A 71632-nucleotide genomic window follows, 5' to 3' on the forward strand; every position below is an offset into this window, starting at 1 on the left:
ACTCAAATGATAGCCAAGTCGACACAACGTCTGTCTGGTTATTCTAGGGGAAATATATAGATTCAGTCCTGCATCGTGCCCGGTTGTCTTCACTGTTTTTGTGCATCCCCTGTTTTCTACTTGTGGCGCAAAGTGGTCTGGCGCTAGGCAACACTGGTGCCAGCCTGTGACACCTCGCTCGCACGTTACAGCCTGTATCTTTTATTTTCCAGTCTTCTGGTGACGGTGGAATCGGCCGTGCGTGCATCCGACTCTCCTTTTCCTTATATAATCAAGATTCTAGAATCTCTGCCATGGATTTCTTTCGACAAAAGCCTGATGCGTGGCGCATCTCGCTTCTTCTGTAGCCTGTAGCCTACCTCAAAAAGAAGAACCGCAGCAACTAGATAATGAATGCCGATAACAAGCTATGCCTCGCGTTTTGTGTGTTCAGCAACCTGTTCCCTATAAAAAAAATAAAGAAAAAAAAGTCAGATATATTGCGCTCATATGTGCGCAGAGGCAGTGTAGATTTGTGGTGCGCGCTCCGTGGTCCCATGGGTACCATGATGTCATCCCGAACAGTCACTTAGGGCAGCCCCCCCCCCCCCCCCCCCCCCGGATTTAGAAGGCAGTTGTTAACAATGTTACTATCATTGTATTATTATTTAGTCTAGGCTACTATTCAGATTCAGCACACCACACCCATGTGGACATTGCAGTGCAAAAATAAATATCCCTTACGTAGACACTGACCACTTGAAGTGCAGCTGTTAGGGTGCGTCTAGAAGTTCTGCCACTTGGGCGGGAAATGAATCCCAGATGAGATGTAAATGTCAGTCAGTCACTGACCCCCTGAGGTCCGCAGTCTGCCTTGTAATTAAAGGCTATAGGCCACATGGTGTTCAGACACACCCTTTCATTCCAGGGCTTTTCAACAATATCCCATTAACTGCACGACTCGGATAAGCCTATAACAGTGACGGTCGGTGCCATTTCAGATGAGGGAGGACGATACATATATATATTATTTTTTTTATGAGCATGGCTTTATTTCTATTACATTATATTGGATGACTGTCATTCATATTCCATTCACCAGGTTCAATGTAACATCGACAGGTTTAGGCTACTATATTATAGTCAAATTGTCTCTATGCCCATCATGAGGTTGCTTCAACCTAGCCTATGAATGAAAGTTTACAACGTAGGTGCACACAGATCGAGAGAAATTTGAGTAATCAAGGTGACAGACATTGACACACATTCAATACCGCCTTGCACAACCTTGCCTGCATCTAGCTGATCTAGGATGTAATCATTAGTCCCACAGTTGCAAACGAGAGTTTCTATTGGGCAAATTCAGGTATGTTTATCCTTATTTTGTTCTGTTTGCTTCTGTTTAAGAAACATTTTTCAACAGAATCGGTTGAATGAATACACCCCTGATCACGCGTTCACTTTCATAGCAGCCACGTTGTATTCCTTCTGGCATCTATGCACTCTCCTCTTCTCGCCTTTTCTCTTCGCTTGTGGTCTTCAGTGCACAACACATCAGCTGCCTGTGGCCAGGCAAAAAAACCTTTCCAAGCCAAACCTTCAGATCATAACACGTAACCACAAACTATATCGTTGTCACCATATTAGCTAATGTCATAGTCAACATAGCTACTATGTGGCAATACATTTATAAGTAGATTAGAAACACCACCACCGTTACCTTTCCTACCAGCCCTAAACACATTGTAACCATCCATAGAAACACCACCACCGTTGCCTTTCCTACCAGCCCTAAACGCATTGTAACCATCCATAGAAATACCACCACCGTTACCTTTCCTACCAGCCCTAAACACATTGAAACCATCCATAGAAACGTCAGAGTCCAAAAGCTTACCTTGACTTGGAAGAGTTCCCGTGTTGGATAGCCATAGTCAGCTAGTTAACATAGCATCCATCTCTGTTTGAGCCAGGTGTTTGATTACAAATATATCTCTCTCTCTCTCTCTCTCTCTCTCTCTCTCTCTCTCTCTCTCTCTCTTCCCCTTAATTTTTGAAGAAATGTATTTGTTCAAAACTGTTCAACTATTCTCTTTCTCTCTCTTTGAGTCAACTTCTCGCTACATTTTATGCACTGCAATGCTAGCTAGCTGTAGCTTAAGCTTTCAATACCAAATTAATTCTCTGATCCTTTGGTACTATCACACTACTTTACGGTAAATAATGCAAGCAAACTTCAATGACTAATTTCTCTGAACAAGGGAGAAAAACATCACCAGATTCACAGAGAATACCTTACATAGTATGAAGAAGCGATACTCCAAACCACATCTTTAAACTAAAGAGAATACCTTTATTTATTTTATTTCACCTATTTAAACAGGGAATCACATTGAGATTAAACATCTCTTTTACTTTTGTATGTTTATTTAACTAGGCAAGTCAATTAAGAACAAATTCTTATTTTCAATGACAGCCTAGGAACAGTGGGTTAACTGCCTGTTCAGGGGCAGAACGACAGATTTGTAACTCGTCAGCTCGGGGGTTTGAACTTGCAACATTTACTAAAATAAAAGGAAAATGTACGCTCACCACACTGCACCTTGGTCTCCTTCCGACAACGACCGTGACACCTGAACAGGTAACCAAATGGTTACCCGGACTATTTGCATTGTGTGCCCCCCCCAACCCCTCTTTTACGCTGCTGCTACTCTCTGTTTATCTAATATGCATAGTCACTTTAACTATACATTCACGTACATACTACCTAAATTGGCCTGACCAACCAGTGCTCCCACACATTGGCTAACCGGGCTATCTGCATTGTGTCCCACCACCCGCCAACCTCTCTTTTTACGCTTCTGCTATTCTCTGTTCATCATATATGCATAGTCACTTTAACGATACCTACATGTACATACTACCTCAATAAGCCTTACTAACAGGTGTCTGTATATAGCCTTGCTACTCTTTTTTCAAATGTCTTTTTACTGTTTTATTTCTTTACTTAGCTACACACACACACACACACATACTTTTTTTCGCACCATTGGTTAGAGCCTGTAAGTAAGCATTTCACTGTAAGGTGAAACTACACCTGTTGTATTCGGTGCACGTGACAAATAAACTTTGATTTAGTTTGATTATATTGAGAAACAATCTCAATTTGGGCTCCATTTATAGCGCAAATATGCAGATCCTCAGGGTCAACATTTCATGACCTAGAGAACAGCATGAGCTTGGTTTTACTTGTATTTAACACTAATTTAAGATCTGTAAGTGATTTCTGAATTTAATCAAAGTCATGCTGAAGTACACGAATGGCCTGCTGCACTGAGGTGGCACAGGAACACAACACTGTGTCGTCTGCATCGAGATGAATGGCCTGCTGCACTGAGGTGGCACAGGAACACAACACTGTGTCGTCTGCATCGAGATGAATGGCCTGCCGCACTGAGGTGGCACAGGAACACAACACTGTGTCGTCTGCATCGAGATGAATGTTACAAGTATGAACAGTGTTTCCTATGTCATTAATATACAAAGTGAACAATAATGGACCCAAAATAGAACCCTGAGGAACACCTTTTTGTATCTCAAGGTATTCAGATTTAACCCCATCTATTAAGATGGCTTGAGTTCTGTTCCTAAGATAATTATATCTATATATATCTATATCTATATATACTGTTAGCGGTCATCAGCTAACCTTTAGCTCGGAAAACACTCGCCAGTTTGCACAACGCGATTCCAAACAGAGCATACCGGACCTATTTTCTCTCTATATCCCTGGATTCCCACCGCAAGCTCTAAACTTGTTCACCTGTATCATCGCAGCTAGCTAGCTGCAATCCGAGTGTCTATTCCTGGCTAACGTCTCTGTCCCGAAGCAAGCACCAACTAGCCTGGAGCTAGCCCATGCCAGGCCCATCTCCCGGCTAGCTGAAGAGTTCCATCAGCCACTCCTGGGCTACAATACCTATTTTGCCAATTGGCCTGGACCCATTTTACTGCCAGTGCGGAGCCCCGCCGGTCCTTCACAACTGGACTACCAATGTAATCTGCCCGAGGGGGTTATTCAACTGACCCCCTCCGTCGCAACGTCCCCTGAATGCCCATCTGCTAGCTTGCTAGCCGCTGCCCGCTAGCTGTCTAGAGCATATTGGCTGTTAGCTGAATAGGTCCATCGGACAATTTCTTGGGCCACTATACCTAACTATACCACTGTACCTATTTTTGCCAATTGGACTGGTCCCCTTTACTACACGGAACCACAGAACTAATCCATCATTACTGGTCTAGCGACATAAACGCATGAGGAGGCTATAAACAGACTTCCTCCATCGCAACGTTGTGACGGAGGCCCTTCTGCTAGCTTGCTAGCCCCGGCCCGCTAGCTGTCTGAATCGCCTTGTCTCCAACCAGCCTCACTACTCACTGGACCCTTATGATCACTCGACTAAGTATACCTCTCCTTAATGTCAATATGCCTTGTCCATTGCTGTTCTGGTTAGTGATTATCGTTTTATTTCACTGCAGAGCCTCTAGCCCTGCTCAATATACCTTATCGAACCCTTTAGTTCCACCTCTCACACATGCGAAGACATCACCTGATTTAAATGATGTTTATAGAGACAATATATCTCTCATCATCACTCAATGCCTAGGTTTACCTCCACTGTATCCACATCCTACCATACCTTTGTCTGTACATTATGCTTTGAATCTATTCTATCGCGCCCAGAAACCTGCTTCATTTACTCTCTGTTCCGAACGTACTAGACGACCAGTTCTTATAGCCTTTAGCCCTACCCTTGTCCTACTCCTCCTCTGTTCCTCTGGTGATGTAGAGGTTAATCCAGGCCCTGCAGTGCCTAGCTCCACTCCTATTCCCCAGGTGCTCTCATTTGTTGACTTCACATTCATCTTCTGCACATCTACCATTCCAGTGTTTAATTGCTATATTGTAATTACTTCGCCACCATGGCCTATTTATTGCCTTACCTCCCTTATCTTACCTCATTGGCACACATTGTATATATACTTTTTTCTCTACTGTATTATTGACTGTATGTTTGTTTATTCCATGTGTAACTCTGTGTTGTTGTATGTGTCGCACTGCTTTGCTTTATCCTGGCCAGGTCACAGTTGTAAATGAGAACTTGTTCTCAACCAGCCTACATGGTTAAATAAATGTGAAATAATATATATATATATATTTTTTTTATATCCCAGGCCTACTCTTGATAATTTCTTCAGCAAAACAGAATGATCAACAGGTCAATGAACAAGGCAGCACAGATCTCTTTAGCATCCAAGGCAATGACAAGATCATTAACAACTAGCGTGGTTGCTGTAAACCCTGATTGGTTTATATTAAGAATAGAATTATCAGATAAAAAGGAACAAAGTTGTACATTAACCAAAGATTCTAAAATCTTAGCTAAACAAGAGAGTCTTTAAACGGGGGCGATAGTTGACAAGATCATTTGTATTCCCACCCTTGGGGAGTGGCAGCGCATATGAGGATTTCCAGGCTTTTGGAGTACTTCCTGATAACAATGTTAAATAAAAACATGTGGGCCACTGAGCCAGCAATACGGGGTGCTGCACGCTTAAGCAGACCAGGATCCAAATGATCAGCCCCTGTGGATTTGTTTTTGTCTAATGTTAACAAAGCCTCCAGGACTTCTTTATCAGTGAATTTCGGAAAACTCCTGACCAGCAGTTTCAGTATCATTCAATAGATTTTCACCGGCGACATCCAAACGACTCTTTTCAAGAGCTGGCTTTGAAATACCTTCAAATATAAAGCCTGCGGAGATAAAATAGTGATTAAATACATTAATGATATCCATTTTGTCAGTAATAGGGCCAGAATCTGCATTAATTTATTGGGGAGAGAAGAGGAGCCACAACCCTTCAGTGATTTAACAGCTTTCCAGAATTTAGCTGGTTTCCCTGTACATTCAGATAGTGTATTAACATAATAATCTGATGTATCTTTTTTAGCTAGTTTTACATGCAGAATGCTCAATTGCCTAAAAGACTGCCAGTCTGGGCCCGAGTCTGTGAATCTAGCTTTGGCCCAGGCAGCATCTCTGTTGTGTATGATTTCAGATAGCTTTGGCCCAGGCAGCATCTCTGTTGTGTATGATTTCAGATAGCTTTGGCCCTGGCAGCATCTCTGTTGTGTATGATTTCAGATAGCTTTGGCCCAGGCAGCATCTCTGTTGTGTATGATTTCAGATAGCTTCGGCCCAGGCAGCATCTCTGTTGTGTATGATTTCAGATAGCTTTGGCCCTGGCAGCATCTCTGTTGTGTATGATTTCAGATAGCTTTGGCCCTGGCAGCATCTCTGTTGTGTATGATTTCAGATAGCTTTGGCCCTGGCAGCATCTCTGTTGTGTATGATTTCAGATAGCTTTGGCCCTGGCAGCATCTCTGTTGTGTATGATTTCAGATAGCTTTGGCCCTGGCAGCATCTCTGTTGTGTATGATTTCAGATAGCTTTGGCCTGAACCAACGGCAAGACCTGTTTTTAATTCTCTGTTTTTTAAAGGAGCATGTTTATCTACAATACAATTGAAAACATTTGGGACGTGGTTCAGAGCCAACTCTGGGTCAGGTATAGATGCAATGCAATCAAAGTCACCAATATAAAGGTCACCAAAACAAGGCCTGTTCAATGAAATGCTTACAATTACTCTTGTTGATAAAAGGAGGTTTGGACCTAGGCATCTGTATATCCCTGACACATACAATGGGACAGTGGTCACTAATATCTAAAGCAAATACCCCACCCTCAGCATATTTCTCTGGAGTATTTGTAAATATGAGGTCAATCAAAGTCGATTTCGTAGGGTCCTTTTTAAGTTTGGACGAGCGGGCTTTGTAATCAGCTGGGTCAAATTTAGATTAGTACAAAAATCATTTAAACAGACAAGCATCCTGCGTTCCCCATGCAAAATGAAAATCTCCAGCGATCAACACCTCTGAGGTAATAAAAATGGCAATTAAATCAATGAGTTCGTTCAGTACACAATTCTTGGCGGAGGGTAGACGATATATTTATATAACTGTTATTTTTGGAGTTTGAACCCAAATGAAGACTTAAAGGCAACAATTCAAATAGTTTAAGACTGGAGGTGGCCTTTCACAGAGACACAGAAAGAAGATTCCTTGTGTAAATAGCAACACCACCACCTTTGCCTTTCCTACCAGCCCTAAAAACACATTGTAACCATCCATAGAAACACCACCACCGTTACCTTTCCTACCAGCCCTAAACACATTGTAACCATCCATAGAAACACCACCACTGTTGCCTTTCCTACCAGCCCTAAACACATTGTAACCATCCATAGAAACACCACCACCGTTGCCTTTCCTACCAGCCCTAAACGCATTGTAACCATCCATAGAAATACCACCACCGTTACCTTTCCTACCAGCCCTAAACACATTGAAACCATCCATAGAAACGTCAGAGTCCAGGGTTTTATCAGTTAACCAGGTTTCAGATAAAATAAAAATATCAGGGTCTACCTGAGAGAACCATATATTCATTTTAGGTAATAAACTACGAATGTTAAGATGTAAAAAAATACTTTGAGATTTCAGAACAACAGGAGACTCAAAGATTAGATTATACCAATTAGGAAAAGTAAACAAAGTAGGAATATCAATGACATTTTTCCGGTTAGCACCATTTGCCATGTCACCACTTTCAGATACAACATGTTACTCTCATAGTAACCAAAGAGGACATGGTAAAAACAGACTTACATGTAATGCTAAATGCTAATATTGTTCTCACATCAATTTAAGAAGAAGAACCAAGAACCTTTCCAATGTTTGATGACGACAGCCGGGTGCCATTTTCACCCAGATGAATTCCGTCTTCCACAAAGTGACCAGGCCTATTCTAGAAGGAGTCAAATGATTCCAATTGTGTTATTTCATAGTTCCGATGTCTTCACTATTATTCTACAATTATTCTACAGCGATGTGACCAAGAATCTTACCCTGACATCTGAGACCTATTCATTAGGGCACACAGCACACAAAAAGTCCTCACAGGAATAGTAAGTCGTGTGTGTGTGTGTGTGTGTGTGTGTGTGTGTGTGTGTGTGTGTGTGTGTGTGTGTGTGTGTGTGTGTGTGTGTGTGTGTGTGTGTGTGTGTGTGTGTGTGTGTGTGTGTGTGCACCTGCAAAAAATATAGCTCAGATGTGCACGCGCCTTTTAAATTTTGTGTTTCCGTCCCTTACAATCAAAGTATACCTGTAACACAATGCACTGCTTTATAAATTAAAAAATATTTATTTTGGGATCAAATTTGAGCATATTCAAAAATTGTGATTAATCACGATTAACTACAGAAAAGCATGCGATTAATGGTGATTAATTATGTTAATCTTTTGACAATCGTAGTAACAACTTGCGCAATGATGTGTATTTTTATAAGGTGATTATAGGGTAGGCGATTAGAAAAGGATGCCTCAATATTTGCAGCCCTAGGTGATACCTCTAGAAGTTGATCGTCTTCGGTTAAGGTAAGATTATAATGAAGGATCAGAGAAAGCTGAAGAGCGCTGCATTCCTTTCGATCCTGTCAGTTACCTTTAGCGTCTGTTGATGAAGGTATCATCTTCACGGGTGACTTTTGTTACGAGCCCCGACGCTCGGTTGCGGTATGTTTTTTATTTTTTATGCTTGCGTCATGTCCTTTCATATCAGCGAGAAATTGCTACACACCTTATTAGGGTTCGGGTTGGTGTTCCCTCATATATCTCCATGTTAAAGCACGTGTATGGGAGATAGACGGAAGACCGAGGCTTCTACCTGTCCTAATTAGCTATCTAGCATGCTCCGAACACCTGTGCTAATTAGCTATCCAGCATGCTCCGAACACCTGTGCTAATTAGCTATCTAGCATGCTCCGAACACCTGTGCTAATTAGCTATCTAGCATGCTCCGAACACCTGTGCTAATTAGCTATCCAGCATGCTCCGAACACCTGTGCTAATTAGCTATCTAGCATCCCCCGAACACCTGTGCTAATTAGCTATCTAGCATGCTCCGAACACCTGTGCTAATTAGCTATCTAGCATGCTCCGAACACCTGTGCTAATTAGCTATCTAGCATGCTCCGAACACCTGTGCTAATTAGCTATCTAGCATGCTCCGAACACCTGTGCTAATTAGCTATCTAGCATGCTCCGAACACCTGTGCTAATTAGCTATCTAGCATGCTCCGAACACCTGTGCTAATTAGCTATCTAGCATGCTCCGAACACCTGTGCTAATTAGCTATCTAGCATGCCCCGAACACCTGTGCTAATTAGCTATCTAGCATGCTCCGAACACCTGTGTGTAGTAACCGAAGGCCGTCAGAAATGTGTTGTCACTGAAAAATACTTTCGGCTGCAACTGTGAAAGCTGGTTAAAACAATAAATGTATATTTGGTATTTGTGAAAGGATTTTGATGTGATATGAAAGTAAAGAACTTTGTTTCTAGAACCGTATCGCAATTGAGAATCGATTCACATTAAGATGGAGTATTTGGCTGCCAGAGCCAGTCTCCATGGCTGCCAGAGCCAGTCTCCATGGCTGCCAGAGCCAGTCTCCATGGCTGCCAGAGCCAGTCTCCATGGCTGCCAGAGCCAGTCTCCATGGCTGCCAGTCTCCCTCTGAAAATAACATAAAGTCCTTGGATTGGTAGGCTTGCCTACACTCCTTCTGAGTACATTATTGGGCTATATCGACACATGCCTCAAACGACTCACTTGTAACATCTTCGGCCATTATAGGAACGATGAATTGTTAAAACAACAACAATTCCCAACTCCAATCCTCCAGTACCCCAACAGCCCAACTCCAGTTCTCCAGTACCCCCAAAAGCCCAACTCCAGTCCTCCAGTACCCCCAACAGCCCAACTCCAGTCCTCCAGTACCCCCAACAGCCCAACTCCAGTCCTCCAGTACCCCCAACAGCTCAACTCCAGTCCTCCAGTACCCCCAACAGCCCAACTCCAGTCCTCCAGTACCCCCAAAAGCCCAACTCTAGTCCTCCAGTACCCCCAACAGCCCAACTCCAGTCCTCCAGTACCCCCAACAGTCCAATTCCAGTCCTCCACTACCCCCAACAGCCCAACTCCAGTCCTCCAGTACCCCCAACAGCCCAACTCCAGTCCTCCAGTACCCCCAAAAGCCCAACTCTAGTCCTCCAGTACCCCCAACAGCCCAACTCCAGTCCTCCAGTACCCCCAACAGCCCAATTCCAGTCCTCCAGTACCCCCAACAGCCCAACTCCAGTCCTCCAGTACCCCCAATAGCCCAACTCCAGTCCTCCAGTACCCCCAACAGCCCAACTCCAGTCCTCCAGTACCCCCAAAAGCCCAACTCTAGTCCTCCAGTACCCCCAACAGCCCAACTCCAGTCCTCCTGTACCCCCAACAGCCCAACTCCAGTCCTCCAGTACCACCAACAGCCCAATTCCAGTCCTCCAGTACCCCCAACAGCCCAACTCTAGTCCTCCAGTACCCCCAACAGCCCAACTCCAGTCCTCCAGTACCCCCAACAGCCCAACTCCAGTCCTCCACTACCCCCAACAGCCCAACTCTAGTCCTCCAGTACCCCCAACAGCTCAACTCTAGTCCTCCAGTACCCCCAACAGCCCAACTCCAGTCCTCCAGTACCCCCAACAGCCCAACTCTAGTCCTCCAGTACCCCCAACAGCCCAACTCCAGTCCTCCAGTACCCCCAACAGCCCAACTCCAGTCCTCCAGTACCCCCAACAGCCCAACTCCAGTCCTCCAGTACCCCCAAAAGCCCAACTCTAGTCCTCCAGTACCCCCAACAGCCCAACTCCAGTCCTCCAGTACCCCCAACAGCCCAACTCCAGTCCTCCACTACCCCCAACAGCCCAACTCTAGTCCTCCAGTACCCCCAACAGCTCAACTCTAGTCCTCCAGTACCCCCAACAGCCCAACTCCAGTCCTCCAGTACCCCCAACAGCCCAACTCTAGTCCTCCAGTACCCCCAACAGCCCAACTCCAGTCCTCCAGTACCCCCAACAGCCCAACTCCAGTCCTCCAGTACCCCCAACAGCCCAACTCCAGTCCTCCAGTACCCCCAAAAGCCCAACTCTAGTCCTCCAGTACCCCCAACAGCCCAACTCCAGTCCTCCTGTACCCCCAACAGCCCAACTCCAGTCCTCCAGTACCCCCAACAGCCCAACTCCAGTCCTCCAGTACCCCCAACAGCCTAACTCCAGTCCTCCAGTACCCCCAACAGCCCAACTCCAGTCCTCGAGTACCCCCAACAGCCCAACTCCAGTCCTCGAGTACCCCCAACAGCCCAACTCCAGTCCTCCAGTACCCCCAACAGCCCAACTCCAGTCCTCCAGTACCCCCAACAGCCCAACTCCAGTCCTCCAGTACCCCCAACAGCCCAACTCTAGTCCTCCAGTACCCCCAACAGCCCAACTCCAGTCCTCCTGTACCCCCAACAGCCCAACTCCAGTCCTCCAGTACCACCAACAGCCCAATTCCAGTCCTCCAGTACCCCCAACAGCCCAACTCTAGTCCTCCAGTACCCCCAACAGCCCAACTCCAGTCCTCCAGTACCCCCAACAGCCCAACTCCAGTCCTCCACTACCCCCAACAGCCCAACTCTAGTCCTCCAGTACCCCCAACAGCTCAACTCTAGTCCTCCAGTACCCCCAACAGCCCAACTCCAGTCCTCCAGTACCCCCAACAGCCCAACTCTAGTCCTCCAGTACCCCCAACAGCCCAACTCCAGTCCTCCAGTACCCCCAACAGCCCAACTCCAGTCCTCCAGTACCCCCAACAGCCCAACTCCAGTCCTCCAGTACCCCCAACAGCCCAACTCCAGTCCTCCAGTACCCCCAACAGCCCAACTCCAGTCCTCCTGTACCCCCAACAGCCCAACTCCAGTCCTCCAGTACCCCCAACAGCCCAACTCCAGTCCTCCACTACCCCCAACAGCCCAACTCCAGTCCTCCAGTACCCCCAACAGCCCAACTCCAGTCCTCCTGTACCCCCAACAGCCCAACTCCAGTCCTCCAGTACCCCCAACAGCCCAACTCCAGTCCTCCAGTACCCCCAACAGCCCAACTCCAGTCCTCCAGTACCCCCAACAGCCCAGTGACAGTGATAGACTACCATCTGTGGTCATATCACATTATTGTATTTGTTAAGACTCTTAGTGGCCATGGTTACCGATGCCTTGGGAATAAAAAATAAAAATAATAATCATTCTGTTTATTCAGCTATTTAGTTTTTTTGCATTTGATAATTTGATAAACTTAAAAAAGTGTTTACAGTATATAATTATATATATATGATTATATATTATGTCAATGTACAAAATATCAATTTTGGTTTATAATATTTATTACTGTGAACATGGTATTTCTTTTCCATTTATGCGACAAAGGTTATATAAATAAGAATGTGTTTGATTTACAGCCGGTTTAAATGTTATGACGAGTCTCAAAAGCCAGCGGTTTGTTGTAAAACCTGACGTGGATTTCCATACGGAATGTGCTGTATGATCAGGGTCATGATCAGAGTAATGGTCAGGGTCATGATCAGAGTAATGATCAGGGTCATGATCAGAGTAATGATAAGGGTCATGATCAGAGTAATGATCAGGGTCATGATCAGAGTAATGATCAGGGTCATGATCAGAGTAATGGTCAGGGTCATGATCAGAGTAATGATCAGGGTCATGATCAGAGTAATGGTCAGGGTCATGATCAGAGTAATGATCGGGGTCATGATCAGAGTAATGATCAGGGTCATGATCAGAGTAATGATCAGCGTCATGATCAGAGTAATGATCAGGGTCATGATCAGAGTAATGGTCAGGGTCATGATCAGAGTAATGATCAGGGTCATGATCAGAGTAATGAGCAGGGTCATGATCAGAGTAATGAGCAGGGTCATGATCAGAGTAATGGTGAGGGTCATGATCAGAGTAATGATCAGGGTCATGATCAGGGTCATGATCAGAGTAATGATCAGGGTCATGATCAGAGTAATGGTCAGGGTCATGATCAGAGTAATGATCAGGGTCATGATCAAAGTAATGATCAGGGTCATGATCAGAGTAATGGTCAGGGTCATGATCAGAGTAATGATCGGGGTCATGATCAGAGTAATGATCAGGGTCATGATCAGAGTAATGATCAGCGTCATGATCAGAGTAATGATCAGGGTCATGATCAGAGTAATGGTCAGGGTCATGATCAGAGTAATGATCAGGGTCATGATCAGGGTCATGATCAGGGTCATGATCAGAGTAATGATCAGGGTCATGATCAGAGTAATGGTCAGGGTCATGATCAGAGTAATGGTCAGGGTCATGATCAGAGTAATGATCAGGGTCATGATCAGAGTAATGATCAGGGTCATGATCAGAGTAATGATCAGGGTCATTATCAGAGTAATGGTCAGGGTCATGATCAAAGTAATGATCAGGGTCATGATCAGAGTAATGATCAGGGTCATGATCAGAGTAATGATCAGGGTTGGGGTCAATTTCATTTCCATTCCAGTCAATTCAGAAGGAAAACCAAATTCCAATAAAAAAAAATAAAAAAAATGATTGAAGTGTTCTTCCTGAATAGACTGGAATTGAAATGGAATTGAGCCCAACCCTGATACTGAACCAGTACCGAGCCTTCAGAAAGTATTCTCTCCTCTTGACATTTTCCCCCCATATTTTGTGTCACTGGCCCACACACAATACCCCATAATGTCAAATTGGAACTATGTTTTTAGAAATGTTTACAAAAAATAAATTTAAAGCTGAAATATCTTGAGTCAATACATGTTTAACCCCTTTTGTTATGGTGAGCCTAGATAAGTTCAGGAGTAAAACTGTGCTTAAGTTGCTTGGACTCAGAGGGTGCTCTGGTCAGTGGGTGCTCTGGTCAGAGGGTGCTCTGGTCAGTGGGTGCTCTGGTCAGAGGGTGCTCTGGTCAGAGGGTGCTCTGGCCAGTGGGTGCTCTGGTCAGTGGGTGCTTTGGTCAGTGGGTGCTCTGGTCAGAGGGTGCTCTGGTCAGTGGGTGCTCTGGTCAGAGGGTGCTCTGGCCAGTGGGTGCTCTGGTCAGTGGGTGCTCTGGTCAGTGGGTGCTCTGGTCAGAGGGTGCTCTGGTCAGTGGGTGCGAAGCCCAAAGGGATTTTTCAAAGGCGGGAAGCACAAAGCCCAGTCCGACGCCCGAGCTGGCATGGAAGTGAGCGCACCCATAACCACCAGGACCAACACTCTCAGTGTGAAACAACCAGGACCAACACTCTCAGTGTGAAACAACCAGGACCAACACTCTGTGTGAAACCACCACTCTCAGTGTGAAACCACCACTCACAGTGTGAAACCACCACTCACAGTGTGAAACCACCAGGACCAACACTCTCAGTGTGAAACCACCAGGACCAACACTCAGTGTGAAACCACCACTCTCAGTGTGAAACCACCAAAACCACCACTCTCAGTGTGAAACCACCACTCTCAGTGTGAAACCACCAGGCCCACCGCTCTGTGTGAAACCACCAAGACCAACACTCTCAGTGTGAAACCACCAGGACCAACACTCTCAGTGTGAAACCACTGAGACAACACTCTCAGTGTGGACCAACACTCTCAGTGTGAAATCACCAGGACCAACACTCTCAGTGTGAAACCACCACTCTGTGTGAAACCACCAGGACCAACACTCACAGTGTGAAACCACCAGACCAACACTCTCAGTGTGAAACCACCACTCTGTGTGAAACTACCAGGGCCAACACTCACAGTGTGAAACCACCAGCACCAACACTCTCACCTCTCACAGTCTGAAACCAAAACACACATAACTAAACACAAAACATACATCACATCCCCATTCTCACCCCTGATTGGAGGACCTCTAACCTTTATACTGGGAATGTGTATAAGCCTTGTGTTTGGGGCAAATCCAACACACCACTGAGTACCACTTCATATTTTCAAGCATGGTGGTGGCTGCATCATGCTATGGGTATGCTTGTCATCGTCAAGGCAGTTGTTTTTAGGATAAAAAGAAACGGACTAGAGCTAAGCACAGGCAAAATCCTAGAGGAAAACCTGGTTCAGTCTGCTTTCCAACAGACACTGGGAGACGAATGCATCAGCAAAGACAATAACCTAAAACACAATGTCAAATCTACACTGGAGTTGTTGAATGAAGGTTTTCAATGTTTTTTGTTTGTTTGTTTTTTTTACCCCTTTTTCTCCCCAATTTCGTGGTATCCAATTGTAGTAGCTACTATCTTGTCTCATTGCTACAACTCCCGTACGGGCTCGGGAGAGACGAAGGCTGAATGTCATGCGTCCTCCGATACACAACCCAACCAGTCGTACTGCTTCTTAACACAGCGCGCATCCAACCCGGAAGCCAGCCGCACCAATGTGTCAGAGGCTACACGTGCACCTGGCAACCTTGGCTAGCGTGCACTGCGCCCGGCCCGCCACAGGAGTCGCTGGTGCGCGATGAGACAAGGAGATCCCTACCGACCAATCCCTCCCTAACCCGGACGACGCTAGGCCAATTGTGCATCTGATGGCACAGCTGGCGCTGCAGTACAGCGCCCTTAACCACTGCGCCACCTGGGAGGCCCTGTTTTCAATGTTTTTGAGACGCCTAGAAAATCTATGGCAAGACTTGAAAATGGTTGTCTATCAACAACCGACTTGACAGAGCTTGAAGAATTTTCTAAATAATAACATGCAAATGTTGCACAATCCAGGTGTGGAAAGCTCTTAGAGACTAACCTAGAAAGACTCACAGCTGTAATCATTGCCAAAGGTGATTCTAACATGTATTGACAGGAATTAATTCTTCTGTAAATTAGATATGTATGTATTTTCATTTTCAATAAATTAGCACAACACAACTGTGGAATAAGTCAAGGGGTCTGAATACTTTCTGAAGGCTCTGCACGTCTGCTAGACGAGGGCCGTTAGCCACACGTGATAAAGCCCACAAATACATTTCGGGAACATTTCACTTCCCGTCCCACAATGCAGTGCAGGTGCTAAACTGAGTGTTAGATGCTCAAGTAAAACAAGGGCCCTTTGTAACACTTGAATTGAAAGTCTTCCATACTGAAAGCTTTGTATTGTCCTACAGCCCCAGTGTCCACTTCAGACTATACTCTCTGACAGGTGTATGGCTACTAGAACATACTCTCTGACAGGTGTATGGCTACTAGAACATACTCTCTGACAGGTGTATGGCTACTAGAACATACTCTCTGAAAGGTGTATGGCTACTAGAACACACTCTCTGAAAGGTGTATGGCTACTAGAACACACTCTCTGAAAGGTGTATGGCTACTAGAACACACTCTCTGAAAGGTGTATGGCTACTAGAACACACTCTCTGAAAGGTGTATGGCTACTAGAACACACTCTCTGAAAGGTGTATGGCTACTAGAACACACTCTCTGAAAGGTGTATGGCTACTAGAACACACTCTCTGAAAGATGTATGGCTACTAGAACACACTCTCTGAAAGATGTATGGCTACTAGAACACACTCTCTGAAAGGTGTATGGCTACTAGAACACACTCTCTGAAAGGTGTATGGCTACTAGAACACACTCTCTGAAAGGTGTATGGCTACTAGAACACACTCTCTGAAAGGTGTATGGCTACTAGAACACACTCTCTGAAAGATGTATGGCTACTAGACTAGGGCTATTTGCAGTATCACAAGGTCAAGCACAGGAACATTTCACCTCAGTAAAGGCAGGTTTATACATCGTCTAACGACCCGTCTGCAGACCATTTAGAATGTGACAAGTGTCTAAAAACAGTGGGTAACTTGACCAACTGTAAACCAGCCTTAACAGCGCAGGTGCTAAGTGGGTTGACCGCTCAAATAATCACACCCTGATCTGTTTCACCTGTGTCCTCGTTATTATCCCCCCCCCCCCCCCCAGGTGTTGCTTGTTTTCCCCAGTGTATTTATCCCTGTGTTTCCTGTCTCTCTGTACCAGTGTATTTATCCTTGTGTTTCCTGTCTCTCTGTGCCAGTGTATTTATCCCTGTGTTTCCTGTCTTTCTGTACCAGTGTATTTATCCCTGTGTTTCCTGTCTCTCTGTGCCAGTGTATTTATCCCTGTGTTTCCTGTCTCTCTGTACCAGTGTATTTATCCCTGTGTTTCCTGTCTCTCTGTGCCAGTGTATTTATCCCTGTGTTTCCTGTCTCTCTGTACCAGTGTATTTATCCCTGTGTTTCCTGTCTCTCTGTACCAGTGTATTTATCCCTGTGTTTCCTGTCTCTCTGTACCAGTGTATTTATCCCTGTGTTTCCTGTCTCTCTGTGCCAGTGTATTTATCCCTGTGTTTCCTGTCTCTCTGTGCCAGTGTATTTATCCCTGTCTCTCTGTGCCAGTGTATTTATCCCTGTGTTTTCTGTCTCTCTGTACCAGTGTATTTATCCCTGTCTCTCTGTGCCAGTGTATTTATCCCTGTGTTTTCTGTCTCTCTGTGCCAGTGTATTTATCCCTGTCTCTCTGTGCCAGTGTATTTATCCCTGTCTCTCTGTACCAGTGTATTTATCCCTGTGTTTCCTGTCTCTCTGTACCAGTGTATTTATCCCTGTCTCTCTGTGCCAGTGTATTTATCCCTGTGTTTCCTGTCTCTCTGTGCCAGTGTATTTATCCCTGTGTTTCCTGTCTCTCTGTACCAGTGTATTTATCCCTGTGTTTCCTGTCTCTCTGTGCCAGTGTATTTATCCCTGTGTTTCCTGTCTCTCTGTACCAGTGTATTTATCCCTGTGTTTCCTGTCTCTCTGTACCAGTGTATTTATCCCTGTGTTTCCTGTCTCTCTGTGCCAGTGTATTTATCCCTGTCTCTCTGTGCCAGTGTATTTATCCCTGTCTCTCTGTACCAGTGTATGTATCCCTGTGTTTCCTGTCTCTCTGTACCAGTGTATTTATCCCTGTGTTTCCTGTCTCTCTGTACCAGTGTATTTATCCCTGTGTTTCCTGTCTCTCTGTGCCAGTTTGTCTCGTATTTCCAAGCCTACCAGTGGTTTTCCCGGTTTCCTGCTTTTCCTTTTTGTCTCCTTTTGCTAGTCCTCCCGGTTCTGACCCTTGCTTGTTTCTGGACTCTTGCCTGACCATTCTGCCTGTCCTGACCTCGAGCCTGCCTGCCCTTCGGTATCTCCTGAATTCTGAACAGGTTTTGACCTTTTTCCTGTCCATGACCATTCTCTTGCCGACTCCCTTTTTGGATTTACTAAACATTTAAGACTCCAACCAGTTGACTCCTGTGTCTGCATCTGGGTCTCGCCTTGTGTCATGATACAAATAATGCTTTTAATTATATTTTTATGTCACAAGATCTGTGGTTCATTATGTTTCGAACATGTCACAAGGAAGATCTGTGGTTTATGGTGCGCCTCACTGTACCATTTCTGCTGAACATTCAGAAATGGGTCACAAGACCGTGTCAATAAAGGAAGTTAATGAGAGACCGAGAGAATTACACCTGGAATCATATTTCTATATATTGTGCACTTCAGTGTTATTTGGGTGACTTATAAAACACTAGTGACTAAATGAAACTCCCTTTGCAGTTATCCAAACATGTAAACAGTACTGTTTTTTTTTTAAAATGCATCCATATTGCTCAATGCATAAGTCTTCCTCGTGAAATGAATAGCAAGCTTTATCAAAATTGTTACTGTAGAATAAACTAATTCAGAAAATCTACATTTAACACAATAGATGAGTCACTATGTGTGGGGGAAAAAGACAGTGGTGGAAAGTATTTAAGTAGTACTTATTAGTAGTACGTACTTTTGGGGGGAGTACCTGTACTTTACTATTTATATTTTTGACAACTTTTACTTTTATCTCACTACGTTTCTAATGAAAATAATGTACTTTTTACTCCATACATTTTCGCTGACACCCAAAGTACTCATTACATTTTGAATGCTTAGCAGGACAGGAAAATGGTACAATTCACGCACTTCTCAAGAGAACTTCCCTGGTCATCCTGATCTGGTTGACTCACTAAACAAATGCATCGTTTGTAAATGATGTCTGCCTGTTGGGAGTGTGCTCCCGGCTATCTGTAAATAACAAAAACAAAACGTCTGGTTTGCTTAATATAAGCAATTTTTTATTATTTGTACTTTTACTTTTGATAATTAAGTACCAAATACGTTTTAGACTTTCTAAGTAGTATTTTACTGGGTGACTTCCTAGTCATTTCCTATTAAGAAATCTATACTTTTACTCAAGCATGACAATTGGGTACTTTTTCCACCACTGAAAAAAAGACCGTATCATCAAAAACAGGAATAAGTCATGTTTTTATCAGAGAATACGAGACAGCACATGACTTTGTATCATGTGTTTAAAACGTAGACTCATTTATCAAATCATGCCCCGCCTTCCCCGCTTTGGGGCCATCTGATTGGCTGTCCAGCAAATCCTGACTGTTTTTTTTTTTTCCAACACTGTGATTTGCATAAAAATCCTCTCCCTGATGCAACGGCAACAAACGTTACCGGAGGCTTCCTGACAACAACTAATAACTAACAAAAGAAGGTAAAGGTAATCAAACTATGTTTTACTTTTCGATGATACCTCAAATGTAGCTAACTTTGTTGTTATGTTCAGTGTTGTAAAGGGTTACTGTAGATTTGCTTCAGTTAATCTTCTGTAAATGAATGGTGTAACTAACCGCTTAGCTTACCTAGCAAATGTTGGCAGCCATAGGATCGACAACGGCACGTTTGTATTGGTTTTGCTACTTGGCTCAACTGTAAACAGTCGCAGCTTTTGGACAATTTTCTTTTAAATACAAAAGTGTTTAATATAATCTTTAACATTTTCAAGACCGTGTGGGCAGAAAAACATAAACATTTAGCTAGTAACTTGCTATGCAGTGATGATGCCTTTTTTTCCCAGGACAGAGGATCATGTTTACATCGACCCTAGCCCTTCTGGGCCTCAGTCTGGGACTTGTGGCTAATGCTTTCCCCACACAACAGTCTGAAAACGGGAAGAACTGGGTGGTGATTGTCGCTGGCTCCAATGGCTGGTACAACTACCGACACCAGGTAAGAGTGAAGTTAACCGGGTACATTTTGGAAATCTGTTAATGTACACTTGACTTTATCAGTTGAGTGAGTCATTTGTTGCAATCTTTTACCATGATTACATCCCAAACGGCTCCCTGTTCCCTGTATAGTGCACTACTTTTGACAAGGGCATATGTATTACACTATGAAGGGGGGAAATGGGGCTATTTGGGACATGTATTTTACCAATTTAACTTTATCTGCCTAGACTTAAAGGTCACATTCCATTTTTATTGATAAGAGGGACTAGACGTGTATGTAGCTGTAATTGGCCACTATATTACTAATGTAGCCAGTGCTTTTTAACATTTTATGAAGCAGTGACTCACTCCCACCTGCATTTACAAATTACCTAGCATTGACTCGTACCGGTATATAGCCTTGCTATTTTTATTTATTTTATATATTATATTTAAATATTCTTAATGAACTCTTTCTTGAGCTGTACTGTTGGTTAATTAAGGGCTTGTATAAGCAGGCATTTCACAGTAAGGTCTAACTAAACCTGTTGGTTAATTAAGGGCTTGTATAAGCAGGCATTTCACAGTGAGGTCTAACTAAACCTGTTGGTTAATTAAGGGCTTGTATAAGCAGGCATTTCACAGTGAGGTCTAACTAAACCTGTTGGTTAATTAAGGGCTTGTATAAGCAGGCATTTCACAGTAAGGTCTAACTAAACCTGTTGGTTAATTAAGGGCTTGTATAAGCAGGCATTTCACAGTGAGGTCTAACTAAACCTGTTGGTTAATTAAGGGCTTGTATAAGCAGGCATTTCACAGTGAGGTCTAACTAAACCTGTTGGTTAATTAAGGGCTTGTATAAGCAGGCATTTCACAGTGAGGTCTAACTAAACCTGTTGGTTAATTAAGGGCTTGTATAAGCAAGCATTTCACAGTGAGGTCTAACTAAACCTGTTGGTTAATTAAGGGCTTGTCTAAGCAAGCATTTCACAGTAAGGTCTAACTAAACCTGTTGTATTTGGGCGCATGTGGCAAATAAAGTTACATAATAATTTGTAAACCTACTCATGTGCCTCTCAATCAATAACCCCTCATTCTCAATCACATCCAGATCATCAAATGGATAGATGCTGTGATTGATTATTTGAGTTTTACCTGATTTTTGTTGACTGACTGGCTGTGTTCCCAGCTACTGCTCTGTATTTAGCAGTAGACTGACTGTTCCCAGCTACTGCTCTGTATTTAGCAGTAGACTGACTGGCTGTGTTCCCAGCTACTGCTCTGTATTTAGCAGTAGACTGACTGTTCCCAGCTACTGCTCTGTATTTAGCTGTAGACTGACTGGCTGTGTTCCCAGCTACTGCTCTGTATTTATCAGTAGACTGACTGTGTTCCCAGCTACTGCTCTGTATTTAGCAGTAGACTGACTGTTCCCAGCTACTGCTCTGTATTTAGCAGTAGACTGACTGTTCCCAGCTACTGCTCTGTATTTATCAGTAGACTGACTGTGTTCCCAGCTACTGCTCTGTATTTAGCAGTAGACTGACTGGCTGTGTTCCCAGCTACTGCTCTGTATTTAGCAGTAGACTGACTGACTGTGTTCCCAGCTACTGCTCTGTATTTAGCAGTTGACTGGCTGTGTTCCCAGCTACTGCTCTGTATTTATCAGTAGACTGACTGGCTGGCTGTGTTCCCAGGTACTGCTCTGTATTTAGCAGTAGACTGACTGGCTGTGTTCCCAGCTACTGCTCTGTATTTATCAGTAGACTGACTGACTGGCTGTGTTCCCAGCTACTGCTCTGTATTTATCAGTAGACTGACTGTGTTCCCAGCTACTGCTCTGTATTTATCAGTAGACTGACTGGCTGTGTTCCCAGCTACTGCTCTGTATTTAGCAGTAGACTGACTGTGCTCCCAGCTACTGCTCTGTATTTATCAGTAGACTGACTGACTGGCTGTGTTCCCAGCTACTGCTCTGTATTTAGCCGTTGACTGACTGTTCCCAGCTACTGCTCTGTATTTAGCAGTAGACTGACTGTTCCCAGCTACTGCTCTGTATTTAGCAGTAGACTGACTGTTCCTTAGCTACTGATCTGTATTTAGCAGTAGACTGACTGTGTTCCTTAGCTACTGATCTGTATTTAGCAGTAGACTGACTGTGTTCCCAGCTACTGCTCTGTATTTAGCAGTAGACTGACTGTTCCCAGCTACTGCTCTGTATTTATCAGTAGACTGACTGTGTTCCCAGCTACTGCTCTGTATTTATCAGTAGACTGACTGTTCCTTAGCTACTGCTCTGTATTTATCAGTAGACTGACTGTTCCCAGCTACTGCTCTGTATTTATCAGTAGACTGACTGTGTTCCCAGCTACTGCTCTGTATTTAGCAGTTGACTGACTGACTGTTCCCAGCTACTGCTCTGTATTTAGCAGTAGACTGGCTGTGTTCCCAGCTACTGCTCTGTATTTAGCAGTAGACTGACTGTGTTCCCAGCTACTGCTCTGTATTTAGCAGTAGACTGGCTGTGTTCCCAGCTACTGCTCTGTATTTAGCAGTAGACTGACTGACTGGCTGTGTTCCCAGCTACTGCTCTGTATTTAGCAGTTGACTGACTGTTCCCAGCTACTGCTCTGTATTTAGCAGTAGACTGACTGGCTGTGTTCCCAGCTACTGCTCTGTATTTAGCAGTAGACTGACTGTTCCCAGCTACTGCTCTGTATTTAGCTGTAGACTGACTGGCTGTGTTCCCAGCTACTGCTCTGTATTTATCAGTAGACTGACTGTGTTCCCAGCTACTGCTCTGTATTTAGCAGTAGACTGACTGTTCCCAGCTACTGCTCTGTATTTATCAGTAGACTGACTGTGTTCCCAGCTACTGCTCTGTATTTAGCAGTAGACTGACTGACTGTGTTCCCAGCTACTGCTCTGTATTTAGCAGTAGACTGACTGGCTGTGTTCCCAGCTACTGCTCTGTATTTAGCAGTAGACTGACTGACTGTGTTCCCAGCTACTGCTCTGTATTTAGCAGTTGACTGGCTGTGTTCCCAGCTACTGCTCTGTATTTATCAGTAGACTGACTGGCTGGCTGTGTTCCCAGGTACTGCTCTGTATTTAGCAGTAGACTGACTGGCTGTGTTCCCAGCTACTGCTCTGTATTTATCAGTAGACTGACTGACTGGCTGTGTTCCCAGCTACTGCTCTGTATTTATCAGTAGACTGACTGTGTTCCCAGCTACTGCTCTGTATTTATCAGTAGACTGACTGGCTGTGTTCCCAGCTACTGCTCTGTATTTAGCAGTAGACTGGCTGTGTTCCCAGCTACTGCTCTGTATTTATCAGTAGACTGACTGTGTTCCCAGCTACTGCTCTGTATTTAGCAGTTGACTGACTGTGTTCCCAGCTACTGCTCTGTATTTAGCCGTTGACTGACTGTTCCCAGCTACTGCTCTGTATTTAGCAGTAGACTGACTGTGTTCCCAGCTACTGCTCTGTATTTAGCAGTAGACTGACTGTGTTCCCAGCTACTGCTCTGTATTTAGCAGTAGACTGACTGTGCTCCCAGCTACTGCTCTGTATTTATCAGTAGACTGACTGACTGGCTGTGTTCCCAGCTACTGCTCTGTATTTAGCCGTTGACTGACTGTTCCCAGCTACTGCTCTGTATTTAGCAGTAGACTGACTGTTCCCAGCTACTGCTCTGTATTTAGCAGTAGACTGACTGTTCCTTAGCTACTGATCTGTATTTAGCAGTAGACTGACTGTGTTCCCAGCTACTGCTCTGTATTTAGCAGTAGACTGACTGTTCCCAGCTACTGCTCTGTATTTATCAGTAGACTGACTGTGTTCCCAGCTACTGCTCTGTATTTATCAGTAGACTGACTGTTCCTTAGCTACTGCTCTGTATTTATCAGTAGACTGACTGTTCCCAGCTACTGCTCTGTATTTATCAGTAGACTGACTGTGTTCCCAGCTACTGCTCTGTATTTAGCAGTTGACTGACTGTGTTCCCAGCTACTGCTCTGTATTTAGCAGTAGACTGGCTGTGTTCCCAGCTACTGCTCTGTATTTAGCAGTTGACTGACTGACTGGCTGTGCTCCCAGCTATTGCTCTGTATTTAGCAGTTGACTGACTGTTCCCAGCTACTGCTCTGTATTTAGCAGTTGACTGACTGTTCCCAGCTACTGCTCTGTATTTAGCAGTTGACTGACTGTTCCCAGCTACTGCTCTGTATTTAGCAGTTGACTGACTGTTCCCAGCTACTGCTCTGTATTTAGCAGTTGACTGACTGTTCCCAGCTACTGCTCTGTATTTAGTAGTTGACTGACTGTGTTCCCAGCTACTGCTCTGTATTTAGCAGTAGACTGACTGGCTGTGTTCCCAGCTACTGCTCTGTATTTAGCAGTTGACTGACTGTTCCCAGCTACTGCTCTGTATTTAACAGTTGACTGGCTGTTCCCAGCTACTGCTCTGTATTTAACAGTTGACTGGCTGTTCCCAGCTACTGCTCTGTATTTAGCAGTTGACTGGCTGTTCCCAGCTACTGCTCTGTATTTAGCAGTTGACTGACTGTTCCCAGCTACTGCTCTGTATTTAGCCGTTGACTGACTGTTCCCAGCTACTGCTCTGTATTTAGCAGTAGACTGACTGTGTTCCCAGCTACTGCTCTGTATTTAGCAGTAGACTGACTGGCTGTGTTCCCAGCTACTGCTCTGTATTTAGCAGTAGACTGACTGGCTGTGTTCCCAGCTACTGCTCTGTATTTAGCAGTTGACTGACTGGCTGTGTTCCCAGCTACTGCTCTGTATTTATCAGTAGACTGACTGTGTTCCCAGCTACTGCTCTGTATTTAGCAGTAGACTGACTGTGTTCCCAGCTACTGCTCTGTATTTAGCAGTAGACTGACTGTGCTCCCAGCTACCGCTCTGTATTATCAGTAGACTGACTGACTGGCTGTGTTCCCAGCTACTGCTATGTATTTATCAGTAGACTGACTGTTCCCAGCTACTGCTCTGTATTTAGCAGTAGACTGACTGTTCCTTAGCTACTGCTCTGTATTTAGCAGTAGACTGACTGTGTTCCCAGCTACTGCTCTGTATTTATCAGTAGACTGACTGTTCCCAGCTACTGCTCTGTATTTAGCAGTAGACTGACTGTGTTCCCAGCTACTGCTCTGTATTTAGCAGTAGACTGACTGTGTTCCCAGCTACTGCTCTGTATTTAGCAGTAGACTGACTGTGTTCCCAGCTACTGCTCTGTATTTAGCAGTAGACTGACTGTGTTCCCAGCTACTGCTCTGTATTTAGCAGTAGACTGACTGTGTTCCCAGCTACTGCTCTGTATTTATCAGTAGACTGACTGTTCCTTAGCTACTGCTCTGTATTTATCAGTAGACTGACTGTTCCCAGCTACTGCTCTGTATTTAGCAGTTGACTGACTGACTGTTCCCAGCTACTTCTCTGTATTTAGCAGTAGACTGGCTGTGTTCCCAGCTACTGCTCTGTATTTAGCAGTAGACTGACTGTGTTCCCAGCTACTGCTCTGTATTTAGCAGTTGACTGACTGACTGGCTGTGTTCCCAGCTACTGCTCTGTATTTAGCAGTTGACTGACTGACTGGCTGTGCTCCCAGCTATTGCTCTGTATTTAGCAGTTGACTGACTGTTCCCAGCTACTGCTCTGTATTTAGCAGTTGACTGACTGTTCCCAGCTACTGCTCTGTATTTAGCAGTTGACTGACTGTTCCCAGCTACTGCTCTGTATTTAGCAGTTGACTGACTGTTCCCAGCTACTGCTCTGTATTTAACAGTTGACTGACTGTTCCCAGCTACTGCTCTGTATTTAGCAGTTGACTGACTGTTCCCAGCTACTGCTCTGTATTTAGCAGTTGACTGACTGTGTTCCCAGCTACTGCTCTGTATTTAGCAGTTGACTGACTGTGTTCCCAGCTACTGCTCTGTATTTAGCAGTTGACTGACTGTGTTCCCAGCTACTGCTCTGTATTTAGCAGTAGACTGACTGGCTGTGTTCCCAGCTACTGCTCTGTATTTAGCAGTAGACTGACTGGCTGTGTTCCCAGCTACTGCTCTGTATTTAGCAGTTGACTGACTGGCTGTGTTCCCAGCTACTGCTCTGTATTTATCAGTAGACTGACTGTGTTCCCAGCTACTGCTCTGTATTTAGCAGTAGACTGACTGTGTTCCCAGCTACTGCTCTGTATTTAGCAGTAGACTGACTGTGCTCCCAGCTACCGCTCTGTATTATCAGTAGACTGACTCACTGGCTGTGTTCCCAGCTACTGCTATGTATTTATCAGTAGACTGACTGTTCCCAGCTACTGCTCTGTATTTAGCAGTAGACTGACTGTTCCTTAGCTACTGATCTGTATTTAGCAGTAGACTGACTGTGTTCCCAGCTACTGCTCTGTATTTAGCAGTAGACTGACTGTGTTCCCAGCTACTGCTCTGTATTTAGCAGTAGACTGACTGTTCCTTAGCTACTGCTCTGTATTTATCAGTAGACTGACTGTTCCCAGCTACTGCTCTGTATTTAGCAGTTGACTGACTGACTGTTCCCAGCTACTTCTCTGTATTTAGCAGTAGACTGGCTGTGTTCCCAGCTACTGCTCTGTATTTAGCAGTTGACTGACTGACTGGCTGTGTTCCCAGCTACTGCTCTGTATTTAGCAGTTGACTGACTGACTGGCTGTGCTCCCAGCTATTGCTCTGTATTTAGCAGTTGACTGACTGTTCCCAGCTACTGCTCTGTATTTAGCAGTTGACTGACTGTTCCCAGCTACTGCTCTGTATTTAGCAGTTGACTGACTGTTCCCAGCTACTGCTCTGTATTTAGCAGTTGACTGACTGTTCCCAGCTACTGCTCTGTATTTAGCAGTTGACTGACTGTTCCCAGCTACTGCTCTGTATTTAGCAGTTGACTGACTGTTCCCAGCTACTGCTCTGTATTTAGCAGTTGACTGACTGTTCCCAGCTACTGCTCTGTATTTAGTAGTTGACTGACTGACTGACTGTGTTCCCAGCTACTGCTCTGTATTTAGCAGTAGACTGACTGGCTGTGTTCCCAGCTACTGCTCTGTATTTAGCAGTTGACTGACTGTTCCCAGCTACTGCTCTGTATTTAGCAGTTGACTGACTGTTCCCAGCTACTGCTCTGTATTTAGCAGTTGACTGGCTGTTCCCAGCTACTGCTCTGTATTTAACAGTTGACTGGCTGTTCCCAGCTACTGCTCTGTATTTAACAGTTGACTGGCTGTTCCCAGCTACTGCTCTGTATTTAGCAGTTGACTGACTGTTCCCAGCTACTGCTCTGTATTTAGCAGTTGACTGACTGTTCCCAGCTACTGCTCTGTATTTAGTAGTTGACTGACTGTGTTCCCAGCTACTGCTCTGTATTTAGCAGTAGACTGACTGGCTGTGTTCCCAGCTACTGCTCTGTATTTAGCAGTTGACTGACTGTTCCCAGCTACTGCTCTGTATTTAGCAGTTGACTGACTGTTCCCAGCTACTGCTCTGTATTTAACAGTTGACTGGCTGTTCCCAGCTACTGCTATGTATTTAACAGTTGACTGGCTGTTCCCAGCTACTGCTCTGTATTTAGCAGTTGACTGACTGTTCCCAGCTACTGCTCTGTATTTAGCAGTTGACTGACTGTTCCCAGCTACTGCTCTGTATTTAGCAGTTGACTGACTGTGTTCCCAGCTACTGCTCTGTATTTAGCAGTAGACTGACTGGCTGTGTTCCCAGCTACTGCTCTGTATTTAGCAGTAGACTGACTGGCTGTGTTCCCAGCTACTGCTCTGTATTTAGCAGTTGACTGACTGGCTGTGTTCCCAGCTACTGCTCTGTATTTATCAGTAGACTGACTGTGTTCCCAGCTACTGCTCTGTATTTAGCAGTAGACTGACTGTGTTCCCAGCTACTGCTCTGTATTTAGCAGTAGACTGACTGTGCTCCCAGCTACTGCTCTGTATTTATCAGTAGACTGACTGACTGGCTGTGTTCCCAGCTACTGCTATGTATTTATCAGTAGACTGACTGTTCCTTAGCTACTGCTCTGCATTTATCAGTAGACTGACTGTTCCCAGCTACTGCTCTGTATTTATCAGTAGACTGACTGTGTTCCCAGCTACTGCTCTGTATTTAGCAGTTGACTGACTGACTGTTCCCAGCTACTGCTCTGTATTTAGCAGTAGACTGGCTGTGTTCCCAGCTACTGCTCTGTATTTAGCAGTAGACTGACTGTGTTCCCAGCTACTGCTCTGTATTTAGCAGTAGACTGGCTGTGTTCCCAGCTACTGCTCTGTATTTATCAGTAGACTGACTGTGTTCCCAGCTACTGCTCTGTATTTAGCAGTTGACTGTTGCTACTGCTCTGTGTGACTGTTCCCAGCTACTGCTCTGTATTTAGCAGTTGACTGACTGTGTTCCCAGCTACTGCTCTGTATTTAGCAGTAGACTGGCTGTGTTCCCAGCTACTGCTCTGTATTTAGCAGTAGACTGGCTGTGTTCCCAGCTACTGCTCTGTATTTAGCAGTAGACTGGCTGTGTTCCCAGCTACTGCTCTGTATTTAGCAGTAGACTGACTGACTGGCTGTGTTCCCAGCTACTGCTCTGTATTTAGCAGTAGACTGACTGACTGGCTGTGTTCCCAGCTACTGCTCTGTATTTAGCAGTTGACTGACTGACTGGCTGTGCTCCCAGCTATTGCTCTGTATTTAGCAGTTGACTGACTGTTCCCAGCTACTGCTCTGTATTTAGCAGTTGACTGACTGTTCCCAGCTACTGCTCTGTATTTAGCAGTTGACTGACTGTTCCCAGCTACTGCTCTGTATTTAGCAGTTGACTGACTGTTCCCAGCTACTGCTCTGTATTTAGCAGTTGACTGACTGTTCCCAGCTACTGCTCTGTATTTAGCAGTTGACTGACTGTTCCCAGCTACTGCTCTGTATTTAGCAGTTGACTGACTGTTCCCAGCTACTGCTCTGTATTTAGCAGTTGACTGGCTGTTCCCAGCTACTGCTCTGTATTTAACAGTTGACTGGCTGTTCCCAGCTACTGCTCTGTATTTAACAGTTGACTGGCTGTTCCCAGATACTGCTCTGTATTTAGCAGTTGACTGGCTGTTCCCAGCTACTGCTCTGTATTTAGCAGTTGACTGACTGTTCCCAGCTACTGCTCTGTATTTAGCAGTTGACTGACTGTTCCCAGCTACTGCTCTGTATTTAGAAGTTGACTGACTGTTCCCAGCTACTGCTCTGTATTTAGCAGTAGACTGACTGACTGTGTTCCCAGCTACTGCTCTGTATTTAGCAGTTGACTGACTGTTCCCAGCTACTGCTCTGTATTTAGTAGTTGACTGACTGTGTTCCCAGCTACTGCTCTGTATTTAGCAGTAGACTGACTGGCTGTGTTTCCAGCTACTGCTCTGTATTTAGCAGTTGACTGGCTGTTCCCAGCTACTGCTCTGTATTTAGCAGTTGACTGACTGACTGGCTGTGTTCCCAGCTACTGCTCTGTATTTAGCAGTTGACTGACTGTTCCCAGCTACTGCTCTGTATTTAGCAGTTGACTGACTGACTGTGTTCCCAGCTACTGCTCTGTATTTAGCAGTTGACTGACTGTTCCCAGCTACTGCTCTGTATTTAGTAGTTGACTGACTGTGTTCCCAGCTACTGCTCTGTATTTAGCAGTAGACTGACTGGCTGTGTTCCCAGCTACTGCTCTGTAAAGTGACATAATACATTCTAACTCCTCCCCCTCAATTAATCTGACCGTGTGATTAGTGGGGGTGACTTGTTGCCTTACATTACACGATTAGTTTATTTCGTGTCCTCCCCCTCCCTAGGCCGACGCCTGCCATGCGTACCAGATCGTCCACAAGAATGGCGTTCCTGACGAGCAAATTGTCGTGATGATGTATGATGACCTGGCGACCAATGAGCAGTGAGTATTCTATTTCTGTTGTCCACCTTGTCTGCTTAGGTGTTCACCTTTTTTAACAAGGGTTGCTGTAATCCATTATATATTGTCATGACGGACTACACATGGTCCGTTCCAGGATTATAAATGACGACGATCCGATCTACTCTTCAGATTTAGCCAGCTTCAGTCTGTTTTTATTATGGGTTGGCTCTGCAATATTTGCATTCCTGAGATGAGAGCAGAGCATATGTTATCCTTGTGTTGGGTGCACGATGGACCTAAAACATCTCCTCATAGTGCTGTGGCAAACAGGCGGCAGCCAGGCTCTGTGGTTCTATGCTCCACTCGGGCTCTCGCAGCGGTCTAAGGCACTGCATGTCTGTGCAAGAAGTGTCGCTACAGTCCCTGGTTCGAGTCCAGGCTGTATCACATCCGGCTGTGATTGGAAGTCCCGTAGGGCGGCGCACAATTGGTCCAGCGTCGTCCGGGTTTGGCCGGGGTAGACATTCTAAATAAGAATGTATTTTCTTAACTGACTTGCCTAGTTAAATAAAAATAAAAACATTTTATTAACTGACTTGCTGCCAGACACACCATCCAGTAGCCCTATGGACTCTGGTCAAAGGTTATTCACAATAAAATGGAGTAGTGTAGCATTTGGAAGGTGGGCCGTTTTTAGAGGCTCACTGAGACACCGTTGACTCTTCGGTCACAAGGATCTAATTTAGCTGGGAATTATGGTGCCCGGGATAGGCCATGAGGTTCAGGGTTTAAGATGGAAGACAATTCTCTAATGAAAATAATGTTCTCTCTTGTCCAGTAGCTAGTAGCAACATCAGCCATTGGTTAATTCATACGCAGGTATTGGAACCGCTCATGTCAATGACTGACACACATTTGAAATTGTGCTTGTCTTACTGTAATCACTAGATGGTCATATTGACCTACTTTGACGCAGACTGTGTCTTAATATAGGTAAAAATCTAATGTTCTCATATAGATATATTTTGTTTTACTGTACAACAATGCCGTTTTTGTTTCATTGGTCCTGTAATATTTTCCTGCATCGAGTTGCTGCTGGGATGTACTCTTCCAAGTTACACTTAAAGTCTGAATCGAAAAAACGAACAGAATCATGTGATGCTTAGGTTTCTGTGTGAAACAGTTTTTTCAGTATCTGAATGTGTTTTGAATTTGACTACTGTAGGAAATGATGATGATGATGTGATTCCTGCCATTGGAGGGTAGTGCTTCTACACCTGCATTGCTTGCTGTTTGGGGTTTTAGGCTGGGTTTATGTACAGCACTTTGAGATATCAGCTGATGTACGAAGGGCTGTATAAATACATTTGATTTGATTTAGAGGAAGTGATACTGGGGTTTTAATAAAGAACCCTTTTTGTCATTGCTCTATGGTGATAATTCCAAACTGTCACCCACAATGCCATTCTCTTACAGTGCTAATGTGTATTGTGATAGAATGCATGTCTTGCCAAGACTGTAGACCACAACATTTTGCATTTGTCTTACTGTTATATCAGAAATGTCTTCTGCTCAGTTCTCAAACACACAAGCACAGGGTAGGCACATTACTAGCTGTTGGGTGGCGTAAAATGCCTTGGTGGTGGGGGGGGTGTCCCCTGTAGGTTTTTTGGTCATATAATAAATCGTATGGCCTGTTTCCTCCAGGGCACGTATCTGATTCAGGTTATCTACCCTCTTTGTTTTTCAGAAACCCCACCCCAGGGGTGGTGATCAACCGACCCAATGGGACAGACGTCTACAAGGGAGTCCCCAAAGACTACACTGGAGACGTGAGTGGAAGGAAAATTGAAAATTTCAAATGCTTTAATAATATATATATTACTTTAAAAAATTGTCAGTGCTAATATCATCACACAACAATCAATGCTTTATACAGTACTGTTTCAAGTTATTCAAGTTGTGAACATGGATCTCAAGTCAGGAAACTGTCCTCAGTGCCTGTTCTCTGACTGTGTACCTTACAGGCTGTTACCTCTGACAACTTCCTGGCTGTGCTGAAGGGTGACTCAGCCAATACTAAGGGGGGTTCTGGGAAAGTGCTGAAGAGGCAAGTGATTGGGGGGGGGGCAGGTTGTAATATCATAGGATTACCACAGTAGGGTGAAAGTTATTCCAGAACTTTTAAGGTAGTCTTCTAAAATGAAATGAAAATCATTGTTACAACAACATTGTTATAAAGTTCCATTGAGAACCTTCCCTGGAAAAACAGACTCAGTTTGAAAATGGGGATTGTGTCATATCTTTCAGTTCAAATGAAAAACACCTGGCTTATCAACTTAATATATTTTTTTACTTCCTGTTGGCAGCGGTCCCAACGATCATGTGTTTGTGTACTTCACTGATCATGGAGCTCCTGGGCTGCTGGCCTTCCCCAATGACGACGTAAGCATTTTTACATGTCCTGCTCGTCTACCAGGGGTTATTTTATTTTCTTTCGGAACACCTTGCTCGTTCTGGCCAAAAGTAGTGCTACTGTAAAAGGATATGATTTCAGACAGCGCCTTCCTTTTCTGTCCATGGATGGCTGGATGAATGACCTAGGTCTGCTCTCTGTGAAATAGAAAGCTGCCATGTGTTTCAACTAACATTCAGAACAGTTTATGAGTTAGGGTTATGGGAAAAAAATATATATATCATATTTTAAGCCTGGTTGAATAAACCTTATGTTCTGTCACTCAGCAGAAAAGTTGTGGCAGAGACTGAGTCACTGAACAAGACAAGGAGTACTCCTCCCACAATGCCTTGGGCAACCTAGGATCTTGTGACTGACTCTTGTGGCTCTACCTCATGGGGTCTAGTGCTTCTTTTGTTTTAAAGTGAATGTACTGGAAGAAAAACAGAAATGAAACTATATTTATGAAATGTTTGTTTTTCTACAGCTTCATGTTGCCGACCTCATGGATGCCGTCAACTACATGCATGAGAACAAGAAATACGGGAAGGTGTGGAAGTTAAACCTGTTATTGTTTGTGGATGTGGAGCGTCAATCACATGTTGATTTAATTATTTTTTTATTTTTTTTTAAATTTAAAGACAAGTTATTTAGAGTTGATAGTCCGGATGATAGTTTCCCCTGACTGACTGGACTTGTTGTTTTCATTGATCTTCTCTGCTCTCGCAGTTAGTGTTCTATATCGAGGCCTGTGAGTCGGGATCAATGATGACCAAGCTGCCTGCTGACATCAATGGTGAGTTACGCTGCGCTTCAACATCACAGGGAACTATCCCGAAACGCTGATGGTAAAGAACGGGTTCAACATCACAGGGAACTATCCCGAAACGCTGATGGTAAAGAACGGGTTCAACATCACAGGGAACTATCCCGAAACGCTGATGGTAAAAAGTTCAACAACGGGAACTATCAACTGATGGTAAAGAATCACAGGGAACTATCCCGAAACGCTGATGGTAAAGAACGGGTTAATGATTAACGGTATCGGGGGGGTGTGTTCAAGATACTCTTGACCGCTCTTTGACCAGCCAGGTCACCAGTGGTACAAGTCAATATTTGACGTCCATGTCGGGTGATGATGTGGAAACCGGCCACTAGGGGCAGCAATGAGCGCTGTTATCTTCAAGTAGGTTTCAGTGAGCATCTGGCGCCAAAGGTTGCATGTTTCACTCCAATGATGGAAAGTTGTTTTTAAAATATATATTTTTTTTTTAACCCATAAACATTTGAAAGTTAATACCTAACCTTAAAACATTTGGCGTTAATGCCTAAGCTCAATCTTAAGCACAAATTTTGATGTTTGAGAAACATGGATAAATCTCTAATTCTGATGTGAGACTGTAAATGATGCTGACAATTACATTGGCGCTTCCATCAATTTATCTTCAAAAATTTAAAGCTGATCCAGTAAGTCTGACAACTCCCATACAGGTTAATGTCTTTCTGAACAGGGCTGTTTTTGACTGCTCACTAAATCATGCTCTGAACTTTCCCCTAGGTACATATCTAGGATCATCTCTCCCAATCTTAACTTTAACCATTAGTGGGGGAAATGCAAAACTGACCCAAGATCAGCGTCTAGGAGCAATTTCAACCTACTTCCCAAAATCAGCCCTTGGTCTGTTCAGACGGCCAATTAAGTAGAAACGGGTCACGTGTACATAAGTCTTCATACAAGCAGATGACAGCAACATTGTGTTGGAGTTGTTTATTGTCACTGTGTGAAAAGACCTTAAGGAGAGATGGTCTGTGTCAGACCCTTGGTGATTGTCATGCTCTGCGCCACGGGCCATGTAGATCCTAGTCTCCCTAGTCTCCTGTCTGGACTAGATCCTAGTCTCCTGTCTGGACTAGATCCTAGTCTCCTGTCTGGACTAGATCCTAGTCTCCTGTCTGGACTAGATCCTAGTCTCCTGTCTGGACTAGATCCTAGTCTCCTGTCTGGACTAGATCCTAGTCTCCTGTCTGGACTAGATCCTAGTCTCCTGTCTGGACTAGATCCTAGTCTCCTGTCTGGACTAGATCCTAGTCTCCTGTCTGGACTAGATCCTAGTCTCAAGCTGTGGTGGAAAAAGTACCCAAATCTCATACTTAAGTAAAGGTAAATATGCCTTAATAGAAAATGACTCCAGTAAAATCCTACTTGAGTAAAAGTATTTGGGTTTTAAATGTACTTAAGTATCAAATGTAAATACTTAAATATATTTAAGTAAGTAAAATTCCTTTATATTAAGCAAACCAGACGGCACTGTTCTTTAAATGTATTTTATTTGTTTTACAAATAGCCAGGGGCATGCTGCAACCCTCAGACATCACTTACAAACGAAGCATGTGTTTAGTGATTCTGACAGATCAGAGGCAGTAATGACCAGCGACGTTCTCTTGATTACTTGTTTCATACTAGACCATTTTCCTCTCCTGCTAAGCATTCAAACTGTAACAAGTACTTGGTGTCAGGGGAATGATTTTATTTTTTACCCCCCCCAAAAAACAAAAACAACTTAAGTAGTATTTTGACTTTACATTACTGGCCTTGAGTGACCGACATCCCATAATGTTGTATTGTTACCCACAGGCATAAGTCTTCATTGTCTACCGTACGACATTAAAACATGTATATTTTGTTGTGTATAATAAATCAAGCTATAGATTTCCAATTGTGATGGTGTATAAGCAGTGTCCTGGATCCATAGACCTCGTTTTAACCCTCTCACCGTGTCTGCATCTCTCTCTCCTTCAGTGTATGCCACCACAGCAGCCAACTCTCATGAGTCGTCCTATGCCTGTTACTATGACGATAAGCGGGAGACATACCTGGGGGACTGGTACAGCGTCAACTGGCTGGAGGACTCTGATGTGGTGAGTCTGGTACAGTGTTAACTGGACACAAAACGTAAACGATGACCTCGATTTAACCACAAGTCTTTACCAGATTTTGTGTTTCTGTCGAGGAAACGACTGCTGTTGACATGTTGGATATAGCCGTTACGCCAATGTTTTTTTTTGTCTCAAAATTAAAAGGAGCAGAACATCTTTTAGCCACACACACTCACTTTCTCTTTGTATAATGTCTTTCCCCGACTGTTGTTCCCAGGAGGACCTGAGCAAAGAGACCCTGATTAAACAGTTCAAGATCGTCAGGAGCCACACCAACACCAGCCACGTGATGCAGTTTGGGAACAAGGTGAGGTTAGCTAACTGTAGTTATCTAGACTCTGACCCGTATGAAGGAGGTTAGCTAACTAGTTCTCTGTTCTCTAGTCTCTGACCCGTATGACGGAAGTTAGCTAACTGTAGTTCTCTGTTCTCCAGACTCTGACCCATATGATGGAGGTTAGCTGACTGTAGTTCTCTAGACTCTGACCCGTATGACGGAGGTTAGCTAACTGTAGTTATCTAGACTCTGACCCGTATGACGGAGGTTAGCTAACTGTAGTTATCTAGACTCTGGCCCGTATGACGGAGGTTAGCTGACTGTAGTTCTCCAGACTCTGACCCGTATCAAGGAGGTTAGCTGACTGTAGTTATCTAGACTCTGACCCGTATGAAGGAGGTTAGCTAACTGTAGTTCTCTGTTCTCCAGACTCTGGCCCGTATGACGGAGGTTAGCTAACTGTAGTTCTCTGTTCTCCAGACTCTGACCCGTATCAAGGAGGTTAGCTGACTGTAGTTATCTAGACTCTGACCCGTATGAAGGAGGTTAGCTAACTGTAGTTCTCTGTTCTCCAGACTCTGACCCGTATGACGGAGGTTAGCTGACTGTAGTTCTCTGTTCTCCAGACTCTGACCCATATGATGGAGGTTAGCTGACTGTAGTTCTCTAGACTCTGACCCGTATGAAGGAGGTTAGCTGACTAGTTCTGTTGTCTAGACTCTGACCCGTATGACGGAGGTTAGCTAACTGTAGTTCTCTGTTCTCCAGACTCTGACCCATATGATGGAGGTTAGCTGACTGTAGTTCTCTAGACTCTGACCCGTATGAAGGAGGTTAGCTGACTGTAGTTATCTAGACTCTGACCCGTATGAAGGAGGTTAGCTAACTGTAGTTCTCTGTTCTCCAGACTCTGACCCGTATGAAGGAGGTTAGCTAACTGTAGCTCTCTGTTGTCTAGACTCTGGCCCGTATGAAGGAGGTTAGCTAACTGTAGCACTCTGTCTAGTCTCTGACCCTTATGACGGAGGTTAGCTAACTGTAGTTCTCTGTTCTCCAGACTCTGGCCCGTATGGAGGTTAGCTAACTGTAGTTCTCTGTTCTCCAGACTCTGACCCGTATGAAGGAGGTTAGCTGACTGTAGTTCTGTTCTCCAGACTCTGGCCCATATGGAGGTTAGCTAACTGTAGTTCTCTGTTCTCCAGACTCTGACCCGTATGGAGGTTAGCTAACTGTAGTTCTCTGTTCTCCAGACTCTGACCCGTATGAAGGTTAGCTGACTGTAGTTCTCTGTTCTCCAGACTCTGGCCCGTATGGAGGTTAGCTAACTGTAGTTCTCTGTTCTCCAGACTCTGACCCGTATGAAGGAGGTTAGGTAACTGTAGTTCTCTAGACTCTGACCCGTATGAAGGAGGTTAGCTAACTGTAGTTCTCCAGACTCTGGCCCGTATGAAGGTTAGCTAACTGTAGTTCTCTGTTCTCCAGACTCTGGCCCGTATGGAGGTTAGCTAACTGTAGTTCTCTGTTCTCCAGACTCTGACCCGTATGAAGGAGGTTAGGTAACTGTAGTTCTCTAGACTCTGACCCGTATGACGGAGGTTAGCTAACTGTAGTTATCTAGACTCTGACCCGTATGACGGAGGTTAGCTAACTGTAGTTCTCTAGACTCTGACCCGTATGAAGGAGGTTAGCTAACTGTAGTTCTCTAGACTCTGACCCGTATGAAGGAGGTTAGCTAACTGTAGTTCTCTGTTCTCTAGACTCTGGCCCGTATGACGGAGGTTAGCTGACTAGTTCTGTTCTCCAGACTCTGACCCATATGAAGGAGGTTAGCTGACTGTAGTTCTCTAGACTCTGACCCGTATGAAGGAGGTTAGCTGACTGTAGTTATCTAGACTCTGACCCGTATGAAGGAGGTTAGCTAACTGTAGTTCTCTGTTCTCTAGACTCTGGCCCGTATGACGGAGGTTAGCTAACTGTAGTTCTCTGTTCTCCAGACTCTGACCCATATGATGGAGGTTAGCTGACTGTAGTTCTCTAGACTCTGACCCGTATGAAGGAGGTTAGCTAACTGTAGCTCTCTGTTGTCTAGACTCTAGCCCGTATGACGGAAGTTAGCTAACTGTAGCTCTCTGTTGTCTAGACTCTGGCCCGTATGAAGGAGGTTAGCTAACTGTAGTTCTCTGTTCTCCAGACTCTGACCCATATGATGGTTAGCTAACTGTAGTTCTCTAGACTCTGGCCCGTATGACGGAAGTTAGCTAACTGTAGCTCTCTGTTGTCTAGACTCTTGCCCGTATGAAGAAGGTTAGCTAACTGTAGCTCTCTGTTGTCTAGTCTCTGACCCTTATGACGGAGGTTAGCTAACTGTAGTTGTCTGTTCTCCAGACTCTGGCCAGTATGGAGGTTAGCTAACTGTAGTTCTCTGTTCACCAGACTCTGGCCCGTATGGAGGTTAGCTAACTGTAGTTCTCTGTTCTCCAGACTCTGACCCGTATGAAGGTTAGCTAACTGTAGTTCTCTGTTCTCCAGACTCTGGCCCGTATGAAGGAGGTTAGCTAACTGTAGTTCTCCAGACTCTGGCCCATATGGAGGTTAGCTAACTGTAGTTCTCTGTTCTCCAGACTCTGGCCCGTATGAAGGTTAGCTAACTGTAGTTCTCTGTTCTCCAGACTCTGACCCGTATGGAGGTTAGCTAACTGTAGTTCTCTGTTCTCCAGACTCTGACCCGTACGAAGGAGGTTAGCTAACTGTAGTTCTCTGTTCTCCAGACTCTGACTCGTATGAAGGTTAGCTAACTGTAGTTCTCTGTTCTCCAGACTCTGACCCGTATGAAGGTTAGCTAACTGTAGTTCTCTGTTCTCCAGACTCTGGCCCGTATGAAGGAGGTTAGCTACCTGTAGTTCTCTGTTCTCCAGACTCTGGCCCGTATGAAGGAGGTTAGCTAACTGTAGTTATCTGTTCTCCAGACTCTGGCCCGTATGAAGGAGGTTAGCTACCTGTAGTTCTCCAGACTCTGACCCGTACGAAGGAGGTTAGCTAACTGTAGTTCTCTGTTCTCCAGACTCTGACCCGTATGAAGGTTAGCTAACTGTAGTTCTCTGTTCTCCAGACTCTGACCCGTATGGAGGTTAGCTAACTGTAGTTCTCTGTTCTCCAGACTCTGGCCCGTATGAAGGTTAGCTAACTGTAGTTATCTGTTCTCCAGACTCTGACCCGTATGAAGGTTAGCTGACTGTAGTTCTCTGTTCTCCAGACTCTGACCCGTATGAAGGTTAGCTAACTGTAGTTCTCTGTTCTTCCGACTCTGACCCGTATGAAGGTTAGCTAACTGTAGTTCTCTGTTCTCCAGACTCTGGCCCTTATGAAGGAGGTTAGCTAACTGTAGTTCTCCAGACTCTGGCCCATATGAAGGAGGTTAGCTAACTGTAGGTCTCTGTTCTCCAGACTCTGGCCCGTATGAAGGAGGTTAGCTACCTGTAGTTCTCTGTTCTCCAGACTCTGGCCCGTATGAAGGAGGTTAGCTAACTGTAGTTCTCTGTTCTCCAGACTCTGGCCCATATGAAGGTGATAGCCTTCCAAGGTAATGTCAATGCCAAGCCTGCCCCCCCCATGACCCTGCAGCCCGTAGAGGACCCAGACCTGACCCCCAGCCCTGACGTACCCCTGGCCATCCTAAAGAGGAAACTGATGAGGACCAATGACCTCTCTGCAACCAAGAAATACTTCAGCCAGATTACGTCAGACCTCAAGGTAACGGACAGGAAATGCGTATACTTTTTAACTTTTCTTGTAATCTATGCTCTTTTGTTTTTCAAATGAACCTGGGATGTATTTAATTGGGAACACCGTAACAAACTGAAAACCAGTGTTCCTCAATGAAGTTCAGACTGTTTCGCTCTGGTCGTGTCTAATGAACATGACCCAGACTTTATCATCAGGTGCTTCTGTTAGTTCATAAGGACTTGGAGAACTTTGGTGATTTAAAAAAATAATTTTTACATGTATTTTTCCCCACTAGGTGCGTGAGCTGCTGGCAGAGACCATGCGCAGGGTTGTAGAGACGGTGACAGGAGAGGAGATCATGACCCAGAGGGTTCTGAGTGCCAAGCTGGATCTGACCCAGCATCAATGCTACCAGGCTGCTGTTAACCACTACAAGATACGATGCTTCAACTGGCATATCACTGAGGTACAGTCCTGTCTGCCAAATGTATTTAGAAGACCAGTTTAATTATAATTAATCACTTCACAGGAACTCAACCTAGAGCGGTCCATGGTACCATCTATGACACGGCCCCAGCACAGAACTCTCTTTAACATTTTTTTTAATCATTTATTTGAAAAGGGACAGATACAATGGCACTATTGACGCCATTTGCATACACAAGTCCGACACACTATTTTAAGCCTTCATTTATTTCAGGGTTTGTCTCCCAGTTGGTTTGTGGTACTGTCGGTTCCTGTCTCTGTTGCGTCGATCTACTTCTCTTCCCCAGACTGTTACCCTGTACTACAGAGACTGGGTACCATAAATACTGTCGGTTCCTGTCTCTGTCGATCTACTTCTCTTCCCCAGACTGTTACCCTGTACTACAGAGACTGGATACCATAAATACTGTCGGTTCCTGTCTCTGTCGATCTACTTCTCTTCCCCAGACTGTTACCCTGTACTACAGAGACTGGATACCATAAATACTGTCGGTTCCTGTCTCTGTCGATCTACTTCTCTTCCCCAGACTGTTACCCTGTACTACAGAGACTGGATACCATAAATACTGTCGGTTCCTGTCTCTGTCGATCTACTTCTCTTCCCCAGACTGTTACCCTGTACTACAGAGACTGGATACCATAAATACTGTCGGTTCCTGTCTCTGTCGATCTACTTCTCTTCCCCAGACTGTTACCCTGTACTACAGAGACTGGATACCATAAATACTGTCGGTTCCTGTCTCTGTCGATCTACTTCTCTTCCCCAGACTGTTACCCTGTACTACAGAGACTGGATACCATAAATACTGTCGGTTCCTGTCTCTGTCGATCTACTTCTCTTCCCCAGACTGTTACCCTGTACTACAGACTGGATACCATAAATACGGCGCTGAGTAAGAAACTCACAACCGTCAAAAGCATTTTTTTTTTTTTTTACAGGCCGATTTTTAGTGTTTACTGTTAAACTCAGTCCCCCCCCCCTGTCCCCCTCACATGACCACAGGCTTTTAAAAAAAACTTTACACAGAATGACAGACACTTCTGTACGGGACATGTGGAGGAAGTAGAAACATTATGACTTGTATGTACTTTCCATTTTGAAACGGTGTACTGTAAGTCTCTCCCCCCCCCCCCCCCCCCCCCAGTATGGCTCAGAGAACGGTGTACTGGTCGTCGTCGCCCCCCCCAGTACGGCTCAGAACGGTGTATATAGAAGTTGTGATGTTTGTTCTTGTGTTGCAGTATGAGTATGCTCTGCGACACCTGTATGCCCTGGTCAACCTGTGTGAGGGAGGATACCCAACAGACAGGTACTGTACCAGTCCCAATGCTGAGTCTGAAATGTCTCCCTAATATAGGGAAGGGGTTCTCAAACTGTTTTTTGTGGACCTGGGGAACCCTTTTGTGATTGCAAGTTTATCAGGGACCCAATGATCAGAATATAAATGTTTTTTTAAATTGTTTTAAAAAAAATCATTTTTATAAATGTGTATACAAGGAGTTAAGGCAGTCTAACTTTGGCTGTGTGTTGCCAGACGAACCAAGCCTCTGGCCCAGGGAAGGAACATTTTTTACAGGCCCTTCTCTTAGCATCAGAGAAAAGGCTGCAATTTATACACACTTTTCCATGAGGAAGAAGGAACACTGCAGTTTTAAAGCTTAAATTACAGTGCATTTATGTTTTTAAAGGAAATATATAATTGGTGAAGTGTGGATACTTGTAGGCTGAATGGTGAATGATGAGGACTTCTACTTTAACGCTATCGACGTCAAGACGAGTTGGCAGTGTATTAATATATTTAGTTTTTAATTTCCAAGGGAGCTACTTCCATAGGCTAATCATGTCAATGTTTGTCACCCTGCTCAGTATCCTGATGGCAATGGAGAGCGTGTGTCACTTCAACTAGACGGATCTTTCTGAATGAACACCCCCTTTCGGATCAGGTTGCTGTGCCTCCACACAGGCGGGTCTGAGACGACGAGTCTTCTCTTTGCACTGACAAGGAATCAAGTTTGACAAAACTTTGTTTTGTTTTTTCACACTGCTATACCACTTTTTTTACATGTTTGATTTTAAACTTTTATTCCCTGGATTTATTGAGACCTTTTAAAAATGTTTTTAATTTTTTATGATGAATTGTATGATCACTGAGCGTTTTGTTTTGTTTTACGACTCTGATTTTTTTTATGAAGATTTTGATTTTTGCATTCAGTTTTCTCCCTCTGGTGCAGTGGTGTCTGAAATTTCGTGGGTATACTGTAATTTTGCAAAACTGCCCTCCTAGTGAAGGAAAGGCACATTGTGTGAAATTCTATGAGAAACGGTGACCTGCACTCTGAATTACCTAAAATGATGAAACCCATATTGGTCTTTCAGTCAGGCTAACCTAAGCGTTACTGTAGAAGTAGGCTAATAGATAAATTAGATAAATAATAAATTAGACTGTCATAGACTCAAATTCACAGGTTTCATATTCCCCCCCTCCCTTCCTGCACTTTTTAATAGAACAATTTATTTCGTTTTTCCAAGTCCATAACAATGCTTAAACCACATCAAAGACTACTTTTGGGGGGGAGGAGGAGGAATCTAAGAAATGTAGATTTTGAGTGTAGCTAACCTCTTAATGAATGTGCTCAGGCACCTAGCACGGTTTGGTTAGTGATGTTTCTGTAGCCACTGGATTGCTCTCCGTCTGCCAGGGAGGCATAGCTAGCTTAACGTTTTTAAATTGAGACGGTTTCTGTGAACCATGTCTTTCCATCTACCAGGAGACTGTTGGGGGCCTGTCATCAGCATCGATATATATATTTTTTTTTCCCCCTCTTCATTAATTGTTTGATACCCGGACATTTTACTTCATATTATGAGGCATGTCTTACCTTGACTCAAACTAGCCTCTAGCCACAATCTCATAAACATGGAGGAAATAATTGGGTTCTATTTGATTTGCTTTGTTTGTCCAGCAGACAAGTTATAGTAGCAACCATGATACATTTAAAAATTATATTAAAAAAAAATTTAACAGATTTCTGTCCCTGAAAACGTGTGCATGTGCGGTGGTGCGCATTTTTAGATTGGTGATATTATTATTATTATTATTATTATTATTTTAAACCTTCGCATGTAGGCAGTGTGCATGTTGACGCACCGACAATGTGATAGAATGTGTCGATTAATTTGATTATTTTATCAGCCTTATTAATTGATACGGCATATACCCTCCACTACTTTGATAAGCATCGGGGCGATTTAAGAAGTGAGTATAGGCAATGCCCATAAAAATGGGTTTACGGTTTGGACCTGCGTATACCCTCCACTACTGCTTGGGTGTTGGCTCTGCTATACGCCAACATGAGCCCGTTGTCAGAACTGTGAATGACGGAGTATTGTGACGTTGCCCCTAGATGCTGATCATGGGTTCATTCAGTTTTGAATTTAAGCAACCTGCAAAGTTCTAGAACTATGGCAAACAATGGTTGCTATGGATGCTCAATCACTACAGACTGCAAGCTGAAAATACTTCAAACTAGCTGCATGTGTATGTTGTCTATCATGGGCAGGCTAGACTCTTCACAATAGGGATTTCTAAACCAATGGTTGTATAATAGGAATTACCATAGTGGCTCTTTCCATCTAGTCTACCCCTCCTGTGTCATAACTTGTTAAGATTTAATCAAGATATTGACCGAATCAAATACTGGTTCCTCTTCTGTTGGGAGTAATTTGTCATATTAGGATTACATTATTATATATATTTTAAAGAGTGAAATGGTGTACCTGGTTTTGCTGAAGAAAGGTAGAGGCCATAGACTGGATTCTATTTGTTTTCTAGCCACCGTATATTATCAAAAGCAATAGTGATTATCTTTAATTTTTGTTTAAGTTGATGGTTTCTGAAGTTTCTGCATGACTGTCTGTAATAAGATGCCAAATGGGGCAGAACACAGTTTTTAGGAGTGTAGAAGGGCGAGGTGGCCGTGCAGTGGAGGACTAAGGTTTTGAGGAGTGGACTGCAGGAGTAACAGCAAACTATGTATGTATGTATGTATGTATGTATGTATGAAATGTTCACTCTTTGGAAATTGAAAAATAAAACTGACCACGTTTATGTCTGACTCTTTTAGATTGTCGTCAAATTACTGACTTTACAAACACGTGTGTGTGTGTATGAAACATTAAGAACACCTACTCTTTCCATGACAGACTGACCAGCTGAAAGCTCGGCTCCCTTATTGATGAAGGGGAGGAGACCAGTTAAACAAGGATTTTAACGAAATCTATAATTATAAGCCTTCAGACATGGCTTGTGTAAGTGTGCCGTTCAGAGGGTGGATGGGCAAGATAACAGATTTAAGTGCCTTTGAACGGGGTGTGGTAGTAGATGCCAGGAACCGGTTTGTGTCAAGAGCTGCAATACAGTTTTTGTTTTTTTTGACACTCAACAGTTTCCTGTGTCTCCAAGAATGATCCACCAACCGAAGGACATCCAGCTAATTTGACACAATTGTGGGAAGCGTTGGAGTCAACATGGGCCAGCATCACTGTGGAACGACTCCATGCCCTGATGAATTGAGGGGGAGCTGAAATGTCTTGACTCAATAAGTATTCAACCCTTTTGTTATGGGTAGCCTAGTGGTTAGAGCGTTGGGCCAGTAACCGGAAGGTTGCAAGTTCAAATCCCCGAGCTGACAAGGTACGAATCTGTCGTTCTGCCCCTGAACAAGGCAGTTAACCCTCTGTTCCCCAATAGGCCGTCATTGAAAATAAGAATTTGTTCTTAACTGACTTGACCCAAAAAAAATACAATTAAATCCATACAATTAAGGTCCAGTATATATACACAGACCCAGATGTGTGTTCTGAAGGTCCAGTATATATACACAGACCCAGATGTGTGTTCTGAAGGCTCTCTGTCTACACAGACCCAGATGTGTGTTCTGAAGGCCCAGTATATATACACAGACCCAGATGTGTGTTCTGAAGGCCCAGTATATATACACAGACCCAGATGTGTGTTCTGAAGGCCCAGTATATATACACAGACCCAGATGTGTGTTCTGAAGGCCCAGTATATATACACAGACCCAGATGTGTGTTCTGAAGGCCCAGTATATATACACAGACCCAGATGTGTGTTCTGAAGGCTCTCTGTCAACAGACCCAGATGTGTGTTCTGAAGGCCCAGTATATATACACAGACCCAGATGTGTGTTCTGAAGGCCCAGTATATATACACAGACCCAGATGTGTGTTCTGAAGGCCCAGTATATACACACAGACCCAGATGTGTGTTCTGAAGGCTCTCTGTCAACACAGACCCAGATGTGTGTTCTGAAGGCTCTCCGTCTACACACACACAGACCAGATGTGTGTTATTGTTTAGTTACCCATCAACCACCTTTTAATAAAAACATATTGTTTGTGGTTTTATTTTTTTTGTTTGTATTGGGGCTCAGCTAAATAGTTTTCTGAAGTTTTGTTAAATTTTTACAAATAAATGTCATAATCTACAGTTTGTTGGTCATCGGGTAGATTCAAAGATCTAAGAAAGAAATGATATAGTGAATGGGAGACCATTCTGTTTCCCCTTTCCTCTCCTAATGAAAATGGTGTATGGCAGGAGTCGGCAACACACTGGCCCTCGAGTGATTTTCTATGGCCCCTCAACGTTTTTAGTAAAAAAAAAAATGGTTTTAATCAAATTCAGCTAAAAAATACATTTAATTCAGGAAATCTATTCTCAAGTATTCCCAAAAATAAAAAATAAAAAGCTACTGTATGTGATCGTGTTTCAATGTAATCAAGGTATGGAATTATTGTTATTTCCCAAATACAATGTATTATTGGGGTCAATTTGCAGTGTACAAATGATTATAATTATGTTCCCGACCCCATGACTATCTGCTCCGACAAAAATCATCCCGCTGCTGAATATAAACAAAAAATATAAACGCAACAATTTCAAAGATTTTACTGAGTTAGTTCATATGAGGAAATCAGTCCAATTTAAATAAATAATTAGGCCCTAATCTATGGATTTCACATGACTGAGCAGTGGTGCAGCCATGGGTGGGCATAGGGCCCACCCAATTGGGAGCCAGTCCCAGTCAATCAGAATGAGTTTTTCCCCACAAAAGGGCTTTATTACAGACAGAAATAGTCCTCCGTTTCATCAGCTGTCCAGGTGGCTGGTCTCAGACGATCCCGCAGGTGAAGAAGCCGGATATGGAGGTCCTGGGCTGGTGTGGTTACACATGAGGTCGGTTGGACGGGCGTACCGCTAAATTCTCTAAAACGACGTTGGAGGTGGCTTATGGTAGAGAAATGAATATTCAATTATCTGGCAACAGCTCTGGTGTACATTCCTGTAGTCAGCAAGCCAATTGCACACTCCCTCAAAACTTGAGACATCTGTGGCATTGTGTTGTGTGAGAAAACTGCACATTTTAGAGTGGCCTTTTATTGTCCCCAGCACAAGGTGCACCTGTGTAATGATTGTGCTGTTTAATCAGCTTCACCATCACCTGTCAGGTGGATGGATCATCTTGGCACAGGATAAATGCTCACTAACTGGGATGTAAACAAATTTGTGCACAAACATTTGAGAGAAAAAAGCTTCTTGTGAGTGGGAAAATTATGGGATATTTTATTTTAGCTCATGAAACATGGGACCAACACTTTACATGTTGCGTTTATATCTTTGTTCAGTGTAGTGCCATCCTCTTTTGTATGGTAACTATACTGCCATCGTGTGGCAATAAGAAGTGTTGCATTCTGAGTTTAGGCGTTTCCATTGCGTTATCTTGTTGGAAGAGAGGAATAACTCGGCGGAAAATCTCTCTCTCTCCAGCAGGTGGCGTATTTTCGTTGTTTCAACCATCAAGCAAGGAGTGTTTGTATGAAGGTCAATGAGTGTCGAATTTAATAAACCAGAAAACATTATGGCTTATTTGCTACGTGAGGTTTATTTGATCAACTAGAAGTTTTGTAATGCATAAATTGTTACGAGTGTACTGATATAAGTAGGACACGCGACACCCCGGCAACTTTGAGACGAAAAACACTTTATATTGGAGTTGTCTTGCTGAAAGCATAACATCTCTCTCCATTGAATACAGTTGTTTGACTTCAAGAACCCAAAGATATAAAACGGGGGAGCTAGCCCGCCGTGCCGCTTTGTGGACAACGACTCCCATTGTCAGGGCGGAGAGACATGTAAATCTTGTCAGTATATCTATAATATTTGCTGCCCCTCTGACAGCAGGAAGACAGAAATTCGGTCACAGGACTCTTCACGCCACGTCGCCCGGTGGGTGGTGCTGTACGTCACTATGAGCGTGGGTTTCAAAGTGCACGGAATAATCCGATGCGCGTCCACGTTCAACCGAGAACCTTCAACCTGGGACCTCATGCATTTTATTTTTATTGAACCTTTATTTAACTAGGCAAGTCAGTTAAGAACAAATTTATATTTCCAATGACGGACTACCCCCGGCCAAAACCCTAATCAATGATATATATACACGTCATTGTACCTCATTCTTACCGATATCACTATGGGTTTATATTTTATAGTTTACAATTGCCCTTTCATATCAATACATAATGTTGCTTTATGTGAACTAAAGACAGCTAGCTACCAAGTGGCTGGGCCAGTTTTAACCCAAAATTGAACGATGTGTGAGGCGTCAAGTTTCGCTTGCTAACCAACCAACAACGTCAAAGCCAATCTACTAATTAGTCATTTTACCTGAAATATGAAATAGATCATGACTCGATTTAATCTACTTTCACTGCGATTGGTTAGTCAACATGCAACATATCTTGTATACTGTCAATCACTTAGATAAATGATTTGTGTTTACATGAACAAAATCAGATTAACTGAGCCTTGCCTGCCCTTTCCCTCTCAATTTTCAGTGACTGTGATGTGAACTACAAAATAAATGCTAACCAATACTTCCGGGTCAGTATGATCATCAATGATCGTGCCTAAATACTTTGATATGCATGCTATGTGTGAGAGTTGTACAGTAGTAGACCTCTGCAAGCTGTACGTGTGAGAGTTGTACAGTAGTAGACCTCTGCAAGCTGTACATGTGAGAGTTGTACAGTAGTAGACCTCTGCAAGCTGTACGTGTGAGAGTTGTACAGTAGTAGACCTCTGCAAGCTGTACGTGTGAGAGCATTTCTGTCTCTCCCAATACTTCACAATATGTAGACTTCTTCAACTACCACAAGCGTACCCATCTGAAGCCAATATGTGTATGACATGGTGTGAGTTTTACAGTATACCTTGCTACCATAAACTGTATGTGTGTGATCCGCTCTCTCTCTCTCCCAATGTGATTCAAAAGAAAATATTTTAGAAAATGACTTTGGTATCAGAGTTGCTGACTTCATTAAAAACTGTTGAGTTGATGGATTTTGGATATCCTTGGTTTGAATCAAATGAACAAAATGAGTCGGAGGATTAACTTTTTTGACTGAACAAAGTCGACTGGACGACTGAACGAGTCGACTGGACGACTGAACGAGTCGACTGGACGACTGAACGAGTCGACTGGACGAGTCGACTGGACGACTGAACGAGTCGACTGGACGAGTCGACTGGACGACTGAACGAGTCGACTGAACGAGTCGACTGGACGAGTCGACTGGACGACTGAACGAGTCGACTGAACGAGTCGACTGGACGACTGAACGAGTCGACTGGACGACTGAACGAGTCGACTGGACGAGTCGACTGGACGACTGAACGAGTCGACTGGACGAGTCGACTGGACGACTGAACGAGTCGACTGAACGAGTCGACTGGACGACTGAACGAGTCGACTGGACGACTGAACGAGTCGACTGGACTGGACGACTGAACGAGTCGACTGGACGAATGGACGAGCCGAAATTCCCATCACTAGTACTCGGCTTGTTCTCAACTCAGTTTTTATTTATTTATTTATATAATATAAGAAAATATAAAAAACATTATATTTATTTAGAAAACAGTACAAGTAGGATAGTGTTCAAATATAGACGTGGGCATATTTGGTTTATTCTGTATTCTATTGAAATGCAACAAGACACACAGGAGAACACTTAGAAGTTGGTTTGACATAAATTGTCATTGTTCTCAAATCTGTCATTTCACTGTGTGGGTGTGACAGTATAACTTTAGACCGTCCCCTCACCCATACCGGGCGCGAACCAGGGACCCTCTGCACACATCAACAACAGTCACCCACGAAGCGTCGTTACCCATCGCTCTACAAAATCCGCGGCCCTTACAGAGCAAAGGGGAACCACTACTTCAAGGTCTCAGAGCAAGTGACGTCACCGATTGAAACGCTATTTAGCGCGCACCACCGCTAACTAGCTAGCTATTTCACATCCGTTACATGGGCCAACGTCACCTCTCTGCTGGGTGTGAGCTGAGATATATCCCCCACTGTGTCATGTACCACCGCCCACCGGTGAGCTGTACCGCCCCCCACCGTGTCATATACCACCGCCCACCGGTGAGCTGTACCGCCCCCCACCGTGTCATGTACCACCGCCCACCGGTGAGCTGTACCGCCCCCCACCGTGTCATGTACCACCGCCCACCGGTGAGCTGTACCGCCCCCCACCGTGTCATATACCACCGCCCACCGGTGAGCTATACCACCGCCCACCGGGAGAAACGCTGTCTACAGAGTGTCCCGACTAGTGGTTTTCAGTGTTGAAAACACAACACCAAGTGGACATCTATCCGGTCAGCTGTTTTGAGAGTCAAACTCGGAATCATTTTTTAAAAAAAGAACACAAGGATATCATCATCAACAACAACAGGATTCAACGTAAAACCATAGATAGACACGTTCTTGTACCCAGCTTTTAGTTAGTTAGCACGAATCAGCAAGCTCATTACAATGGGATCCAGAGCGTCAACGTTACTGAGAGAGGAGGAGATTGAAGAAATTAAAAAAGAGACCGGCTGTAAGTCAAATGGGCCACTTTTACCAAGTTAACTAGCTGGTCAACGCAGTGCTAACTAACTTGCTAGATAGCATTATTGTCTCTACTGTAGTCTGTAGTCAACTAGCAGTTAGATGACAAACTCGCACTCTAGAGTAACCTGGTTAACTGTATCTTTTTTTAGCTAGTTGGATTAGTGTTTGTACATTACACCAGTACTAGTTGGTGTGTTGTGGTGAGGTGTTATGTGTTTCTCTTGTCCCTTGAAATGAGCTGATCTGTGGACTGAACAGAGACATGTCATTATTATAGTGTGACTGTTCTCTATCTGGTGCCTGGGCTGTACTAAACCCCATACATATGCGTTATTCTAGGAGATCACAGCGAAGAAACAAACTAACGTTAGCTGCTTTAAATTATGAACACATTTTGGTTGATAAAAAAAAAAGAAGAGACAAACTATACATTTCCTTCTCGGTTACATTATTTTAGTTGTTGTTGTACTTTAGCAGGCGCTTTTATCCAGTGTGACTTAGTTCGTGCACCCATCTGGTTGAGACAACCACACGTAGTAAGGACGGTTTTTTTCCTCAAAAGTAGCGCTTAGTAAAGTCAGTGCTATTAGTACGCTACATTATTGTACTCCTTTGTGTTTTAAAAGGTTGTAGTATGTTGAGACGTGAGGCATTTAGAAACATAGTCCCAACAATCTTGTCACTTTGTGTTTCTTTGCAGTTTCCCACAGCCAGATCACCCGGCTCTACAGTCGCTTTACCAGCTTGGACAAAGGAGAGAACGGCACGCTCAGGTACAGTACCATCCAACAGCAACACTGGCACATATACTTACGTGTGTGTGTGTGAAATGCTTTGTGAAACACTCAGTAACTACTGAAATAACCAGAAGGTGGATATGAGATGTCTGCAAGACATTGGTTCATGATTACCCTTCCTGCCAACATTTGCTTCCCCTGTAACATCATCAGAGCCAACTGGGTAATATGCAAGGCAACTGTCTGCATACCAGTGAATATCGCTGAGAGGCAAGTGACCATTTCCCCTACTTGAAAGTGGCAATGCAAGTATATTCTGAGCCCGTGTGGTTTTGAAAATTGCGTGCACATTTTTGAAGTTTGTAGACTCCGTTCTGTGCGCACACAATTCCGTTGGACAAAAGGCTCTTGGCTCATATCCTGACGACACCGCCCGCATCACGTGCGCAAGCATTCCAAATTCATGCACAATGGTTTGGGTTCCGTGTCGAGCCTAACCTACAGTGGTGTATTTTACCACTGAGTAAGAAGTCTAGAACCATATTATTATAATTTTTTTTTGTCCTGGGTGTCGGTCTAGTCTGACAACACTGTTTGCAATATCAACAGCAGCAGTTGCTTGAGTCTGTGTGACTGGCCCTCACTGCGTAGACATCTCCTCCCGTCAGATCTAGTGCACGCCTGACAGCAAGCGTTAGACTAGATGGACCGTATTGACTGTTTCTCAATGTTCCCTCCCTCTCGAACCTTCAGAGGAAAAATGGTCACCTTTTAAATCACAGCACTTCTCTCTCTCTCTCAGCCACACATTTTACTCCCATTTTAATCTGTGTCTTTGAAATGTTACTGACTATTAAGCTGGGGTGTGGGTCTGTTTCAGGTCACTACATGACTGTAAACACTTGAATGTAGGCACACTACTGCCTGTTTACACATAGCCAGTTCTGTGTCCTCTCTCACCGACGCATCCAGTCTGCATTATGGTATACAGTGGGCCTGGCTAAAGCCAGTGTGGTGAATCCAAGGTGACTTGGGTCTTAATCATTCATCAGTTGACACAACACTACAGCCACGTCCGCTCCCCTGAGCTGAATACTTCACCCGCAGACACACACACACACCACCTTGGCCACGTCCGCTCCCCTGAGCTGAATACCTCACCCGCAGACACACACACACCACCTTGGCCACGTCCGCTCCCCTGAGCTGAATACCTCACCCGCAGACACACACACCACCTTGGCCACGTCCGCTCCCCTGAGCTGAATACCTCACCCGCAGACACACACACCACCTTGGCCACGTCCGCTCACCCAAGCAGACTCTCAATGTTGATTTGACTGTTCAAGACGCAGCGAGTCAACATTTGGAATCAAAGCATACGGCCAAATGAACATTTGGATCATTGTTAAATCATCACACTATTCCGTGTCCTGTCAGGGATATCTGCCTGTTTATCAGGTAGTGTTGATGTGGGGACTAATTCTTCGCCTCCGAGACCTTTTATAGATCAACATTCCATTTTGTTGTCACGGTGTTCATCTTAACTGTCCTCACACCGTCTGTCTGGTTTGTGTAGTCGGGAGGATTTCCAACGGATACCAGAGTTGGCCATCAATCCTCTGGGAGACAGAATCATCAATGCCTTCTTTCCTGAGGGGTGAGTCGTCTCTGTGCCCTTCACTGTTTTCCTCAAGGTTGCACATAGCCGGGAGTCACTCATTACAACAACACCAACAACAACCATTTTTAGTAATACATTAAACATATGTTAAACATTTATTTTGTTGGAACAGGGTTACAAATGAATAGTTTGTGTGTATTTGACAACTATTTAAAAGTTTAAGAGAAAACGGCACATTTTAAAGCTAGTTTCTGTGTTCACATGGTGGTTCTGGATCTTTGAAATGGACATGAAAGTTCTGTGTTTTTATTGACAACATCACTTAGATCGGCTTCTATCATTACATTCCCAACACGACCAGTGTGTAGGCGACTTCAATTTAGCTGTGGCTTACAGTGGTTACTGATCCTGGAGTCTAGAGCTAGTCTGGTTCACAGCAGTTCCACTGCAGATTGTAGCATTATAGCCTGGTCCAAGATCTATTTTGTGCTGTCTTGACCACTTGTATGGTTATTTTCACCATAGAATTTAGTAAGAAGGCACAAACGGATCTTGAACCAGGCTAGAGCATGACTGGAGAACAACTGTCCAATCGGGACAGGGGTCTGTTGTCTGCAGTGTGGACGTGTACCATTACACTGTAATTGACTTAGCTGTCAGTGGCATCAAACCGACAAGATTTTGTGTGTTTGTTCAAGGCACTTCTCAACGAATGACCCACGTCTGTCTGTCAGGTTAGACTGAGACATGCGTGCCAGAATGAACGGCCTGGTAGAAGAGAGTCGCATTGGTCTGAGGTGTAGTGACCTCGAGTCTTAACTTAGTGAAGGACTGTTTTACTGTATGGCTAGGAAGCAAATTATACAGTTTAAGCTTTCACTACCGTACCCTAGAAATGATGCTCAGTCTTTTATGTAGGCCTCGGTTATAGCCTACCGATTTGAGTGGTGGTTGACTGGAGTAATTGTTAATTGACTGTGATGCAGGATTATTTATTGATGGGCGTAAGTAACTGTTACTTTCACCCCACTTGGTCGGACAGGGAAGACCAGGTGAACTTCAGGGGCTTCATGAGGACTCTTGCTCACTTCCGTCCCATAGAAGACAACGAGAAGAACAAGGACCCCACTGCCTCCGAGCCGCTCAACAGCAGGAGCAATAAACTGCTCTGTGAGTCAGAGGCTAGGCCCTAGCCTGGTCACAGGTGTGTTTTGTACTGTCTTGTCAACTTGTCAACAAGACGGCACAAACAGTCTGGGCACATCTAGCTTGGATCCCAGAACACTTGACTATTTCTCTATCACCTTCTTCCACTATTCTTTATTTAAAAAGAGCTTGACTTTATTTTGATGATGGACGTTAAAATGCTTTTTGAAAGGATGACTTAACATTTAAATTCTTCCATCTCTTCTCCAGTTGCTTTCAGGCTGTACGACCTGGACAGAGATGATAAGATCTCCCGTGACGAGCTGCTACAGGTCAGGATGGGGTCAGGGTTCAAATTACACACTCTTGGGGGCTGCCCAACATTTTTATTTATATTTTTTTTAAAGTCTGATGTTTTTAGGCGGTAAGTCTCAAGACTTCAACAGCGTATTGTCATCGGAGAATCGAGGCGTTACTGTTGTGGAGTATGTATCAGGAGAATAAATACATAGATCTACACTAGAGCTGAAGAACAAGCTCCAAGGGAGAGAGACTCCCTTTTTCTGCCTTTGCTGAAAACAGAGAGACCTTTGTCTTAGATTTGTTATGCAAGTCATGTTGTAATCTGAGCCTACTGGAGTAAATATAGACACTGTCAAGGAAGAAAGGGCTCTTTTAGTGATCAGAATATTTTATTACTGAACTTGTAGAACATTTCACTTCAAAGGAAGGGGAAGTTGCCATGTACTGAGACAATTGTGTAACTTTCCAACCCCAACTAAATGTTTTGGGCTACTTTTTGTGCAACCCTCCTCTTCTGCAATCTCTCCTTGTATTGGCTGGGTAGTGTCCACTGATGTACGACCTGTGTGTCTAGGTGGGCAGTGCCCGATGACCTGTGTGTCTAGGTGGGCAGTGCCCGATGACCTGTGTGTCTAGGTGGGCAGTACCCAATGAAACCTGTTTGTCGGACTGGGACGTGCCCTACAATCACTGTAATTTCGAGGTTCAGTGACTCCGGAGAAGCTGATTTCTTGTTTTGAAAACAAAATGGCTGCCTAACATTCTTTATATCATGCACCTGCCTTGAGTGCTTACACCCCCCCCCCCCCCCCCCCCCACACCTGAACACTGGAATTTCAAGCCTGAATTATTTTTTGCACCCTTTGTTACCAGAAAAGTAAGAGTTTTTTGTTTGTATTGTTTTTTTTCACTTATATTCAGTATTTATCTATACTACATTTAGGTCATCTTGTACTTAACATCTCTGGTGTTAAGACTTAGAGAACTGTACATTTTAGACCCTAGGGAACTTTGTCAACATATTTCAGGTTCTTAGAATGATGGTTGGTGTGAACATGTTTATTCCAGGTTCTTAGAATGATGGTTGGTGTGAACATGTTTATTCCAGGTTCTTAGAATGATGGTTGCTGTGAACATGTTTATTCCAGGTTCTTAGAATGATGGTTGCTGTGAACATGTTTATTCCAGGTTCTTAGAATGATGGTTGCTGTGAACATGTTTATTCCAGGTTCTTAGAATGATGGTTGCTGTGAACATGTTTATTCCAGGTTCTTAGAATGATGGTTGCTGTGAACATGTTTATTCCAGGTTCTTAGAATGATGGTTGGTGTGAACATTTCTGACGAGCAGCTGGGCAGCATCGCTGATAGAACCATCCAGGAGGCCGACCAGAATGGAGACAACTCAATTTCCTTTAATGAGTTCATCAAGGTTGGAAACTTTTATATTTTGTATATTTGGAAACATTAACTATTACCTAACCTAGAATCAGTGTGAATTATACCGTGGCGTTCAGGGCCGTTATCAGCACAGGACCTCCTGTGTAACAAAGAGTGAAGATGCAATTAGCAACAACAAAAATAATCAATATATGTATATATATATATATGCGGTGTATAATTTATTTGACATGAACACACCTAGTCAGGATGCTTTCATCTTTGTTTTTGTCAAACAAATCAAAATCAAATATTTGTTTTATTTTTTAAAGTAGGCTACCTGCACACGTTTGTCCACCTCAAAATAATTCCAGCCACCGAACGAACACGTCACTTGGTGAATGGAAAGGGACATCTGTTACAAAACAACCGAGTGTTTTGACATTCAGAGATTGCCATGGGGTCTTTACCTATACAAAAGAATACACAGTGTTGGTGCCATGTTTCATGAGCTGGGGGGGGGGGGACTGACTTTTTCCAGACGCACAAAAAAGCTTTTATCTCAAATGTTGTTCACCAGTGTGTTTACATCCCTGTTAGTGAGCATTTCTCCTTTGCCAAGAAAATCCATCCACCCTGACAGGTGTGGCCTATCAAGAAGCTGATTAAACAGCATGATCATTACACAGGTGCACCTTGTGCTGGGGACTAAAAGGCCCCTTTTGTGCAAATTTGTCACAACACAAATGCCACCGACGTCTCACGTTTTGAGGGAGTGTGCAATTTGCATGCTGACTGCAGGAATGTTCACCAAGAGCTGTTGCCAGACAATGTAATGTTCATTTCTCTACCAAAAGCCGCCAGGGAAACCTGAAAAGGGGCTTCGATACGGGACTCTCCAGGGATGACTAGTGTAGCCACACAGATTATTATTATTTATCCATGATCGAGGGCTGGGGATGTTTGTTTAATTAGGAATATGTTTTTATATTTACCACTAGCAGTACAAATTGCGTTTTAATCCAAGTTTGACTTTGTTGCATTTAGTGGGGCTCATGTCTCATTCAGGGGAGACCCCGGGCCCCCTCTAATTCGCAGTCTGCCTGAAATGTACATTATGTTGTCAGTTCTACAGTACTGACTGTGTTGCATTGAGTCCCCTGTTGGTATTTAGAGAAGGTGTGTGTGTGAGTTAACCTGAGGTAATGTAGTATAATGTTAATGTTTGTGAGTTAACCTGAGGTAATGTAGTATAATGTTAATGTTTGTGAGTTAACCTGAGGTAATGTAGTATAATGTTAATGTTTGTGAGTTAACCTGAGGTAATGTAGTATAATGTTAATGTTTGTGAGTTAACCTGAGGTAATGTAGTATAATGTTAATCACTGCAGGTGTGGATGGTCTTGTTAGACCGAGGTAATGTCTCATGTTGTGCTTAATGGCCCGTGTTGTTGTCGTCCTCAGGTACTGGAGAAGGTGGACGTGGAACAGAAGATGAGCATCCGCTTCCTGCACTGAGACACTAATGGGCTTCCTGACAGGACTGTCTCTGATTGGACCCCATTCTGACAGGACTGTCTCCGATTGGCTGGACCCTCCACCTTCACAATGCCCGTTGGACCAAGACCCAAGCTATGTCCCAAATGGCACCCTATTCCCTATGTAGTGCACTACTTTTGACCAGTGCCCATAGGGCTCTGTTATGTAGTGCACTACTTTTGACCAGTGCCCATAGGGCTCTGTTATGTAGTGCACTCATTTTGTTTAGGTCCCAAGTCAAAAGTAGTGCACTACATAGCAAATAGGATGCCGTTTTGGACGTATCCTCACACCCATCTCAACACTATGCACTCGCTCTCTCAGACCCCTCCTGCAGTACTATGCTCTCTCTCTGACTCCTCCTCCAGGACTATGCTCTCTCTCTGACTCCTCCTCCAGGACTATGCTCTCTCTCTGACTCCTCCTCCAGTACTACGCTCTCTCTCTCTGACCCCTCCTCCAGTACTACGCTCTCTCTCTCTGACCCCTCCTCCAGTACTACGCTCTCTCTCTCTGACCCCTCCTCCAGTACTACGCTCTCTCTCTCTGACCCCTCCTCCAGTACTACGCTCTCTCTCTCTGACTCCTCCTCCAGTACTATTCTCTCTCTGACCCCTCCTCCAGTACTATTATTTCTCTCTGTCTCTCTCTCTCTGCCTCTCTGTCTCTGTCTCTGTCTCTGTGTGTGTGTGTCCCCTCCTCCAGTACTATTGTCTCTCTGACCCCTCCTCCAGTACTATTCTCTCTCTCTGACCCCTCCTCCAGTACTATGCTCACTCTCTGACTCCTCCTCCAGTACTATTCTCTCTCTGACCCCTCCTCCAGTACTATTATTTCTCTCTGTCTCTCTCTCTCTGCCTCTCTGTCTCTGTCTCTGTCTCTGTGTGTGTGTGTCCCCTCCTCCAGTACTATTGTCTCTCTGACCCCTCCTCCAGTACTATTCTCTCTCTCTGACCCCTCCTCCAGTACTATGCTCACTCTCTGACCACTCCTCCAGTACTATGCTCACTCTCTGACTCCTCCTCCAGTACTATTATCTCTCTCTGTCTCTCTCTCTCTCGCTCTGCCTCTCTGTCTCTGTCTCTGTCTCTGTGTGTGTGTGTCCCCTCCTCCAGTACTATTGTCTCTCTGACTCCTCCTCCAGTACTATGCTCTCTCTCTGACTCCTCCTCCAGTACTATGCTCTCTCTCTGACTCCTCCTCCAGTACTATTCTCTCTCTCTGACTCCTCCTCCAGTACTATGCTCTCTCTCTGACTCCTCCTCCAGTACTATGCTCTCTCTCTGACTCCTCCTCCAGTACTATTATCTCTCTCTGTCTCTCTCTCTCTCTCTCTCTGCCTCTCTGTCTCTGTGTGTGTGTGTCCCCTCCTCCAGTACTATTGTCTCTCTGACCAAGGATTTGGTAGAACAGATAACGTTGTAGTTTTTTAATTATTTCTGCTCTGTAAACTAAAGGGAATACATGCGTGCCTTGGGATGTTTTATGTTGACTCTTACCACGTCTCTGAGAGATGGAACCTTATTTATTGTTTAGACCGGTCAAGGTTGAACTAGATCTCAATGTTTATTACCAAGGCTCTCTGACCCCTCCTCCAGTACTACGCTCTCTCTCTGACCCCTCCTCCAGTACTATTCTCTCTCTCTGACCCCTCCAGTACTACGCTCTCTCTCTCTGACCCCTCCTCCAGTACTATTCTCTCTCTGACCCCTCCTCCAGTACTATGCTCTCTCTCTGACTCCTCCTCCAGTACTATTATCTCTCTCTGTCTCTCTCTCTCTGCCTCTCTGTCTCTGTCTCTGTGTGTGTGTGTCCACTCCTCCAGTACTATTCTCTCTCTCTGACCCCTCCTCCAGTACGACACTCTCTCTCTGACTCCTCCTCCAGTACTATTCTCTCTCTCTGACCCCTCCTCCAGTACTATGCTCTCTCTCTGACCCCTCCTCCAGTACTATTCTCTCTCTCTGACCCCTCCTCCAGTACTATGCTCTCTCTCTGACCCCTCCTCCAGTACTATGCTCTCTCTCTGACCCCTCCTCCAGTACTACGCTCTCTCTCTGACTCCTCCTCCAGTACTATGCTCTCTCTGACCCCTCCTCCAGTACTATTATCTCTGTCTCTCTCTCTCTCTCTCTGCCTCTCTGTCTCTGTGTGTGTGTGTCCCCTCCTCCAGTACTATGCTCACTCTCTGACTCCTCCTCCAGTACTATGCTCTCTCTCTGACTCCTCCTCCAGTACTATTATCTCTCTCTGTCTCTCTCTCTCTCTCTCTCTGCCTCTCTGTCTCTGTCTCTGTGTGTGTGTGTCCCCTCCTCCAGTACTATTGTCTCTCTGACCAAGGATTTGGTAGAACAGATAACGTTGTAGTTGTTTAATTATTTCTGCTCTGTAAACTAAAGGGAATACATGCGTGCCTTGGGATGTTTTATGTTGACTCTTACCACGTCTCTGAGAGATGGAACCTTATTTATTGTTTAGACCAGGCAAGGTTGAACTAGATCTCAATGTTTATTACCAAGGCTCTCTGACCCCTCCTCCAGTACTATGCTCTCTCTCTGTTTCCTCCTCCAGTACTACGCTCTCTCTCTCTGACCCCTCCTCCAGTACTATGCTCTCTCTCTGACCCCTCCTCCAGTACTATGCTCTCTCTCTGTTTCCTCCTCCAGTACTACGCTCTCTCTCTGACTCCTCCTCCAGTACTATGTTCTCTCTCTGACTCCTCCTCCAGTACTATTATCTCTCTCTGTCTCTCTCTCTCTCTCTCTGCCTCTCTGTCTCTGTGTGTGTGTGTCCCCTCCTCCAGTACTATTGTCTCTCTGACCACTCCTCCAGTACTATGCTCACTCTCTGACCCCTCCTCCAGTACTATTCTCTCTCTGACCCCTCCTCCAGTACTATTCTCTCTCTCTGACCCCTCCTCCAGTACTATTCTCTCTCTCTGACTCCTCCTCCAGTACTATTATCTCTCTCTGTCTCTCTCTCTCTCTCTCTGCCTCTCTGTCTCTGTCTCTGTGTGTGTGTGTCCCCTCCTCCAGTACTATGCTCACTCTCTGACTCCTCCTCCAGTACTATGCTCTCTCTGACTCCTCCTCCAGTACTATTATCTCTCTCTGTCTCTCTCTCTCTCTCTCTCTGCCTCTCTGTCTCTGTCTCTGTGTGTGTGTGTCCCCTCCTCCAGTACTATTGTCTCTCTGACCAAGGATTTGGTAGAACAGATAACGTTGTAGTTGTTTAATTATTTCTGCTCTGTAAACTAAAGGGAATACATGCGTGCCTTGGGATGTTTTATGTTGACTCTTACCACGTCTCTGAGAGATGGAACCTTATTTATTGTTTAGACCGGTCAAGGTTGAACTAGATCTCAATGTTTATTACCAAGGCTCTCTGACCCCTCCTCCAGTACTACGCTCTCTCTCTCTGACCCCTCCTCCAGTACTATGCTCTCTCTCTGACCCCTCCTCCAGTACTATGCTCTCTCTCTGTTTCCTCCTCCAGTACTACGCTCTCTCTCTGACTCCTCCTCCAGTACTATGTTCTCTCTCTGACTCCTCCTCCAGTACTATTATCTCTCTCTGTCTCTCTCTCTCTCTCTCTCTGCCTCTCTGTCTCTGTCTCTGTGTGTGTGTGTCCCCTCCTCCAGTACTATTGTCTCTCTGACCAAGGATTTGGTAGAACAGATAACGTTGTAGTTTTTTAATTATTTCTGCTCTGTAAACTAAAGGGAATACATGCGTGCCTTGGGATGTTTTATGTTGACTCTTACCACGTCTCTGAGAGATGGAACCTTATTTATTGTTTAGACCGGTCAAGGTTGAACTAGATCTCAATGTTTATTACCAAGGCTCTCTGACCCCTCCTCCAGTACTATGTTCTCTCTCTGACCCCTCCTCCAGTACTATTCTCTCTCTCTGACCCCTCCAGTACTACGCTCTCTCTCTCTGACCCCTCCTCCAGTACTACGCTCTCTCTCTCTCTGACCCCTCCTCCAGTACTATTCTCTCTCTCTGACCCCTCCTCCAGTACTATTCTCTCTCTCTGACCCCTCCTCCAGTACTATGCTCTCTCTCTGACCCCTCCTCCAGTACTACGCTCTCTCTCTGACTCCTCCTCCAGTACTATGCTCTCTCTCTGACTCCTCCTCCAGTACTACGCTCTCTCTCTGACTCCTCCTCCAGTACTATGCTCTCTCTCTGACTCCTCCTCCAGTACTACGCTCTCTCTCTGACTCCTCCTCCAGTACTACGCTCTCTCTCTGACTCCTCCTCCAGTACTATGCTCTCTCTCTGACTCCTCCTCCAGTACTATGCTCTCTCTCTGACTCCTCCTCCAGTACTATGCTCTCTGTGTTATAACACCTTCATGACATAAGACATATAAAACATGTTTAAAACATGTTTAAAGACGTGTAAAAGACATGTTTGGTGTCGTTCCATGTAAAGTATTTTAGCCATTCCATGTTCCATGTCGTTCCATGTAAAGCTTTATTGTGATGTTAGCCAGGGCAGAAAAGGCCAAATCTATCCTCTTTTATTTAAGCTAATGTTTTATATATAAAAGTGTTTCTGCTTGCTTTGTTAGTATGAACATGCAGATGTAAAAGATATGTCCATTTCTCTCTACGTTTCTCTCTAAGGTGCGATGTGTTCTTGCTAACGAGGAATGATGTGCCTTCGTTTCTCACTGAGCAACGACTTGTTTCCCAAACTCAGTCCTCCCCCCCTCCCCTCTTGGGTGCATGTTTTGGGTTTTTGCCCTAGCTGCACTACACAGCTGATTTCAAATATCCAACTCCTTATCAGGCTTTGATTACTTGAATCAGCGGTGTAGTGCAGCTAGGATGACAAACAAAATGTGCATCGGGGGGGGGGGGGGGGGGGGGGGGGCAGGATCTGACTTTGGGGAACCCAAGCTCGAGATCAAGTATGTGCTCCAAATGCCACCCTATTCCCTTCATAGTGCACTACTATAGACCAGAGCCCTATTCCCTTCATAGTGCACTACTATAGACCAGAGCCCTATTCCCTTCATAGTGCCCTCCTTTTGACCAGAGCCCTATTCCCTTCATAGTGCCCTCCTTTTGACCAGAGCCCTATTCCCTTCATAGTGCCCTCCTTTTGACCAGAGCCCTATTCCCTTCATAGTGCCCTCCTTTTGACCAGAGCCCTATTGAGTGAATCTTGGCCATTTGGGACTCAGTCTAAGCTTCCTCTGTGTTTGTTAGAGAGGCCATTTTGCAACAACCCTTTATGTTTTTGAGAATTCATTTTTTTTTAACTTTGTTTAAAAAAAAAAAAAATGTATACCCACTTTGGTGCCATGGTGTTGGTCTCCCAGCCTTCAATATCATCAGGGTCAAATGGGAACTAAGTTATCATGTGATTTTGTTTGTCTTACGGGTCCACCTGCCTAGCTACAGCCAGTCAACCGTTAATGCCCATTTCTCGTATGAGTCCCGACTGACGCACTGTGTCCTATATAGTGCACTTACTTTGAACCAGAGCTCTATGGCCCTTGATTAAAAGTAGTGCCCTGTGTAGGCCCTTTATAATGAAAAAAAAAAAAGCCTTATGTATTGGCCCTGGTCAAAAGTATTGCCCTACAGAGAATGGAGTGCCATTTGAGAGGCAGCCCTTGTGAGAGTCCTGACCCTAGCTGGTCTAATGACCTGCCTCAGACAGTCCTGACCCTAGCTGGTCTAATGACCTGCCTCAGACAGTACTGATCCTAGCTGGGTCTAATGACCTGCCTCAGACAGTACTGATCCTAGCTGGGTCTAATGACCTGCCTCAGACAGTCCTGATCCTAGCCGGTCTAATGACTCTAGTCTAGTGTAACACAAACCTCCATGATCAAAAGAAGATTTCAGTCATTGTGAATCAACCAAGAGCGACATTGTAATATATTTAAGATCCAAACTGTTCCATGTTTTTATTGTTGATTTATCATCAGGTTAGACGGGTACTTTTTGATGGAGAAGTGAAAAAGCATTCTAATTTATGTATTTGAACCAGAAATGCCAAATGTATGACGGTACCAGCGTTCATTTGTGATTGTGTACACAGGATGTTTGGTCAAATTTGAGCATGTTTATAATATACCTGGCGTAATAGTGGAATGACAAGGTTGAGACTTTTTTTTATTTTTTTAAAGTTTTGGTACACCAGCTTCAAACAGCTGTAAAAAAAAAAACTATATTGTTTTGTTATTGAAGAGATATTTCTCAGCGATTTCTAGACGGTATAATGATTCCCTACGCTATTCGGTGCTTGTTTTTGCACAAAACTAAAGTTGAGCGAACAGTATAGAATATTAGAAACCAGGAAAAGAGAAGGATTTCTATTAGATGACAGCCGGAGACAGAACAGAACAACGGATGCCGCTCCGGCGGGAGAAATCAATAGGCCAATATCCACCATTGTTGTGATTGGCTGTGATAAGTAACACTGGTGAAACGCTCCTATTAGCGCCAGCTATATTATGGACATATTCTGAAAATACTAAATTCCTGTGTAGCACTTTTTAGGTTCACCAGATCCTTGGATGCTGGATGTAGAGATTATTTATCATCAATTAGTTATATTAATCAATGTGACCAATCAAGCATAACTCAAATGTACGATATATTTATAAAATAAGTTATCCTGTGAAATGTTAGACTTGTAAAAAATAATTTGATTGAAATAAAACAGGTGCCATGTTTGCTCAGTTACATTTTTTTGTCTTGTTACAAATCCAATTGTATTTTAATGGTCACATACACTTCGACAACCTCATAATATTTATCCATGTACGCTGTTCGTCTTTTTAGTTTACGTTGCTCCGAGCAAGGTCTGGGATGTCCAAGACTAGCTATATAGATTGCCAGCTTGTAGTCCTAAAACCCAGCATTAAGTTACCTCAGGTTTGTTCAGCCATCCCTATAGGTAAAATAATAGGTTTTTGGAATTAATGCCCGGAAATAAGGTCAGAGGTTAACACGGGCTTAGGCGATCTTGTACGTTTTGTTCTGAGATGGCAGCAGTCAGTTAACATGACATTTATGAATTATGAAGCCTTTATATGTGCTTTGTTTTATTACGTTCTTCAAAATTCATAAAGTGACGTTAGCTGATAAAGATTATCATAGGCTTAAGACATCTGATGCGATCTGATCTGTGTTTACCACAGATATTATTGTCGGTGTTTATACAAAAAAACACGCCATTCATTTTCCTCATGGGCTTTGTCATGGCAAACCACGGCGGAGTTAATGTCTACAAAAAGACGGCATTAACGTCACAAAAACATCCCATGTTTCATGAACTAAAAAAAAAAAAAGATCCCAGAAATGTTCGTTACGCACAAAAAAAAGCTTTTTTTTTTCTCTCATTCTGTGTACGAATCTGTTGACATCCCTGTTAGTATTTCTCCTTTGCCCAAGATAATCCATCCACTTGACAGGTGTTGCATAGCAAAAAGCTGATTAAACAGCATGACCAGTACACAGGTGCACAGGTGCATGCAATTAGCTTGCTGACTGCAGGAATGTCCATCAGATAATTGAATGTTTATTTCTCTACCATTTTAGGGAATTTGGCCTCACAACCGCAGTCCACGTGTAACCACGCCAGCCCAGGACCTCCACATCCGGGCTTCTTCACTTGCGGGCTCGTCTGAGACCAGCCAACCGGACAGGTGGTGGAACTGTGGGTCTGCATAAACTCAGGGAAGCTCATCTGTGTCCTCGTGGTCCTCACCGCACCGCAGTTCAGTGTCGTAACTGACGACAGTGGGCAAATGCTCACCTTCAATGGCCACTGGCATGCTGAAGAAGTGTGTTCTTCACGGATGAATCCCGGTTTTAACTGTACCGGGCAGATGGCTGACAGCTTGTGTGGGCGAGCGGTTTGCTGATGATGTTGTGAACAGAGTGCCCCATGGTGGCGGTGGGGTTACGGTATGGGGCAGGAATAAGTCACGGACAACGAACACAATTGCATTTTATCGATGTCAATTTGAATGCACAGAGATACCGTGATGAGATCCTGAGGCCCATTGTCGTGTCATTCATCTGCCGCCATCACTTCATGTTTCAGCATGATAATGCACGGCCCGTGTCACAAGGATCTGTACACAATTCCTGGAAGATGAAAATGGCCCAGTTCTTCCCTGGCCTGCATACTCACCAGACATGTCACCCATTGAGCATGTTTGGGATGCTCTGGATTGACGTGTATAACAGTGTGTTCCAGTTCCTGCCAATATCCAGCAACTGCACACAGCCATTGAAGAGGAGTGGGACAACATTCCACAGGCCACAATCAACAAACAGCCTGATCAACTCTATGAGAAGGAGATGTGTTGCGCTGCATGAGGCAAATGGTGGTCACACCAGATACTGACTGGTTTTCTGATCCACGCCCCTACTTTTTTGTTTTAATGAATCTGTGACCAATAGATGCATATCTGTATTCCCAGTCATGTGAAATCCACAGATTTGGGCCTAATTAATTAATTTCAAATGGACTAATTTCCTTATATGAACTATAACTTAGTAACATCTTAAATTGTTGCATTTAGATTTTTATTCCGTGTATTTCTCCTTTTTACAGTATTTGTAATGAGAGGAAAACTGAGGGGCGGGGTTTAGGATTTGAGTGTCAGTTTTTTGCCGGCATCTTCGTAGAAAGCTATACCAGAGATATTAGAGCAAGGATGAGATTGGAGGAGATTTGTTAACGATCTATTTCACTTGCGTTGTGCAATGTAGACATGTTTTCCACGCCAATAAAAGCCTTTGAATTGAATTTATAGGAAGTCCATTGGGCAATGAATGATTGAAATATAACGGGCAGACTGTCGACCGTTCGCGTTCAAGTTTATCCCGCTGCCCCGCGGTTGTTAAACTACTCGTCACGCAAATCCCTTCTCAAAGTCAAGGTATTAGTCGGAAAACGTGCCTATTTTCCTCGAAAGTACGTAATGTCACCATTCCAGAGCTATACAATATTACAAACAGCAAGACTAAGTATCTCACATCATCTCACGAAATTTCTGTTAATGTTATGTTTTTGAGCTTTGAAGAAGAGTCCTTGAAGGAGACAGCTCCTCTGTCCCAGAATGCACCGCGCAGTTCAGTGGAGTTTCCCCATCTCCTCAAAATTATCTCTGACGATGGGAGAGTTTTTTAAAAATGGCGTCGAACGGTGGAGACCGTGGTGCTTGCAAAAAAATCCACGGGACTCGTACAACGACCGACGGACAACACCCGGGACAATAGCGTTTACTGATGATTTGTGGCGGCTTGGATGTCTTTCAGTGAGTACTTTTAATGAGTAATGTAGTATTTTAAACGTAGCTATAGGTGGTTGGATGATCGGTTTTTGCGAGATGGGCACTCAGCCCTTTGTTTAACTGTGAACTGTATAGACGCGGCATATCTAGCAGCGAACTGAACTCTATTCAATTGAAATGAAGGACGTTTCTGATTAACTTCACCAGACGGCTTTGTGCAATTCAGCGCCGACTACATCGATTCGTCCAAGGTCAATACTTTATTTTTATTTTTTAAAATGTAAATTACCGTATGAACTTGTACCTGTTTGTCCTCTTTAGTTGCGTGCCTTTGTTGGCTGAAATCCACCCCCCAATAAACGGTAATGAAATACCATATCATAACCACCGACTGACCTACGTGCATAAAGATGGCAGAATTCCTATGACGTCATTGTTTTAGGGCTCTCCACTGACTCTAAACTATGGTACGTTACATTTTTCAAAGTGCAAATAAATCAGCGATTTACACTTACCAAACAATCCAAACACAACAATTTAAAATAGTCAATTTTCAGTTTCAGTTCATATATTTGGAAATCAGTCAATTGAAATTGATTTATTAGGCCCTAATCTATGGATTTCACATGACTGGGAATACAGATATGCATCTGTTAATCACAGATACCTTAAAAAAAGGTAGGGGCGTGGATGAGAAAACCAGTCAGTATCTGGTGTGACCACCATTTGCCTCATGCAGCGCGACACATCTCCTTCTCATAGAGTTGATCAGGCTGTTGATTGTGGCCTGTGGAATGTTGTCCCACTCCTCTTCAATGGCTGTGGGAAGTTGCTGGATATTGGCAGGAACTGGAACACGCTGTCGTACAGGTCGATCCAGAGCATCCCAAACATGCTCATTGGGTGACATGTCTGGTGAGTATGCAGGCCCTGGAAGAACTGGGACATTTTCAGCTTCCAGGAATTGTGTACAGAGTCTTGTGACATGGGGCCTTGCATTATCATGCTGAAACATGAGGTGATGGCGGTGGATGAATGGCACGATAATGGGCCTCAGGATCTCGTCACGGTATCTCTGTGCATTCAAATTGACATTGATAAAATGGAATTGTGTTCGTTGTCCGTGACTTAGGCCTGCCCATACCATAACCCCACCACCACCATGGGGCACTCTGTTCACAACATTGACATCAGCAAACTGCTGGCCCACATGACTCCGTACACGGTCTGCCATCTGTCCGGTACAGTTGAAACGGTATTCATCCGTGAAGACCACACTTCTCCAGCATTCCAGGGGCCGTCGAAGGTGAAGATTTGCCCACTGAAGTCGGTTATGACGCCGAACTGCAGTCAGGTCAATACCCTGGTGAGGACAATGATCACACAGACTGTTTCTGTAGACATTCTTCGGTTGTGCAAACCCACAGTTTCATCAGCTGTCCGGGTGGCTGGTCTCAGACGATCCCGCAGGTGAAGAAGCCGGATGTGGAGGTCCTGGGCTGGCGTGGTTACACGTGGTCTGCGGTTGTGAGGCCGGTTGGACGTACTGCCAAATTGTCTAAAACAACGTTTGTGGAGCGGCTTATGGTTGAGAAATGAACATTAAATTCTCTGGCAACAGCTCTGGTGGACATTCCTGTAGTCAGCGTGCAATTGTCATGCTATCTCAAAATGATAATGTCTCAAGTTTAAACAGGTGCACCTTATGCTGAGGACAATAAAAGGCCACTCTAAAACGGCACATTTTAGTGGCCTTTTATTGTCCCCAGCACAAGGTGCACCTGTGTAATTGATAATGCTTTTTAACCGGCTTCTTGATATGCCACACCTGTCAGGTGGATGGATTATCTTGGCTCACTAACAGGGATGTAAACAAATCTGTGTCTATGTACAATTTCTGTGATCTTTTATTTCAGTTCATGAAACACTTTACATGTTGCGTTTTTATATTTTTGTTCAGTATACTTTTTGTTTTTCAAATTGCCAGCGTCCTTGAAGCTAGAATTGGGATCACGTATGCTCTGCTAATGACCTTACAAAAAAACCAGTAAAGGAGAGTCATGTACAGAATGAGGAATTTGTGGTTAAGTGCCTGACGGCCGCCATCTTTGACCTCTCACATTTTAGAGCAACTGCATTGAGCAAACAGTCAGTGGTTGTATTTGATTAACATGTATTGAAAAGGTATGGATATCTGCAAACAAATGCATGCAACTACAGAGGACAAACCAAGGTACACGGTGGGCGTTTTTCATAATTATTGACCTTGGGCGAAACGATTTAGTCAGAGCTAAATTCCTCACAAGACTCGTCTCGGTGCCACTCCGTTGGTGAAGTCCATCAAACTACCTTCACTGTGGAGTTTAGTTCGCTACTAGCTAGCAACTCAACAGCTGTAGCAATAACTATTGGTTTCCGTTGTATCCCTGCTTTACTATGGGTATGTCACGGGTTTCTATATTTGTTTTCCATAATAGATCATTTGGATGACATTTGTGAAAGGTTGTTTATGCAATTATATAGCTAGCTAATTTCCTAGCTATATTTTTTTAAATTGGGTATTGTTTGTTCATCCAGTCTTTCTCTCCAGCTTCTAGACAAGATCTTCTCTGACAGTGTAACATCTGAACGTGTACATCATTTGACAAAGGTCAGTCCTTTTAAACCATCATGATATGTAGCTAGTCATAATGATATGTAGTTAGCCATCATAATGATATATGTAGTTAGCCATCATAATGATATATGTAGTTAGCCATCATAATGATATATGTAGTTAGCCATCATAATGATATATGTAGTTAGCCATCATAATGATATGTAGTTAGCCATCATAATGATATGTAGTTAGCCATCATAATGATATGTAGTTAGCCATCATAATGATATGTAGTTAGCCATCATAATGATATGTAGTTAGCCATCATAATGATATGTAGCTAGCCATCAGCCATCATCATGGTATGAGGCTAGCCATCATAATGGTATGTGGCTAGCCATCATAATGGTATGTGGCTAGTCATCATAAGCCATCTTAATGATATTTAGCTAGCCATCATATGTGGCTAGTCATCATAAGCCATCTTAATGGTATGTGGCTAGCCATCATAAGCCATCTTAATTAAATGTAGCTAGCCATCATATGTAGCTAGCCATCAGCCATCATCATGGTATGAGGCTAGCCATCATAATGGTATGTGGCTAGCCATCATAATGGTATGTGGCTAGCCATCATAATGGTATGTGGCTAGCCATCATAATGGTATGTGGCTAGTCATCATAAGCCATCTTAATGATATGTAGCTAGCCATCATAATGATATGTAGCTAGCCATCATAATGATATGTAGCTAGCCATCATAATATGTAGCGAGCCATCATAATGATATGTAGCTAGCCATCATATGTAGTCAGCCATCATATGTAGCTAGTCATCATAAGCCATCTTAATGATATGTAGCTAGCCATCATAATATGTAGCGAGCGATCATAATGATATGTGGCTAGCCATCATAATGATATGTAGCTAGCCATCATAAGCCATCATAATGATATGTAGCTAGCCATTATGATATGTAGCTAGCCATCATAATATGTAGCTAGCTTTGTGCTTTTTCATTGCACTATTCTCACATTTCTCAATTCCCAAAACAGATGCAAACTAAATGAGTGCCAGACTGCCAGGTGTGGGGGAACTGTCCTGTGGACCACAGGCCTCCCATGCCAGACTGCCAGGTGTGGGGGAACTGTCCTGTGGACCACAGGCCTCCCATGCCAGACTGCCAGGTGTGGGGGAACTGTCCTGTGGACCACAGGTCTCCCATGCCAGACTGCCAGGTGTGGGGGCTCTGTCCTGCGGACAACAGGTCTCCCATGCCAGACTGCCAGGTGTCGGGGAACTGTCCTGCGGACAACAGGTCTCCCATGCCAGACTGCCAGGTGTGGGGGAACTGTCCGTGTGAGACAAGTCTGGATTTAGGCCACCATCACCCAACTGTCAAGCTCCAGCTGTTGAAACCAGAGATGGATCAAAGTCTGTCATCAATGGATCAAGATATCAACCTCTGCCACTCTTCACTAAAGAAAGGACCGCTCCGGGGATGTGTGGGTTACAGGAGAGACTGGCTACCACACATACAGACCCAGGCTGGGTCCGTCTCCTCTCTCCTCACCTAGCTGTCCGTCTCCTCTCTCCTCACCTAGCTGTCCGTCTCCTCTCTCCTCACCTAGCTGTCCGTCTCCTCTCTCCTCACCTAGCTGTCCGTCTCCTCTCTCCTCACCTAGCTGTCCGTCTCCTCTCTCCTCACCTAGCTGTCCGTCTCCTCTCTCCTCACCTAGCTGTCCGTCTCCTCTCCTTATAGCCAATAATGATGATAACTGTAGATCAGGGCCCGTATCTACAAAGTGTCTCAAAGTAGGAGGGCTGATCTAGCATCAGTTTGACTTTTCAGTTTGATCATAATGTATAGACAGATCCTAGATCAGATTGTATAGACAGGTCCTAGATCAGCATTCTTACTCTCCACCACTCCTTGTAGTTTGAGCCTATTTCTTTCATAACTTGGGGGTCAAACAGGAATTGTGTAGTCTTACCGCCCAATTTGACCTCTACTCTTCTGTTGTCTGAACCGAGGCAATTCACCATTTTTTTTTTTTTTATAATCAATTTATCTAGGTATAGATCTAGATGTACTGGGATCAGTGGTTTGTTGTTTTTCCTGAATGCCCTTATCCCCAACCTTTTACAAATATAGTTAAACTTTCAGTAGACATTGTAGCAAGGATCTGGTGTAGACCCCTGTAATCTCGCAGGCCAGACATTACAGCCACACAGTAAAGTTTGGTCTTTCACGTATTATGCAATATTCTGAGACACTCATCTGGCTCTGTGAGATTAGATTAGCAGCCACGTGATTGGCTGAAAAAGCTGGAAATATCTCTCTACCTCATTGACATGTTTGGCACCATGACAGTTGGTGCTTTTCGACATGATGAAAACGCCGTAGAGGCCAACATAACACTAGTCCCGGGTCCTACAGAGGGAGGTTCCTTTAGACTTCACGGCATAAAACCTACTGTACCAAAATTCACAGGACACAATTCATACTTCGCGCCCCCCCCCCCGCCATCCCCATTTTCCCAGAATGATTTCGATAACCTTATCAACAGGTTGTATGAATGGTACGAACCAAATCAGGGTAGATGTAGTTAGTTAGGGCCAGTCACTGTGTGCTGTGCCCCAGATATCCTTTTATTTTTAAATTAGATTTCTGACCTGTTTTGGTTGTAACATGTGTGATCCACCTTCCTTCCGGGATCTGTGCAATATGCTATCTCATAACCTGTCTTGTTTTATCTAATATTGTATGAACAAGTGACGAGTTGTTTTGAAAACAACAAAATCACCAACGTCTTCCATTTTTTACGAAATATTGTACTCTTCATATGCATTAGCTTTATATAAGAGGGATTGTGGTGCCCGATATTATAACCAGCCACGCATGAAAAGTAGCTAGTGATGCTTGCTTACTAAAAGAGAATTGTAGAGAAATCGATTTCTAAAAAACAGACGGGACAAGTTCGGCTACTAAGTGGGAGATTTGAATTGAAAATGTATAACATCTATTCTAAACTGTTTTCTATAGAATGAAACACTTAAAGAATCAGACATGAAGCGTGTTAGTCAGTGACCAATAAAATAAATCGGTAATATCAGTATTCTGTAATATACCCGTAGAATGATA

General features: G+C 44.1%; 4 protein-coding genes across 7 annotated transcripts in view; 2 read left to right on the top strand and 2 right to left on the bottom strand.

Moving 5' to 3' along the window:
• LOC139383849 (tetratricopeptide repeat protein 9A) overlaps positions 1-207 on the bottom strand; it is a 2729-nt gene extending 2522 nt beyond the window's left edge. The window contains exon 1 of the mRNA XM_071128429.1: positions 1-207. This exon is cut by the window's left edge and continues 520 nt beyond it. The gene's annotated coding sequence lies outside the window, so the exon portion shown is untranslated.
• Positions 208-12500: 12293 nt separating this feature from the next.
• LOC139383649 (uncharacterized) lies at positions 12501-13520 on the bottom strand. The gene has a single exon (XM_071128187.1). The coding sequence runs from the start codon at positions 13518-13520 to the stop codon at positions 12501-12503; it is 1020 nt and encodes a 339-aa protein (XP_070984288.1).
• Positions 13521-19517: 5997 nt separating this feature from the next.
• LOC139383861 (legumain-like) lies at positions 19518-42012 on the top strand. Of its 4 annotated transcripts, none has more exons than XM_071128443.1 (14): positions 19518-19610; positions 19968-20119; positions 29962-30059; positions 31771-31852; positions 32048-32130; positions 32390-32465; positions 32963-33025; positions 33205-33271; positions 35276-35394; positions 35630-35719; positions 39236-39439; positions 39708-39878; positions 41141-41208; positions 41766-42012. In XM_071128443.1, the coding sequence occupies exons 2-14, from the start codon at positions 19979-19981 to the stop codon at positions 41803-41805; spliced, it is 1302 nt and encodes a 433-aa protein (XP_070984544.1). In that variant the 5' UTR covers positions 19518-19610; positions 19968-19978; the 3' UTR covers positions 41806-42012. The 4 variants fall into 4 exon arrangements, with proteins under 4 accessions (XP_070984544.1, XP_070984545.1, XP_070984547.1 ...); XM_071128444.1 differs by having other exon boundaries at positions 19528-19604; XM_071128446.1 differs by having other exon boundaries at positions 19555-19604; positions 19973-20119.
• A 7603-nt stretch (positions 42013-49615) lies between these two features.
• LOC139383795 (calcineurin B homologous protein 1) lies at positions 49616-57090 on the top strand. The gene is made up of 7 exons (XM_071128365.1): positions 49616-49874; positions 50589-50661; positions 52205-52285; positions 53292-53419; positions 53666-53727; positions 55007-55129; positions 56542-57090. The coding sequence occupies exons 1-7, from the start codon at positions 49808-49810 to the stop codon at positions 56593-56595; spliced, it is 588 nt and encodes a 195-aa protein (XP_070984466.1). The 5' UTR covers positions 49616-49807; the 3' UTR covers positions 56596-57090.
• Positions 57091-71632: the final 14542 nt, after the last annotated feature.

This window comes from Oncorhynchus clarkii, chromosome 25 (assembly GCF_045791955.1).
Source record: "Oncorhynchus clarkii lewisi isolate Uvic-CL-2024 chromosome 25, UVic_Ocla_1.0, whole genome shotgun sequence".
Taxonomy (NCBI): domain Eukaryota; kingdom Metazoa; phylum Chordata; class Actinopteri; order Salmoniformes; family Salmonidae; genus Oncorhynchus; species Oncorhynchus clarkii.

Excerpts from the sequence above, each read along its gene's own strand:
- LOC139383649 (XM_071128187.1), bottom strand. The coding sequence starts at position 13,520 with ATGACCCTGATCATTACTCTGATCATGACCCTGATCATTACTTTGATC.
- LOC139383861 (XM_071128443.1), top strand. The coding sequence starts at position 19,979 with ATGTTTACATCGACCCTAGCCCTTCTGGGCCTCAGTCTGGGACTTGTG. Across the intron at positions 30,060-31,770 it reads GACCTGGCGACCAATGAGCA|AAACCCCACCCCAGGGGTGG; the intron begins GTGAGTATTCTA and ends TTTGTTTTTCAG. Across the intron at positions 41,209-41,765 it reads GGAGGATACCCAACAGACAG|TATCCTGATGGCAATGGAGA; the intron begins GTACTGTACCAG and ends CACCCTGCTCAG.
- LOC139383795 (XM_071128365.1), top strand. The coding sequence starts at position 49,808 with ATGGGATCCAGAGCGTCAACGTTACTGAGAGAGGAGGAGATTGAAGAA. Across the intron at positions 53,420-53,665 it reads CAGGAGCAATAAACTGCTCT|TTGCTTTCAGGCTGTACGAC; the intron begins GTGAGTCAGAGG and ends TCTCTTCTCCAG. Across the intron at positions 55,130-56,541 it reads CCTTTAATGAGTTCATCAAG|GTACTGGAGAAGGTGGACGT; the intron begins GTTGGAAACTTT and ends TGTCGTCCTCAG.